The sequence below is a fragment of the Salvelinus alpinus genome, chromosome 29, assembly GCF_045679555.1.
Source record: "Salvelinus alpinus chromosome 29, SLU_Salpinus.1, whole genome shotgun sequence".
Classification (NCBI taxonomy): domain Eukaryota; kingdom Metazoa; phylum Chordata; class Actinopteri; order Salmoniformes; family Salmonidae; genus Salvelinus; species Salvelinus alpinus.
The window spans coordinates 25,764,930-25,829,929 of record NC_092114.1 but is presented as its reverse complement, the minus strand read 5'-3'; the positions used below and the strand labels follow the sequence as shown (position 1 = coordinate 25,829,929).

Here is a 65,000-nt window from a genome sequence, read left to right as displayed (position 1 = left end):
ACACCTACACACACACACACACGCACACACCTACACACACTCCTACACACACATACATACATACACATACACACCTACACACACCCCTAACACCTACACACACACACACACACACACACACACACACACACACACACACACACACACACACACACACACACACACACACACACACACACACACACACACACACACACACACACACACACACACACACACACCCCTACATACACATACATACATACACATACACACCTACACACACCCCTAAACACCTACACACACACACACCTACACACACACCTACACACCTACACACACCTACACACACGCACACACCTACACACACTCCTACACACACATACATACATACACATACACACCTACACACACCCCTAACACCTACACCTACACACACACACACACACACACACACACACACACACACACACACACACACACACACACACACACACACACACACACACACACACACACACACACACACACACACACACACACACCCCGACACACCCCTACACACACACACACACACACACACACACACACACACATCCAGCCACCATCATTACAACAATCACCACCCCTCCATGTCCCCCCATCCTCCCTCTCCTCCTGTCGCTCCACTTTGAGACATTTATGTTGTGGGCTTGCCGCTTGCCATATTGGAGCTGGCCTGGCAGGATAATTGCCTGTTAAAGTGTTTAAAAAGCAGGTGCAGGTCGGTCTCTGCTACCCCAGCGTTTGGCCCCTTCCACCATTACCCCCTCTCTCCAGATCTGAATGGAACCTCTGTTCACACACAGGCCACTGCTTTGAAAATAAACGGCCTGCAAAAATACGAGAGGTTTTCATAGGTGTGTGCCGAGAATTAGAGTCAGGAAGGAGCCAGCCAGAGGGTGAAAGATTTGGGACGTAAATGCCGCCGGCGTAATTTATTCCTGTAAGTCATTACCGTTACATATACTGAAACTCGCTCGCTGCCTGCTGCTTCAAAACATGACAATAATATCCCAGCAAATACTAACCAGTTGTGGTTTCTTTCGGCGGTCATGGAATCTACGTTTGTTTGTATTTTATGAACTTGATTGACTAATGCGAGTGAGGTCAAAACAATAGTTCCTTTCTCTCTCCTCAGCTCTATAACGTAGTCCTTACAGCGGGTGTGTCATGCAAAGAAACAATTACATGGTATATAAATACATAAGTGATATGATGTTTAGTTCCACACATGTATTCCATTTTATCGCTGTAGATTTAAGAGAGAATTATCTGAAACGCGCCTCGTGGAAAGTCATGTCATGTTGATGCCTCTTTTCTAGACATATCTTACCATGTCCAGCAAGAGGCATGTTTATAGAATGAACTAGAAGTGTAACAAGAGAAGTCATAAAACACAGTTTAATAATTATTACTACATTACTACAATTATAACCACATTAACGGACACAATTATACAGAGTTCAGAGTTAGCTTTTTTACTTCACTGTTTGTGTGTTTCAAGTTTTATTAATTTAATGTATGGGATACACATGGTTTACACCATCCAACAAAACTCTTTGTGTGTGTGTGTGTGTGTGTGTGTGTGTGTGTGTGTGTGTGTGTGTGTGTGTGTGTGTGTGTGTGTGTGTGTGTGTGTGTGTGTGTGTGTGTGTGTGTGTGTTTGTGTGTGTCATTAATCACTGTACAACCATCTGTCGGTCTAACAGAGGCTATAATGAGGATAAGGGCTGTGTAGCTTCAGATGTGTGTTTTGTTGTTGAATATTTTCCCCACCATCCTACTGAAAAGCATAATGTCCTGTTGTTTATCAGGACTACTGTAAAAAGATTAGAACACATTTACTTTGTCTCAATTTACAATTCACTACATTGTCTAATTTGAATCTGAAAGTTTAATATGTTTTGGCTAAGAAAACATTTGGTTTTGCTTTGTCTTTCAATCATCTTTGTTCAGTATTTCATTGCATCCTCATATTTATATATTTGTAGATTTAATTTGTGATTGTAAACAGTGTTGACATCGTCTTTGATGGATTGTCCAAACTGGAATTCTGCATGTTCTTTATAAAGTGATTCTGGTTTGGTGACCAGACTATGATTAAGATATCAAATATCATTTTAGAAACAGAAATAACACATCTATTCCGTTTATCCCCCCTGTCATTTACAACAACATTGAACACAAACAAACCAAATGTTTCTCTGATGCAAAGAGATCACCAATTGATTGATTAGTACCTACGTTGAAAAATAAAGTCTCCTGAAGTTATGAAACCACTTTTTTCTTGTTTGGAAAGTCAAGATGCTGGACTGTAATGCAAATGTAATAGACGGCAACAGCTGTTAATAATTTTCTAATATATTTTTGGGTTGTTCTAAAATGTTATGATTTTTAAATACATTTTCAGAAGTTAAATCTGAGTTATTTGCTGTTGGAGTGTCACGCCCTGACCATGGAGAGCCCTCGGTTCTCTATGGTGTTTAGGTCAGAGCGTGACTGGGGGGGGGGGGGGTTATCTAGTTTATAGATTTCTAGGTTAGTGGTTTGTGTGGTTCCCAATTAGAGGCAGCTGGTAATCGTTGCCTCTAATTGGGGATCATATTTAAGTAGGCTTTTTCCCCACCTGCATTTGTGGGATATTGATAGTTTTTTAGTGTGTTTGGGCACTACGTCCTCACGGTCTTTGTAAGTTTTGTTATTTTGTTTTGTTAGTTTCACTTAAATAAATATATGGAACTATACTCACGCTGCGCCTTGGTCCGCTCATTTCCAAGATCGTGACAGAATATCCCACCAACAAAGGACCAAGCAGCGTGAAAATGAGGTAAGGAAGTTTTGGACTTGGGAGGACATGAGAGGACACGAGACCCTTCCTTGGCGGGAGTCGCCAAGAAGCATGGAAGGACAGCGACGACACCGGGGAGCACGGCCACAGAAACCCCAAGATTTTTTTTTTGGGGGGGGGGGGGGGGGCATGGAGCTGGCGGTCGAGCAGCGGAGAGTGCCAGAGCCTGTTTGGGAGTCGGAGGAGGAATTTGATGAAAGATTCCGGAGAGAGGTGGTAGCGATGAGAATGCTGCCGTACAGGCGTGCTGAAGAGCGTGACACCAGTCTGGTGCCATCTGCACCGGTTTCACGCATCTGGCCTCCAGCGCGCCTTCCCAGTCCGGTACGTCCTGTGCCCGTTCCTCACTCTCTCCCTGAAGTGTGTGTCACCAGTCCGGTGCAACCTGTACCGGCCCCACGCATCAGGCCTCCAGCGCGCCTCCCCAGTCCGGTACGTCCTGTGTCAGCTTCCCGCATTCGCCCTGAAGTGCGTGTCACCAGTCCGGTGCCACCTGTGCCGGATCCACGCATCAGGCCTCCAGTGCGCCTCCCCAGTCCGGTACGTCCTGTGCCCGCTCCCCGCACTCTCCCTGAAGTGCGTGTCACCAGTCCGGTGCAACCTGTACCGGCCCCACGCATCAGGTCTCCAGTGCGTCTCCCCAGTCCGGTACGTCCTGTGCCTCCTCCTCGCACTCGCCCTGAAGTGCGTGTCACCAGTCCGGTGCGTCCTGTGCCTGCTCCCCGCACCAGGCCTCCGGTGCGCCTCCCCAGTCCGGTGCGCGCTGTGCCTGCTCCCCGCACTCGCCCTGAAGTGCGTGTCACCAGTCCGGTGCCACCTGTACCGGCTCCACGCACTAGACCTCCAGTGCGCATTCACAGTCCAGAGCTTCCAGCGACGGTCCCCGGTCCGGAGCTTCCAGGCAAGGCGTCCAGTCCAGCTCCAGGGCAGGAGTCTTCCTCTGTGCCGGTGCCCAGTCCAGGCACGGCGTCCTGTCCAGGCTCGCTCCATGTCCGGAGCCTTCCTCGGCGCAGGTGCCCAGTCCGGGTGCGGCGTCCAACCCAGCTCCATGGCCGGACCCGTGGTCTGGGCGGGGGCAAAGACCCGCACCGGAGCCGCCACCGACACTAGTCACCCCCCCTACCCTCCCCATTTGGTTGCAGGTTTTGCGGCCGGAGTCCGCACCTTTGGGGGGGTATTGTCACGCCCTGACCATAGAGAGCCCTCGGTTCTCTATGGTGTTTAGATCAGAGCGTGACTGGGGGGGTTATCTAGTTTATAGATTTCTAGGTTGGTGGTTTGTGTGGTTCCCAATTAGAGGCAGCTGGTAATCGTTGCCTCTAATTGGGGATCATATTTAGGTAGGCTTTTTCCCCACCTGCATTTGTGGGATATTGATTCTTTGTTAGTGTGTTTTGGCACTACGTCCTCACGGTCTTTGTAAGTTTTGTTATTTTGTTTTGTTAGTTTCACTTAAATAAATATGTGGAACTATACTCATGCTGCGCCTTGGTCCGCTCATTTCCAAGATCGTGACATGGAGACACCGAACTCAAACATTCCATGGCGTAGATATACAACAATGACATTTGCATAATCTACATTCTTTTTATCCTATTGTATTTATTTGGGGTTTGTTTGCAGTTGAAACAATACTATTCAGTATACAATACAATGTCCAGAAAGACAACGGAATGAGACTGTATACAGTCTAAGCCTCTTTTTATGTTATCTATGTAGCCTCTATGTATCCTCTGTGTTATCCTCTATGTAGCCTCTATGTAGCCCTTATGTAGTCTCAATGTAGCCTTTATGTAGCCTCTATGCTCTATGTAGCTCTATGTAGCCTCGATGTAGCCTCTGGGATCTATGTAGGCTCAGTGTAGACTCCATGCTATGTGTAGCCTATATGTAGCCTCTATGTAATCTCCGTGTGCCTCTATGTAGCCTTTATGTAGCCACTATGTACCCTCTATGTAGCTCAATGCTCTATGTAGCTGTTAATATTGATCTGTTATACACTGGATAATATCATCCTGCTGCAACTGCTCACAATCAATTCATAGCGTATATTTACAACGTGAAATTGGCGTTTTCCGTGCAAGCGGGTCGAAAGCATGCAGTTAATTCAGCCTAAAGAGCGTGTTCTAGACTGACTTTGATGTGCTCAAGCACGGAGTAAGCAGGCTTAGCATACTGTAGGATTAGCATGGAGAGCGTGTGTACAGTATTTCAATTGGAATGCATTATTAATTGACTTATTCACTGGTATGTAGTTCTAGTAATTCATCTACTTAATCAATGCTCTGAAATAAAGCAGTGAATAGTTCAAATATAAAAAATATAAAATGTTTTTAACCAAAAGCCAATATGTATTTTTCGTGGCTCCGAGGGTTGTTCAATTGTGTAACAGAATCATGTTGCATGGCTAACTCCTTAAATCATTCACTTGCTGTATGACATGCCATCATGACAAATAAATAATGCAACACACAAAATCATTTTTTCCTTGTCCTTTTTAATTGGGTTTAAACACTCACCATTTTAAAACGCATCATGCTTTGTTACATACAGTTGAAGTCGGAAGAATACATACACCTTAGCCAAATACATTTAAACTCAGTTTTTCACATTCCTGACATTTAATCCTAGTAAAAATTCCCTGTCTTAGGTCAGTTAGGATCACCACTTTATTGTAAGAATGTGAAATGTCAGAATAAGAGTAGAGAGAATGATTAATTTCAGCTATTATTTCTTTCATCACATTCCCAGTGGGTCAGAAGTTTACATACACACAATTAGTATCTGGTAGCATTGCCTTTAAATTGTTTAACTTGGGTCAAACATTTTGGGTAGCCTTCCACAAGCTTCCCACAATAAGTTGGGTGAATTTTGGCCCATTCCTCCTGACAGAGTGTAACGTTCTTCGTCTTCCGATGAAGAGTAGGAATCATCGGACCAAAACGCAGCGTGGTAAGTGTCCATGTTTATTAAATACAACAGAACACTAAACAAAATAATAAAGAGAATGAACGAAACGAAACAGTCCTGTCAGGTGTGAACACACAAAACAGAAAACAACTACCCACAAACCACAGGTGGGAAAAGGTTACCTAAGTATGGTTCTCAATCAGAGACAACGATAGACAGCTGCCTCTGATTGAGAACCACACCCGGCCAAACACACAGAAAAAGAAAACATAGAACACACAACATAGAATGCCCACCCCAACTCACGCCCTGACCAAACCAAAAATAGAGACATAAAAAGGATCTCTAAGGTCAGGGCGTGACACAGAGCTGGTGTAACTGAGTCAGGTTTGTAGGCCTCCTTGCTCGCACACACTTTTTCAGTTCTGCCCATTTTCTATAGGTTTGAGGTCAGGGCTTTGTGATGGCCACTCCGATACCTTGACTTTGTTGTCCTTAAGCCATTTTGCCACATCGTTGGAAGTATGCTTGGGATCATTGTCCATTTGGAAGACCCATTTGCCACCAACGTTAAACTTCCTGACTGATGTTGCTTCAATATATCCACATAAATTTCCTTCCTCATGATGCCATCTATTTTGTGAAGTGCACCAGTCCCTCCTGCAGCAAAGCACCCCCACAACATGATGCTGCCACCCCCATGCTTCACGGTTGGGATGGTATTCTTCGGCTTGCAAGCCTCCCCCTTTGTCCACCAAACATAGCGATGGTCATTATGGCCAAACAGCTCTATTTTTGTTTCATCAGACCAGAGGACATTTCTCCAAAAAGTATGATCTTTGTCCCCATGTGCAGTTGCAAACTGTTGTCTGGCTTTTTTATGGCGGTTTTGGAGAAGTGGCTTCTTCCTTGCTGAGCGGCCTTTCAGGTTATGTCGATATAGGACTCGTTTTACTGTGGATATAGATATACCTGTTTCCTCCAGCATCTTCACAATGTCCTTTGCTGTTGTTCTGGGATTGATTTGCAATTTTTGCAAAAGTAGGTTCATCTCTAGGAGACAGAGCGTCTCCTTCCTGAGCGGTAGGTCGGCTGCGTGGTCCCATGGTGTTTATACTAACGTATTATTGTTTGTACAGATGAATGTGGTACCTTCAGGCGTTTGGACATTGCTCCCAAGGATGAACTAGACTTGTGTCTACAATTATTTTTCTTAGGTCTTGGCTGATTTCTTTTGATTTTCCCATGATGTCAAGCAAAGAGGCATTGAGTTTAAAGGCAGGCCTTGAAATACATCCACAGGTACACCTCCAATTGACTCAAATGATGTCAATTAGCCTATCAGAAGCTGCTAAAGCCATGACATAATTTTCTGGAATTTTCCAAGCTGTTTAAAGGCACAGAGAACTTAGTGTATGTGAACTTCTGACCCACTGGTATTGTGATACAGTGAATTATAAGTGAAATAATCTGTCTGTAAACAATTGTTGGAAAAATGACTTGTGTCATGCACAAAGTAGATGTCCTCACGACTTGCCAAAACTATAGTTTGTTAATTAACAAGAAATTTGTGGCGTGGTTGAAAAAGGACTTTTAATGACTCCAACCTAAGTGTATGTAAACTTCCCACTTCAACTGTATGTATATCCTTTTCTTAAAAAAAATATTATGCAATGAATGAAATTATAACTTTGTATTCCATAAAGAAGTATAAAAGAACCTTGCATTTTAGGACATCAAAGCTGTTATCAAAGAAATGGGAATGCTCCATTCAGAAGGCGTTTGAGTTGAAGATCCCAAGAGGATTTATCTGCCATTGTAACCCTCTATATCTGGAGGAGAAGCGCAGGATCGTGACTCCCCCGTGGATTCTGTTGAAATGACTCATATTGATATACTCAGATTGTATTTATGAATATATGAACAGCATTGAACCAACTTTTAAATCAAATGTTAGAAAAATAACATGATCAATTATTTATAAAGTACTCTCACACACACACACACACACACACACACACACACACACACACACACACACACACACACACACACACACACACACACACACACACACACACACACACACACACACACACACACACACACACACACACACACACACACACACACACACACACACACACACAGTACATTCCCAAAGGCATTGTGTGTCATCCTCACATTCAAACTTTTATCATGATTATTTTAGCCATGGGGATGTATGGGATGACTGATGATATCATTAGCCTGCAATACACTCACCCGGGACTAACATGCAAAATATAGCCGCACCGCTATTTCACTTCCTATACCCTCTGCATGTTTGAAATATGACACTAACTGCACTGTAAGGACTGCCAGACATTAATGGCTCTCCCCTTCGGAGCACAGCACTGTCCTATCCTATGCTAACTCAGAGTTACTATACTTGCGAGAAAGCTACCACTCTCCCTCCACCTGTAAATCAGAATACACAACAACAACCCAAACAGCCTGGATGGCACAGCGCTGTGAGCCAGAGGCCAGAGCCCAGAGCCTGGCCAGAGCTTTCCCCAATGGCCATGCTGAAGCTTGCTGACCTGCTGCATATCACATTTTACTGCCAGGACCCAGCTGCTTTATGAAACCTGGAAACATGGTTGTGACTGCATCAGAGGCAGGGCCTTCCCCCTGAAGGTGTGTGTGTGAGGCTACATCTAGCTGAATAATAATGCTTTGATTACAGCCAGATACGGTCTGTTGATTGGTCCAGTTGACTAGGTGTTGAGAGGTATGGCTCTGTTCACACATGGCTGCCAATGGCTAGTGCATTTTGAAGGGGAAAAACAGAGGGAAGTGAGAGGCTAGCAGGGAGAGAGAGAGAGATGAAATCCACAGTGTCAAGACATTTGGAGAAAGAGACAGAGAGAGAACAGGAATGCTAGATCAACACCCCCTCTCACCAATACAGGCCTTCCCTAAGTTTTGTACCTCACCCTCATTCTAATTCTTTCATTTAAAAAAATGTGATTTTCATTTATCAGACTTATGTGAGCAGGCACACGGTTTTCATTACCAGGCCATCTGCTCCTGTTTCAAGGCAGGAGAGACGACGAGGGGGAGAGGGGGAGAGGAAGAGAGGAAGAGAGAGAGGAAGAGAGAGAGAGAGAGAGAGAGAGGCCAACAAAACGGCTTGCCTCCCCCTAAAATAATTTGTTTGCTTCTCGGCGGCGTGTTTTTAACTTGCAAAACCTTGCTGAAATTGTTAGTAGGCAATTGGAGAAGCAGTGACAGCCTGACCTCTAGTCGCCCAGCCATAAACATTGATTGTGTGCCTCAGATCAATCAGATTAGCGTAGAGAGAGAGAGAAAAGAGGAGAGAAAAGAGGAGAGGAGATGGAAGGAGAGGAGTTGAGAGGAGAGGAGAGGGGAGGAGAGGCACCAGGCTGCATGTAGGAACAGATTTTACATCAGACTCACTCTCAGACTCCACTACACTCCACCACAGCCCGGCCTGCTAGACTATATCCCTGGCTGATAGTAGGATCTAAAGTGCATTCGGAAAGTATTCAGATGCCTTGACTTTTTCCACATTTGTATGTTACAGCCTTATACAAAAACTTATGAAATAGTTTTTTTCTCATAAATCTACACACAATACTCCATAATGACAAAGCAAAAACAGGTTTTTAGAAATTTGTGCAAATGTATAATAAAAAATAACTGAAATATCACATTTGCAGTAATATTCAGACCCTTTACTCGGTACTTTGTTGAAGCACTTTTTTCAGCCATTACAGCCTCGAGTCTTCTTGGGTATGACACTACAAGCTTGGCACACCTGTATTTGGGGAGTATCTCCCATTCTTCTCTGCAGATCCTCTCAAGCTCTGTCAGGTTGGATGGGGAACGTCACTGCACAGCTATTTTCAGGTCTCTCCAGAGATGTTCGATAGGGTTCAAGTCCAGGCTCTGTCTGGGCCACTCAAGGACATTCAAAGACGTCCAGAAGCCACTCCTGCCAGTCTGAGGTCCTGAGCGCTTTGGAGCAGGATCTCTCTGTACTTTGCACCGTTCATCGTTCCCTCGATCCTGACAAGTCTCCCAGTACCTGCCGCTGAAAACATTGCCACAGCATGATGCTGCCACCACCATGCCTCACTGTAGGGTTGGTATTGGCGGGGTGATGAGCGGTGCCTAGTTTCCTCCAGACATGACGCTTGGCATTCAGGCCAAAGAGGTCAATCTTGGTTTCATCAGACCGGAGAATCTTGTTTCTCAGAGTCCTTTATGTGGATTTGGCAAACTCTAAGTGGGCTGTAATGTGCCTTTTACTGAGTAGTGGCTTCCGTCTAGTCACTCTACCATAAAGGCTTGATTGGTGGAGTGCTGCAGAGATGGTTGTCCTTCTGGAAGATTCTCTCATCTCCACAGAGGAACTCTGGAGTTTGGCCAGGTGGCCAGCTCTAGGAAGAATCTTGGTGGTTCCAAAAATGTTTCCATTTAAGAATGATGGCCACTGTGTTCTTGGGGACCTTTAATGCTGCAGAAATTTTTTCGTACCCTTCCCCAGATCTGTGCCTCGACACAATCCTGTCTCTGAGCTTTACGGACAAATTCTTCAACCTAATGGCTTGGTTTTTGCTCTGACATGCACTGTCAACTGTGGGACCTCATATAGACAGGTGTGTGCCTTTCCAAATCATGTACAATCAATTGAATTTACCACAGGTGGATTCCAATCAAGTTCTAGAAACATCTCAAGGATGATCTGTGGAAACAGGATGCACCTGAGCTCAATTTCGAATACTTAGGGTTTGAATACTTATGTAAATGTGATATTTCAGTTTATTATTTTTTATACATTTTCTAACATTTCTAAAAAACTATTTTCACTTTGTCATTATGGGGTATTGTATGTAGATTGATGAGGAAAAATGTTTTTTAATACATTTTAGAATAAGGCTGTAACGTAAGAAAATGTGGTAAAAAGTGAATACTTTCCTAATGCACTGTACATCATCAAGGTCAGTGGCCCAAGAATGACTGATGATGACGAGAAATATTGTTATCACTATAAGATAATTATACTGTCTCAAGACCATCAGACAGCAATCACTTACTCAGAGGCTGCTGCCTACATTGAGACCCAATCACTGGCCACTTTAATGAATGGATCACTAGTCACTTTATACAATGCACTGTAATAATGGCACTTTAATAATGTTTACATATCTTACATTACTCATGTCACATGTATATACTGTATTTTATACTATTCTACCTTGTCTATGCTTTTATATACAGTGGGGAGAACAAGTATTTGATACACTGCCGATTTTGCAGGTTTTCCTACTTACAAAGCATGTCGAGGTCTGTAATTTTTACCATAGGTACACTTCAACTGTGAGAGACGGAATCTAAAACAAAAATCCAGAAAATCACATTGTATGATTTTTAAGTAATTAATTTGCATTTTATTGCATGACATAAGTATTTGATACATCAGAAAAGCAGAACTTAATATTTGGTACAGAAACCTTTGTTTGCAATTACAGAGATCATACGTTTCCTGTAGTTCTTGACCAGGTTTGCACACACTGCAGCAGGGATTTTGGCCCACTCCTCCATACAGACTTTCTCCAGGTCCTTCAGGTTTCGGGGCTGTCGCTGGGCAATACGGACTTTCAGCTCCCTCCAAATATTTTCTATTGGGTTCAGGTCTGGAGACTGGCTAGGCCACTCCAGGACCTTGAGATGCTTCTTACGGAGCCACTCCTTAGTTGCCCTGGCTGTGTGTTTCGGGTCGTTGTCATGCTGGAAGACCCAGCCACGACCCATCTTCAATGCTCTTACTGAGGGAAGGAGGTTGTTGGCCAAGATCTCGCGATACATGGCCCCATCCATCCTCCCCTCAATACGGTGCAGTCGTCCTGTCCCCTTTGCAGAAAAGCATCCCCAAAGAATGATGTTTCCACCGCCATGCTTCACGGTTGGGATGGTGTTCTTGGGGTTGTACTCATCCTTCTTCTTCCTCCAAACACGGCGAGTGGAGTTTAGACCAAAAAGCTCTATTTTTGTCTCATCAGACCACGTGACCTTCTCCCATTCCTCCTCTGGATCATCCAGATGGTCATTGGCAAACTTCAGACAGGCCTGGACATGCGCTAGCTTGATCAGGGGGACATTGCGTGCGCTGCAGGATTTTAATCCATGACGGCGTAGTGTGTTACTAATGGTTTTCTTTGAGACTGTGGTCCCAGCTCTCTTCAGGTCATTGACCAGGTCCTGCCGTGTAGTTCTGGGCTGATCCCTCACCTTCCTCATGATCATTGATGTCCCACGAGGTGAGATCTTGCATGGAGCCCCAGACCGAGGGTGATTGACCGTCATCTTGAACTTCTTCCATTTTCTAATAATTGCGCCAACAGTTGTTGCCTTCTCACCAAGCTGATTGCCTATTGTCCTGTAGCCCATCCCAGCCTTGTGCAGGTCTACAATTTTATCCCTGATGTCCTTACACAGCTCTCTGGTCTTGGCCATTGTGGAGAGGTTGGAGTCTGTTTGATTGAGTGTGTGGACAGGTGTCTTTTTATACAGGTAACGAGTTCAAACAGGTACAGTTAATACAGGTACTGAGTGGAGAACAGGAGGGCTTCTTAAAGAAAAACGAACAGGTCTGTGAGAGCCGGAATTCTTACTGGTTGGTAGGTGATCAAATACTTATGTCATGCAATAAAATGCAAATTAATTACTTAAAAATCATACAATGTGATTTTCTGGATTTTTGTTTTAGATTCCGTCTCTCACAGTTGAAGTGTACCTATGATAAAAATTACAGACCTCTACATGCTTTATAAGTAGGAAAACCTGCAAAATCGGCAGTGTATCAAATACTTGTTCTCCCCACTGTATATATATATTTTTTTTAAATGTCACCTTTATTTTACCAGGTAGGCTAGTTGAGAACAAGTTCTCATTTACAACTGCGACCTGGCCAAGATAAAGCAATGGGGAAGGGGAGGGATAGTGCTTTACAGCTGGTGCTTAAAGTTAGGGAGGGATATATGAGTCTCCAGCGTCAGTGATTTTTGCAGTTCGTTCCAGTCATTGGCAGCAGAGAACTGGAAGGAAAGTCGGCCAAAGGAGGAATTGGCTTTGGGGGTGACCAGTGAAATATACCTGCTGGAGCGTGTGCTACGGGTGGGTGTTATGGTGACCAGTGAGCTGACATAAGGCGGGGCTTTACCTAGCAAAGACTTATAGATGACCTGGAGCCAGTGGGTTTGGCGGAAAATATGAAGCGAGGGCCAGCTAACAAGAGCATACAGGTCGCAGTGGTGGGTAGTATATGGGGCTTTGGTGACAAAACGGATGGCACTGCATCCAATTTGCTGAGGAGAGTGTTGGAGGCATTTTGTAAATGACATCTTACATGATACTTACATGTACATATTCTCATTCACCCCTTTAGGTTTGTGTGTATTAGGTAGTTGTTGGGGAATTGTTAGATTACTTGTTAGATATTACTGCACTGTTGGAATTAGAAGCACAAGCATTTCGCACCACTCACATTAACATCTGCTAACCATGTGTATGTGACAAATAAAATTTGATTTGATTTAATAGTATTAGTATTAGTAGTAGTAGTAGTTGTAGTCATAGTAGTAGTAGTAGCAGTAGTAGTAGTAGTAGTAGCAGTAGCAGTAGTAGTAGCAGTAGCAGTAGCAGCAGCAGAAGTAGTACTAGTAGTAGTAGTAGTAGCAGCAGCAGTCGCACTCGCAGCAGTAGTAGCAGTAATAGTAGCAGCAGTAGTAGCAGTAGCAGTAGTAGTAGCAGTAGCGGTAGCAGTAGTAGTAGTAGTAGTAGTAGGAGCAGCAGCATTAGTAGTAGCATTAGTAGTAGCAGCAGTAGCAGCAGCAGTAGCAGTAATAGTAGTAGTAGTAGTAGTAGCAGCAGCAGGAGTAGCAGTAGTTGTAGTAGTAGTAGCAGTAATAGCAGTAGCGGTAGCGGTAGTATTAGTAGTAGTACTAGTAGCAGTAGCAGTAATAGCAGTAGTGGTAGCGGTAGTAGTAGTAGTAGTAGCAGCAGCAGTAGTTGCAGTAGCGGTAGTAGTAGCAGGAGCAGTAGTAATAGTAGTAGCAGCAGCAGTAGTTGCAGTAGCGGTAGTAGTAGTAGTAGCAGCAGCAGTAGTTGCAGTAGCGGTAGTAGTAGTAGTCGCAGGAGCAGTAGTAATAGTAGTAGCAACAGCAGTAGTTGCAGTAGCGGTAGTAGTAGTAGTAGTAGCAGGAGCAGTAGTAATAGTAGTAGCAGCAGCAGTAGTTGCAGTAGCGGTAGTAGTAGTAGCTGCTATCAAGGCACAAGGTGAGACCCAGATGTAGACATAGGAGGCAGATGGTTGGAGTTTTACAATGTTTATTAATCCAAAGGGGTAGGCAAAAGAATGGTCGTGGACAGGCAAAACGATCAAAACCAGATCAGAGCCAAGGAGGTACAGAGTGGCAGACAGGCTCGTGGTCAAGGCAGGCAAAATGGTCAGGCAGGCTGGTACAAAGTCCAGAAACAGGCAACGGTCAAAACCGGGAGGACTAGAAAAAGGAGAATGCAAAAAGCAGGAGAACGGGAAAAACGCTGGTTGACTTGGAAACATACAAGACGAACTGGCACAGAGACAGGAAACACAGGGATAAATACACTGGGGAAAGCAAGCAACACCTGGAGGGGTTGGAGACAATAATAAGGACAGGTGAAACAGATCAGGGTGTGACAGCAGCAACAGTAGTGGTAGTAGTATAGTAGTGTAGTAATATTTCATATAAAAGCACTATATGCCATTTAGCAGACACTTTTCTCAAAAGTGACTTACAGTCATACATACATTTTATGTATGGGTGGTCCTGGGAATTGAACCCACTACCCTGGCATTACAAGCGCCATGCTTTGAGTAGTAGTAGTCGTAGCAGTAGTAGAAGTAGTAGTGCAACACAACCTACTAAAGGAATAAGTGCGAATAGAAGTAAAAGTAGTAGTCGTTGTCAACGTAGTAGTAGTACTAGTATTATTCTGTAGTACACTGAACAAAAATATCAATGCAACAATTTCAAAGTTACAGTTCATATAAGGAAATCAGTCAATTGAAATAAATTCATTAGGCCTTAATCTATGGATTTGACATGACTGGGAATAGAGATAGGCATTTGTTGTTCACAGATAGCTTTAAAAAAAGGTAGGGGTGTGGATCAGAAAAACAGTCAGTATCTGGTGTGACCACCATTTGCCTCATGCAGCGTGACACATCTCCTTTGCATAGAGTTGATCAAGCTGTTGATTGTGGCATGTGAAATCTTGTTCTACTCATCTTCAATGACTGTGTGAAGTTGCTGAATGTTGGCTGGAACTAGAACACGCTGTCGTACACATCGATCCAGAGCATCCCAAACATGCTCAATGGGTGACATGTACTGTATGGTGAGTATGCAGGCCATGGAAGAATTGGGACATTTTCAGCTTCTAGGAATTGTGTACAGATCCTTGCGAAATGGTGTCGTGCATTATCATGCTGAAACATGAGGTGATGACGGTGGATTAATGGCACGACAATGGGCCTCAGGATCTCGTCACCGTATCTCTGTGCATTCAAATTACCATCGATAAAATGCAATTGTGTTCATTGTCCATACCTTATGCCTGTCCATATCATAGCCCCACCGCCACGATGGGCACTCTGTTCCCACCATTGACATCAGCAAACCACACGACACTGCCATCTGCTCAGTACATTTGAAACCGGGATTCATCCGCGAAGAGCACACTTCTCCAGCGTGCCAGTAGGCATCGAAGGTGAGCATTTGCCCATTGAAGTCGGTTACAAAGCCGATCTGGTGTCAGGTCAAGACCCTGGTGAGGATGGCGAGTATGTAGATGAGGTTCCCTGAGACGGTTTCTGACATATTGAGCAGAATTTTTTTGGTTGTGCAAACCCATAGTGGCTGGTCTCAGACGATCCCGTAGGTGAAGAAGCCTGATTCGGAGGTCCTTGTCTGGCATGGTTACACATGGTCTGTGGTTGTAGGGCCGGTTGGACGTACTGCCTAATTCTCTAAAACAATGTTGGAGGCGGCGTATGGTAGAGAAATGAACATTCACTTCTCTGGCAACAGCTCTGGTGGACATTCCTGCAGTCAGCATGCCAATTGCACACTCCCTCAAAACTTGAGACATCTGTGGCATTGTGTTGTGTGATAAAACTTTACATTTTAGATTGGCCTTTTATTGTCTCCAGCACAAGGTGCACCTGTGTAATGATCATGCTGTTTAATCAGCTTCTTGATATGCCACACCTGTCAGGTTAATGGATTATCTTGGCAAACAAGAAACTCTCACTAACAGGGATGTAAACAAATTTGTGCACAACATTTGAGAGAAATCTACTATTTGTTGGAACATTTCTGGGATCTATTATTTTAGTTCATAAAACATGGGACCAACACTTTACATGTTGCGTTTATATTTTTGTTCAGAGTAAATGCATGGGCCTATTGTAAATGTCCCGAGCTATGAAATTCAAATGAATCCTATGAATCATGCTGCACCTCATGAATCCACTGACTCACATCTCCACCTGCGTTAATTACGGGACTATTACTGCAGGCAGCCTGGGTTATAGGGACTGGTATCACTGCAGGCCAGACCTGGGTTCAAATACTTTAAAAAATCTTTCAAATACTTTTAGCATTTGCTTCAGCCGGTCTGGAGTGCGAGATGGGCAGGTTTAGCTTTTTTGTGACTATTCTATTGGTTCCATTCCATTGCTAAGGTCAGTTACAGTAAGCACAGTATTTGAAATGATATCAAATTAGTATTTGTACCCAGGTCTGACTTTTCTGAGCTTGGTTATGGCAAAGACAGAAACAGACTGATGTGGTAGAGCCACCGACCTTTCCTCTAATCCCAAGACATCTCCATTAACAGTGCAGTATGTGTGTGAGAGACTAACTTCGCACGTTGCTCCTACGGCCTGCCTGAGACAGTGCAACTCAACAACAGATTCTTCATACAAAGTGACATGCCCTCAACCTAAAGAGGTCCCACTTGAACCATAAAAATGTCATCTAGCTGTGTTTGTTGGTATGATTCTCAGAGCAAATGGTATGGCTTCTCTCCTTACTATTGTCTGTTGAGTATCAAATACAAATCCAGACATTCTAAGTGTGGTGGGTACTGTTCTTCACATTATAAAATTGAGCTGATGTTTTTATTTGACTAGTTTTGTTGTTTGGTGCATATTTTCAGATCCATCCATGAACTTCCAGCTGTCACAGCTATGAGAGATGAGGAAGTATACGACAAATGGCGTCTTAAACAAGTTCTGACGCAGTTCAGAAAGCCCCCAAAGCCTGAATGTCTTGCAGGCCTAAGTGAGATCCAGCTTATTGTGTTATTATAATTTTTTCCCTTTGAATTCCATTGTGGTTGTATGTTTTCTGTTGCCACACCATGTAATGTTTTCCTAAAAAATGTGTTGCATAAATGATTGGCCTAGACTTCATTTATCATTTGAGATGCACGGACAAAAAATCCTTCTTCCCTGCGATGAAAAAAGTATGTTATCTTCAATAAGCAAACTCTTTTCCTGGGGGACTTTCAGACTTCATCAGTGGCGCCTTATTGTTGAACTTCCATTCTCTTGGTTTTGAAGATAAAATAAAGGCTGTCTGATGCTGTGTGATGTGGTTTCGTCCAAGAGAAAAACAATCCTTTATTTTTTAAGTAAATCCCATATTCCCAAATGAGTTGATAATTACAAACAGGATTGACGGGATCTGTGGCTTGTGCAGGGCTGAACAATATGGTCGCTTTGTTGGAGGACATGTTTTATGAGCTTGAAAGGGGAAAATAATTAGAAATCCTTATGACAGTTCTTGAGAGAAAGGAAGAGAAAAAAAGACAACTCGCAGCTTGACTTTTGACACTGAAGTGCTTTTGACACTGGGCTTGTGTGTGTGTATGCGTGCACGCACATGAGTGAGTGTGTGTGTGTGTGTGTGTATGTGTGTGCGGGGGGGGTAGTGAAGGAAAAACATTACTTCACCCACTACTTCAGTCATTCCATTGTGTACAGTACCTGTGCGTGTGTTTGCATTTGTGCGCATAGCGACTCTCCTCACAAGAAGTTCACAGACTAATCCATTGTTGGCTACACTCACCATTTTCTTTAGACACTCTGTCATTGTAAATGAATTTGGTTCAGACTGGGTGCATAAAAACAATGCTTTTTCAGTCTGTCAATACCTCAGGAATAATGCCATTTTAATAAGACTAACAAAATTATATTCTAGCATTGTACTTTCCTTTCTGCTGGGGCAGCAATAAACTAAGAATGCCTGTTTTTCATTGCATAGATTTTGTGTAGGATGAACTTAACACTGTTGGGAGGTGTGGGAAGAGTTGGAAAAGTTCAAGGCGCAGTTTGTGCACTTGGGGCCAATTCCGATTTAGGAATTTACGCCTTTCCTACACTCGCCTTTCCTACGCACTTCTCAGTATTTGGTATTCAGACTTACCTTATTCAGTTGGTCAGCAGTTGTGGCTACCTTGCAGGCTCTGAATAAGTTTCATTCAACTGCTGAAAACCCTCCCACTTGCTGGCCAGCAGATTTTCTCATGGAGTTTTCATTCAATAGGGTTTCCAGTACATTTATCTTAAGCCATCCATTTAAATACGGTGTGCCTTTAATTACAATTTGGTATAATTAAAGGTCGAGAAAACAGGTTCAGAAAATAGGGATCAATGAAAGAAGGCCATCTATGCATCTTCATCTCAGTTTCAGCACCAAAATTACTCTGATAGTGTAGATTATTTTGGCACATTTTAGGGTTAGGAAAGCACAGTATGTATGAATCATAAATATATTGATTAAAAAAATACTATGGTATGATTCATCCTGAAAGTTGTCATATTCAAGTTCAATCCATGAAATATTGGATGGTGGAAAAAAGTGTACAATAGGGGTTGAACAATAATCCTATAAATCTACCCTAATCCTCACTAATCATGGAACTGTATGACAACAGTCCAGTCATGTGAACCTCGCACCAGGCTCCAGGTTTAACCTGGTACACGTGGTCTGAGTGTGGTGTCAGGAAAATAACCTCACACTCAACATCAACAAAACAAAGGAGATGTTCGTGGACTTCAGGAAACAGCAGAGGGAGCACCCCCCTAATCCACATCGACGGGACAGTAGTGGAGAAGTATGAAAGTTTTAAGTTCCTCGGCGTACACATCACGGACAAACTGAAATGGTCCACCCACACAGACAGTGTGGTGAAGAAGGCGCAACAGCGCCTCTGCAACCTCAGGAGGCTGAAGAAATTTGTCTTGTCACCTAAAACACTCACAAACGTTTACAGATGCACAATCGAGAGCATCCTGTCGACCTGTATTACCGCCTGGTACGGCAACTGCTCCGCCCACAACCGTAAGGCTCTCCAGAGGGTAGTGAGGTCTGCACAACGCATCACCGGGGGCAAATTACCTGCCCTCCAGGACACCTACACCACCCGATGTCACAGGAAGGCCAAAAATACCATCAAGGACAACAACCACCCGAGCCACTGCCTGTTCACCCCGCTATCATCCAGAAGGCGAGGTCAGTACAGGTGCATCAAAGCTGGGACCGAGAGACTGAAAAACAGCTTCTATCTCAAGGCCATCAGACTGTTAAAATCGCCATCACTAACATTGAGAGGCTGCTGCCAACATACTGACTCAAATCTCCAGCCACTTAATAATTAAAAATTGGATGTAATAAATGTATCACTAGTCACTTTTAACAATGCCGCTTCATATAATGTTTACATACCCTAATTACTCATCTCATATGTATATACTGTACTCTATACCATCTACTGCATCTTGCCTATGCCGTTCGGCCATCACTCATCCATATATTTATATGTACATATTCTTATTCATTCCTTTACACTTGTGTGTAGAAGGTAGTTGTTGTGAAATTGTTAGATTACTTGCTAGATATTACTGCACGGTCGGAACTAGAAGCACACGCATTTCGCTACACTCACATTAACATCTGCTAACCGTGTGTCTGTGACCAATACAATTTGATTTGATTTGATAATGATTCAAATGGGCTACATGTCCCAAATTATTGCACAGCGTCAGCGTAATATGATCCACTAATGCTAGCGACCCTCAGGAACAACTTACACGGACGTGATAGAGGAAAGAAAGGTAAATGAAATGGAGGTAAGGTAAGCTACAAATTGAAGAAAGCTAACACTAAAGTGACAGTTATAAATGTATGTGGGTATTAGTGATGGTTGCTCCTGATAGTGGCTGATATTTAACATGATACAAACTGTAAAATAAAACAAAGAAAAACCTTGGCATAGGCTATAATTAAAACATTCTAAAGCACATGCATCAACTCAGCAGGCTCAGCCCTACAGAAGTCTATATCTTGGGTGTCCAAATGTCATCCACGCAAATTATGAGGGCACACAATTAAAATTTGGAATAACGGCACAGCTATTTATAGCATATTTCACTGTGAAAAAGGGGCCGCAATACGTTTGATGTTGATATGATTTTCAGTTTGCTTCCATACGGCTGGTTTCACATTCATCTCCAGAGATCACAAGGAAAAATCTTCTAAAACAATTTCTATGTGTATTTACAATCCCCTTCTCCAAACGGGTTACTCATTTACCTAGCTCTTATCAATAGCTCATAAACCATTTAGAAATGACAGTGCATGGAGAACGCTGTTATTTCTATCGGGAAAAATAAAGTAGATGCTTTTTCCACTTGGAAAAGGCAGGTTTGCTCGACCTTATTCATGGTTTCCTTGGGCGTAAAGTTGATAGAATTATGAAGGAATGAAGTCAAGGTCAGAATACGGCGTATCTGTAGACACACCTCCGCCACAGCCTTTATTTCTTAGATCTCCACCCTGAATGAATAGCGGGTGAATAGCATGCTATTCTCGTGCTTATGTTCAAGGTCAGAATACCGAAAGAGAGAAAAGTTCATAAAAAGGGAATTATGTTCCATTTACTCACGCTCAACTCGGGTCGGAATCGGGGTCTTGAGGAATAGTGTAGTATACATTGGAAGCTGAAATGGCAATGTAAATAACTTGTTCAGATTTCGAGTTATTTGTATTTGAACAAGTTTCTCCCTTAGTCTTGACTATCATCATGGTTCCTCTCTGTTCATATTTATGAATAAAATAAACGTTTTAACATGGACATGATGCCTTATTAAATGTGTGACGTGACTCCATAATGGCTAAATTTAAAATACTGTTTAACAAGATGGGAAAGCAGTGCATTAATATTAATGGCTTATTATCATTGTATGCACGGATGGTAGTAGAATAGATCAAAAGCTCACTATCAGAATATGTTTGTAATTTATTTATTTTTCTATTATTTTTGAGTTGCAGCCCACAGGTGAAGATGATATTATATGAATTTGTATATTGTACCTGTAACCACCCTCCCATGATTTCTTTCTCTCAAAATAAATACAAATTTGGTATGTTTGTACTCCTATGAGAGGTCAAAACTGTCTCAAACATTTTCCTTGGTACTACAAATGAGCAAAGCACGTCAAAAGGAGAAAATGGGGAGACTTAAAAAACTGTAGGCCTTCAAGCTAGAACTCCAACATATTTTCGTGTGACATTTAAAAGACAACAGCCAAATTTTGCGCATGGACATTACACTTTAAGGGGCCTGGGTGGCAGTGAAAAACGCAGATGATGTTATGTATAAAGACAAGGTTTTCCTCTCTCTAGCATGCAATGAGACATGGATCTGTGGTTTTCAGGGAAGAATCCAGAAACGGACTGACCATAGGGCAGGTCAGGGACAAATGCTAGATGGGCTGGTCCTAAATTGTTGATGTTGTTGCGCAGCATGGTCACTATCTGGCTAATAATGGTGGCCTCAGTTGTGAAAAATGGGCCAATGTGGGGGTCTTGAGGAAACAAATTGGCGGATGTGTGTTTATTTCTGGTCCCAGTCCATTCCTGGAAGAAGTAGGCATGAGTAAATAAAGCAGGGGATGGGAGGGTGCCCTTTAATTGTCATTATGTGTTTTAGCCAAGTTGTGGGAGGTATGAAGATGACCCTAGCTCACCGGAGAACCATTTGCTCCCAATCTGATGGAAGACGCTGCAGGTAAAATTAGGTCAGCGCTGGAAATGAAAAAAAAAAAAAATATATATATATATATACTCTGTCCAAATGTCAGAGTATAGCATCTCTAGAAGGCCAAAGGCCCAATGTGAAGGTGTAGTTTAAATAATGCATCCACTGTATAGGGGTGGACATGTAGGTGTATGTGTTGTGTTGCACCCATTGATATCCAGTGAGGGAAAGGTTGTCATGGTAACCTTTACCATTCACTGATATTCTTCACTGTAATCTATGGTTTTCATTTTCTTCGGTTTACATTTTTTCCCCTGAAAATCTCTTGCTAGACATTATGGTCAGGCAGGCATTTCAGATAGTTTGAGGTTTACTGAATTGTTGGATGGACATTTCCGAAGTCTCCAAGAAAGTTGTTGTTCTTGTTATTTTGACTCACCATTTCCCAAAGCCACTGGAACGAGATGAATAACTTCATCATTTCACAACCACACAGCCTATGCTGTATCGCAGGGCTATTCAACTATATTCTTACCCGGGCCAGATGGAAAAAGGTTAATTGCATTTTCCACATGCTATTATTCTTAGGAAGAACTGTATATAAAAAGCAACACACACACCAATAAAGTACTTTTCTTCAAGTGAAATGTTGCTAAAAGTAATAAGGAAAGAAGTGGAGGGCGAAGTTCAGCCAATTTTTTATCATCATTGAAAATGCGCAACGCTCGCTCACCATTTTTAAAAACCTTCTTAAAAGTAAGTTGGTCATTTTTAAATCATCATAAAACTTAGCATCTCAACAAATAACACAAAGATATGTCAAATCAGGTAATGCCAAATTCCAGTCTGAAGGATGTATGCTTGGAATTAATTTCCCTCAGTCATTAGGTGAATTTTTGGTCACTCTCCCTTCTAACAAGTATTTGTGAGAATCAGATAGGGGAAAAAATGCAGTAGCCTAGTGGTTAGAGTGTTGGGCCAGTAATCGAAAGGTTGCTGGATCAAATCCCCGAACTGACAAGGTAAAAATCTGTCGTTCTGCCCCTGAACAAAGCAGTACACCCACAATTCCTTGGTAGGCTGTCACTGTATATAAGAATATTTTCTTAACTTACTTGCCTAGTTAAATACAGGTTAAAACCATTCAAAAGCTAGAGCCAAATTTATATGAAGAAAAGACTATTATTAAATTTTGGAGAATTCCTAATACTGAACACTATTAACTTTTCTCTGTTTCATCATTCTATCGTGTTAATTCAGGTATGTAATGTGCAAAAGTGCAATACGACTCACAAAATATTGAGATAACATGGTTAACTACATAGTCCATGAGTTTGCTGATGTTCGAAGGCAATTGAAGGGAGTATGAGTTTTAACCGAGTGAAAAACGTTTTGGTATATTCCCCATTATATGTCATGGATTTTTGCTAGGTTGCTAATGATTCATATGTAAGAAAAGGGAATAAGATGGTGTCTGAATTTTGTGTACTTTTTCAACAATGTTTTTAGCACCAATTTGGTTTATTTTCTATGAACAAATGTTAGGTTTGATTCAGGTAATATATGTAAATAATGCAATGTGATGATAGAATGTGTTGAAAATGTTTGTATTTGTTAGAAAATAGCATTTAACAGTTCCCTAGCTTTATGCTAACCGCTAGCTCTAGGCTATTAGGTTTAAGCTATTGTTAGCTCACATGTTGATGGTTTAGAATGTACTGGTTGTAGCACTGTTTAGCACAGGCCTCCAGTCATTTGTAGCTTTATGGAAATTGACACTGCTAGTACAATGAGCTCTTTATAATGTAATTCACCTTTTTATGCACAATTTGATGGTTTTACATGCCAAATCTTTTTTTTGTTGCTAAATGCTAAATACTACTGATTGAATAGCCTCAGGTTATATGCACCATTCATTTTAATATTAGTGAAAGGTAATAGGTGAATGTGTATTAATGTAGATGTATGGAGATGTATGGAGATAGCTTTTTAAACTTGAGTCCTTTATTTTTTATATTCAATATGGAATTTGAAAATACTTAATACTACCATGCAGTTGTAATGTATAATTGATTTTGGCAACAAAATAAAACTCTTGGAGAATGCCAAACATGCTGACCACACCACTCGCATCGCATGCGCAAAATAAATACATGTTATTCAATCATTGGACCCACACTGCTCGCGTGCGCCACCTAGCGTCGGCGTGGCCAGGCGCTAAAATAGAAGATGCTTATATTTGTGACGCTCAAAGCTCTACAAGTCTGGACTCTCCCATCTCCTCATTGGTTTTTAAGAGCATACACCCATGTGGGTGATTGAAAGATTAACTGAGGTCCTCACTCCAGTTGGTTGTAGAAATACACCGTAAAGTTGGTTGCCAACCTTCATATAAAGTCCAAAGAAGAAAATGAAGCCTGAAGGAAGGAGGAGAGATGATGAGAAACAAATTCGGTTTACCGTTTTATCTGTGAATTAATTGTTGGAGTAGTGGACCTTGTGCATTTCAGGTAAAATAACAACCCAATGTTTATATCCCAGGACAAATTAGCTAGCAACAGCACGTGTGCACGTGTATGCACACGCGCGTCCGGTTTGGTCAGCATGTAATACTGAACACTACTAACGTTTCTCCATCACATCATTCACCCTGTTAATTCAGGTCTATTATCTGCTGGCCACGTCTCAGTCCGAGACGTGTAACACATCCTACTATTACAACTTTCAGGAGTAAGTTGAAAGCCGGACTGAGTTCCCATAGGGGGCGGGCCCCACAGTTTGGGAGCCACTGCTATAGACAACAACCATAGTGCTTGACATTTTTTGCACTGAACGTCGGATTTTGGCAGATCTTTTAGTAAGGTTCAGAATGTATCAAAGGGCCAGTGTAAATGAATAAATAGACCGGATCTGGCCTGCCAGTTGACTGGCCCTGCTGTATCCTATAGTGATGCTGTTGGCCTTACAAGCCTCCTGAAGCACAGTCAGGTGGAAGTCTGAAGGAATGAGCTGGCATTTTGAGTGACTATCACATATCTCACTCTACGGCAGTGTCATAAATGAGAATGGGCTTCTCTGCCAAGGCCTATTGCTTCTGATTCATGAAAAATGCAATACTTGATCTCATGATGACTATCACTGAACACATATTGAATTTGTGTTTGGATTCAATTTATAGTTTTCTACCAGATGTGAATATCCTAACTCGTTTTGAGAATGGATGACAGTAATGAAAATCAAATCAAATCAAATCAAATTTTATTAGTCACATACACATGGTTAGCAGATGTTAATGCGAGTGTAGCGAAATGCTTGTGCTTCTAGTTCCGACAATGCAGTAATAACCAACAAGTAATCTAACCTAACAATTCCACAACTACTACCTTATACACACACACAAGTGTAAAGGGATAAAGAATATGTACATAAAGATATATGAATGAGTGGTGGTACAGAACGGCATGGCAAGATGCAGTAGATGGTATAGAGTACGGTATATACATATGAGATGAGTACTGTAGGGTATGTAAACATAAAGTGGCATAGTTTAAAGTGGCTAGTGGTACATGTATTACATAAAGATGGCAAGATGCAGTAGATGATATAGAGTACAGTATATACATATGAGATGGGTAATGTAGGGTATGTAAACATTATATTAAGTGGCATTGTTTAAAGTGGCTAGTGGTACATTTTTACATAATTTCCATCAATTCCCATTTTTAAAGTGGCTGGAGTTGAGTCAGTATGTTGGCAGCGGCCGCTAAATGTTAGTGGTGGCTGTTTAACAGTCTGATGGCCTTGAGATAGAAGCTGTTTTTCAGTCTCTCGGTCCCTGCTTTGATGCACCTGTACTGACCTCGCCTTCTGGATGATAGCGGGGTGAACAGGCAGTGGCTTGGGTGGTTGTTGTCCTTGATGATCTTTATGGCCTTCCTGTGACATCGGGTGGTGTAGGTGTCCTGGAGGGCAGGTAGTTTGCCCCCGGTGATGCGTTCTGCAGACCTCACTACCCTCTGGAGAGCCTTACGGTTGTGGGCGGAGCAGTTGCCGTACCAGGCGGTGATACAGCCCGACAGGATGCTCTCGATTGTGCATCTGTAGAAGTTTGTGAGTGCTTTTGGTGACAAGCCGAATTTCTTCAGCCTCCTGAGGTTGAAGAGGCGCTGCTGCGCCTTCTTCACAACGCTGTCTGTGTGGGTGGACCAATTCAGTTTGTCCGTGATGTGTACACCGAGGAACTTAAAACTTTCCACCTTCTCCACTACTGACCCGTCGATGTGGATAGGGGGGTGCTCCCTCTGCTGTTTCCTGAAGTCCACAATCATCTCCTTTGTTTTGTTGACGTTGAGTGTGAGGTTATTTTCCTGACACCACACTCCGAGGGCCCTCACCTCCTCCCTGTAGGCCGTCTCGTCGTTGTTGGTAATCAAGCCTACCACTGTAGTGTCATCCGCAAACTTGATGATTGAGTTGGAGGCGTGCATGGCCACGCAGTCGTGGGTGAACAGGGAGTACAGGAGAGGGCTCAGAACGCACCCTTGTGGGGCCCCAGTGTTGAGGATCAGCGGGGTGGAGATGTTGTTACCTACCCTCACCACCTGGGGGCGGCCCGTCAGGAAGTCCAGGACCCAGTTGCACAGGGCGGGGTCGAGACCCAGGGTCTCGAGCTTGATGACGAGTTTGGAGGGTACTATGGTGTTAAATGCTGAGCTGTAATCGATGAACAGCATTCTCACATGGGTATTCCTCTTGTCCAGATGGGTTAGGGCAGTGTGCAGTGTGGTTGCGATTGCGTCGTCTGTGGACCTATTGGGTCGGTAAGCAAATTGGAGTGGGTCTAGGGTGTCCGGTAGGGTGGAGGTGATATGGTCCTTGACTAGTCTCTCAAAGCACTTCATGATGACGGAAGTGAGTGCTACGGGGCGGTAGTTGTTTAGCTCAGTTACCTTAGCTTTCTTGGGAACAGGAACAATGGTGGCCCTCTTGAAGCATGTGGGAACAGCAGACTGGGATAAGGATTGATTGAATATGTCCGTAAACACACCAGCCAGCTGGTCTGCGCATGCTCTGAGGACGCGGCTGGGAATGTCGTCTGGGCCTGCAGCCTTGCGAGGGTTAACACGTTTAAATGTTTTACTCACCTCGGCTGCAGTGAAGGAGAGCCCGCAGGTTTTGGTAGGGGGCCGTGTCAGTGGCACTGTATTGTCCTCAAAGCGGGCAAAAAAGTTGTTTAGCCTGTCTGGGAGCAAGACATCCTGGTCCGCGACGGGGCTGGTTTTCTTTTTGTAATCCGTGATTGACTGTAGACCCTGCCACATACCTCTTGTGTCTGAGCTGTTGAATTGCGACTCGATTTTGTCTCTGTACTGGGACTTAGCCTGTTTGATTGCCTTGCGGAGAGAATAGCTACACTTTGTATTCGGTCATGCTTCCGGTCACCTTGCCCTGGTTAAAAGCAGTGGTTCGCGCTTTCAGTTTCACGCGAATGCTGCCGTCAATCCACGGTTTCTGGTTTGGGAATGTTTTAATCGTTGCTGTGGGTACGACATCGTCAATGCACTTCCTAATGAACTCACTCACCGAATCAGCATATTCGTCAATATTGTTGTTGGACGCAATGCGGAACATATTCCAATCCGCGTGATCGAAGCAGTCTTGAAGCGTGGATTCAGATTGGTCGGACCAGCGTTGAACAGACCTGAGCGCGGGAGCTTGTTGTTTTAGTTTCTGTTTGTAGGCTGGAATCAACAAAATGGAGTCGTGGTCAGCTTTTCCGAAAGGGGGGCGGGGGAGGGCCTTATATGCGTCGCGGAAATTAGTATAACAATGATCTAGGGTTTTTCCAGCCCTGGTAGCACAATCGATATGCTGATAGAATTTAGGGAGTTTAGAATTTAGGGAGTAATGAATGCTTGGTACAAGGTCACACTATCAACACATGCCATCAATCATAAAAACTGGTGACTCAGTTGACTGCTCAATGACAGAGCTGCCAACTCTCAAGCATTGGCCGTGAGACACACGCATTTGACCCTCTTCTCACATTCTCACGGCTCATGCCTTATATCTCATGCATTGAAATCTACTGCTTTTATTTTTCTAATTAGTCCATTAGCGCGTTAAATTTTCAACTGTGCTCCAAGTCGTTTTGAAATCAGAGCATCTGCACGTGCAATTTAACATCACGAGAAGAAGCTCTATCATTGTCCTGTCTGATCAGCGGCACATTGAAACATATGATTGGTCTAGTAATGTGAGGGATCAAGGGGATTGGATGCATGTTTAAAGAAACGCCCCTCAAGATTAGAGTGCAGCCGAATGGAGAGATAGAACGTTCTTCGATGATTTGATAAAACTGTAAAAAGAGCAGCATGGTAGCACTGTTTTATGTAAAATGCTGTCAACAAAATGAGGTTGCTGTTACACCTGTCCATGCACTATTGCAGAATACAGCCTTTAAAAAATAAAATTACTTAACCTTTATTTAACTAGGCAACCTCCAGCCTTTTGACAGCATGTACTAAAGACAATTTAATCCACACTTGCATTAGTCCCCTCGTTTGGTGATTGGCTGTGACAACAAAAAATACAAGTTTTGACATTTTAGTATTGTGCACATGCTAGACAGAGATGGTAGGGGGACATACAACTCATAAATACATAATATGTTTTCTATGTAGAGTCAGATGATGGCAAGGATATTCAACTATCAAGCATAAACCACCTGAATATTGATATTTAATAGATTTTTATTGAAGGTTGGGTGATTTTGAGAAATTCATTGTTATCACAAGAACATTTTCAAACACCCAGCACTTGTAGATCAGGGGTGGCCAACCTTCCTGGAGAACAAGCAGTATTTTCTTCCAGCCCTATTATAAAGAGATATTTCACCCAAATTGCAAAAGGTTTGTGTCCTTACCTTGAAATCAGGACAAGGAGATTTTTGTTACCTTCGGCCATCAACCATCAATATTACAAAATGTCCTGTGCAGAGTCTTGGTGTAGCTGTAACACTCCCCGGCACATGTTGCATACAGGTTTCCACCTGAGAACAGGGATCAATCCCACCTTCCTACTGTTTCTAGCACTTGTCTGTCTCCCTCCCTCCTTTAATTACTTTCTGAATTAAGTGTCAAACCACCTAAAAATATATTTAAAAATATTAGCATACTTAACATTTAATCCCCTCCAAATCTCAAAGTCTAAATGTCAAATTTCGAGTGTTTATTTAATGTTCAAAGCATCGTGAATACACCTGGCCTGTGGATTTATTTATTTGTATTTTCCACAATGCTCATAGGCCTCTGCCAGGTCAAAATATGTAGAATTGCAGGAAATTAGCTTTAAAACAGTACACTTTTCCCAGTACCCCTTCTAGGGATTGTGCCAGGTTGGTAATGAAATTCACATAGCAAATCTCACTCCAAGCTTTTTTCAAAAGTTGCCAGCCCTGCAATTATATCATGGCAGAGAGATCTAAGGCATGACTCTCTCTCTCTCTCTCTCTCTCTCTCTCTCTCTCTCTCTCTCTCTCTCTCTCTCTCTCTCTCTCTCTCTCTCTCTCTCTCTCTCTCTCTCTCTCTCTCTCTCTCATTCTCTATCCCTTTCTTTCTCCCTACCACTCCTACCTCTTTGGCCTTTTTCATTCTAATTCACCACCAGGCCTGTTTCGGGGTAACGCCGCCTGTCACACAGCGTCACGATCAGGCAGGAAGCTGATTGATGCTCCCTGCGGTCCGCCATGACACAACTAATCTGTGCCTGAGACTCTGTAAGGATCCCCCTGAGAATTACTCTGGACCACCACCACCACCACTGTCTACCCCTCACCAACCTGGTCTGCTCCACTGCAGCAGGAGCCAATGTCAGGTAGTATACTGTATGTCAGGGCCTAAATGAAGGCCCCATGGCATCTGGTACTGCTCTCTTGTCTCCATGGGCTCCAGCCAGGTCTAACTTCAGAGGATGTGATAGGTCCATTTGCTATCTGGTTGTTATCCTTAGGAGTGGGGCCTGGTGGGGGGCGGGGAGTCGGGGGTCTGAGGGGGCACTTCAGGACTAGACAAACTACTAATATTTGCTCATGAAGTTAGAAATTATTGAGCTCATCATGACTGAGAACGTATTACTCCTTGCAGTGCTGTAGAGTACTGTATATGAGCTGATGAAGCCATAATTGCTGGGCAACATTTTACAGACTTGTTTCCACCCTGGGCCGTGAATACATTCCCTCTGACAGTGTTTACTCTTTGTAAGTAAACAACACGGCTGTTGGTCTTCTCGTTTGCATAATGTTAATTTATCAGGAGTCTCTATGCGCTCTATGCGGTGGCAGTACCACTCAAAACCCCTGTGTCAAACAACATGACGCAATTATTCAGCTCAAGCCTCCATGGCTCCCGCTCGCTGACATGTTAGCATTTGTCTCCAAAATGCCAGGCCACGGATGTGACAACGGTGGACAGGCCGCTGTCGGCCACCGCCTGATGCCTTCCCCGGGTCTGACAGCGGTGATGTGCGTGTGTCGCACCCAGCAGTCCCCACCTCGCCCTCGCCGAATCCCGCAGCGAGAGGCCGCATGTGAACTAGCCTTTGACAAATTGAAAGCCAACACCGACCAACCACCAACCTTCAGGTGGCAGATTTATTTTATTAAAGATATATGCTGGACTCAATTTGGTAAATGCCTTTCTGATGAGAGAGAGTGTCCGTGAGAGCAGTGGTGGCCTGTGACAAGGAAGATGAGGGTTAATGTCAGTTAGGCTGTAGTGGCCTGCTGTGCACCAACCAAGGACCTTCTGTGAGAGTGGGACAGGACAAACTGCTGGGACAGCTGTGGGACACCTCCCAAACCTGTCGTACCTTTAGTATAAAATACTATTTTGTGCAGATTCACTGACAGCTAACAAATGACAAAATACTCCGTAATTAAAAGGGCAACACACTCCATAATCTACAGACTCCTCACACTCCTTAATTAAAAGGGCAACACACTCCATAATCGCTCTTGCTAGCCGTTATCTTAATTTGCTTTGGAGGATGTGTTGAAAATACTATGTAGGAGGAAGTTATATTCCCTATCCTTATTTTGAAAATGAATGCTAAAATGTACAACATAACAATTTATCATGAAAAGCAAGAGTTATTCATGCGTCAGTCAAATTGCTAACCAACGTATCTGTAATGTTGTTTATTGTGAAAGGTAATAACAGCCTTATTACTAGGTAATAGTGCATTTATAAACAACATAAACCTACCTCAAACCCATCCAGTCAATACTTCCTCTGCCTACTGTGACTTTAACACACTTGCAACAGACAAGGATTCAGAGAATTGACGACACAAACATCCCATTTCGTCTGAAACTCATTTTAGACACGTCTCCATTTGGTATTACAGCATTCTTCCTCGAGTTCCATTTAAACAGTTTCAGAAGTTACTTATTTCTAAAAGTCTCTCTCTTTCGACAGTTTTTTTGTTGTTACTTTCCACCTGGTGATTCGTTGTAGTGCTGGCTACACTGGCTGATGCTGAAGGTAGAGTAATGGTACTATAGAGAATCTCGCCAAGCAGGACTGTATTGCAGCCATAAACCTGCAGGGAAACGCACTTTTGTTATTGTTGTTATTGACATGTCAAAAGGGTGGAGAGGGTATAATACAATACATTCAGAACAACATGAGAAAAACCTGAGAAAAATAATGTGATGCTGAAGAAAACAACTTGGGCTTTTGTGGTTTTTAAACAGACACCCAATGTTTTACTAACAAAAAGAGATTGGTGGTATGATTGCTGTTCTGCTATTGATGTCATCAATGACACACAACAACCCAAACACAATCTTTTGAAGTGATCTTTCTTTCTTTCTTTCTTTCAAATAAAAAGCATGTGACCAGAGTGAATTGGGATCAGACAAACACACAGACACAGTCCTCCCTTCTCCCCAGGGAATATAAACACATGTACTGTATGGGCTGGTCTGACTCAGAGCATAGTTGGCCAAGCAGCATCTTTTTACCTCTGACTGTGCTGGGGATTGGCTACAGCCCTTCATTGGGGAGTTGATACAGCCCTTCACCTGGAGAGACCAGGATCATGATCCTCTGACTGCACTGGAGAGTGGGTACAACCTTTCACCTGGAGAGACCAGGATCATGATCCCCTGACTGCACTGGAGAGTGGGTACAACCTTTCACCTGGAGAGACCAGGATCATGATCCCCTGACTGCACTGGAGAGTGGGTACAACCTTTCACCTGGAGAGACCAGGATCATATTTAGTAAGACACAGCAGCAAAACTCTTTGCAAGAGAAAAATGTGTGTTCTTATTGGGAAAGTTTAGGTAGTACCCCTTATTTCAGGGAAGGGCAAAACCCTTAACCCTGACCCTAACCTAAACCCAATTCTAACCCTATTTCACTCTGTTTTATCCTTACTTAACAGGATCCATGGAGACATTGGCCAGTCAACAGGCCAGTTTGCAGAATATGGTCCTTGAGGCCTGACAGAATGGTGGTCTGAATTTGTGACATAATGGTGGTCTGAAGTCCTGACATAATGGTGGTCTAACTTTGTGACATAATGGTGGTCTGAAGTCCTGACATAATGGTGGTCTGAAGTCCTGACATAATGGTGGTCTAAATTTGTAACATAATGGCGGTCTGAAGTCCTGACAAAATGGCGGTCTGAATTTGTGACATAATGGTGGTCTGAAGTCCTGACATAATGGTGGTCTAAATTTGTGACATAATGGTGGTCTGAAGTCCTGACATAATGGTGGTCTAAATTTGTGACATAATGGTGGTCTGAAGTCTTGACAAAATGGCAGTCTGAAGTCCTGACATAATGGTGGTCTGAAGTCCTGACATAATGGCGGTCTTAATTTGTGACATAATGGCGGCCTGAAGTCCTGACATAATGGTGGTCTAAATTTGTGACATAATGGCGGTCTGAATTTGTGACATAATGGTGGTCTGAAGTCCTGACATAGTGGTGGTCTAAATTTGTGACATAATGGCGGTCTGAAGTCCTGACAAAATGGCGGTCTGAATTTGTGACATAATGGTGGTCTGAAGTCCTGACATAATGGTGGTCTGAAGTCCTGACATAATGGCGGTCTGAAGTCTTGACAAAATAGCAGTCTAAAGTCCTGATCCTAATGGTGGTCTGAAGTCCTGACATAATGGTGGTCTAAATTTGTGACATAATGGTGGTCTGAAGTCCTGACATAGTGGTGGTCTAAATTTGTGACATAATGGCGGTCTGAAGTCCTGACATAATGGTGGTCTAAATTTGTGACATAATGGCGGTCTGATGTCCTGACATAATGGTGGTCTAAATTTGTGACATAATGGCGGTCTGAAGTCCTGACATAATGGCGGTCTGAAGTCCTGACATAATGGTGTTCTTCCCTTCAGGGGGAACAGGATACTGAGGCTCATACTGTATCTCTCTCTACCTGACACAACACTTCCTGTCTGCAGGAGCTCCAAGACAATTGCTTTGTTTTCCACTGCTAGAGAGGACAGAGACAGAGTATGGAGTCCACTAGAGAGGAGAGAGAAAGAGATAGAGAGTGGGGGGGCGGTGAAATCCGCCGTGTCAAGAAATTTGGGGAGTCATTTGGGGATACAAGTTGCAGCTTTTGCTCCATTTAAAACAAAGCAATGTTTAAAACGAAAAGACTTGACTCTGACTTTAATACTCTAAATGACCTTAGCATCACTAGAAGGTTCAATATAGAATTTGATCCAGCTGCTTTAAACAGCCAGATTTCCTACAGATCGATATGGGGATGATGATGGCTTTTGGCTCTTTCCTGCTTGTTTCGTTTCCAGTGATTAGTGGACTTAGAGTTTGCAGAGTGTGTTTAATAGTTTAACTTTTTCTGACTTACTTTATATAATTGTCTTAATGTCTTTCCCCCAGACAGAATGTTATTATTGGAAAAAGTCAGTGTAAAGTGCCTCACAATGTCTGTCCCCGAGGTCCCGCATGGCTGTATTGTTTTCCTTGATTTATTTGGCTTATGTGAAAAATGATGGGTTTTCCTGCATTCATTCAATTATTTGTCCAAAACGTAAAATTCATGCTCTTAACACAGATTATAAAGGAGGACAATTTATAGCATCAGACTCACAGGGAAATATGGGCTTAAATACAGACTCCACTGTGATGGAAAGAAATAATAATACTTTTTGGACACAATTGTCCCCCAAAACCCATAAAAAAGCACTATTATTTCCATCATTTAACATTGATGAATGGCACCACAATCGAGTCAATTTGAAAGTGAGCGGCCATTTCTAGCTAGCCATATTTCACAGAAATAATTGTCCCTTTTTCAATATACTTTTTTGTCATTGGTACCTCTCTGTGCCATATCCTTTTTCTTGTAATAACCTTCCAAGAGTGGGTTTTGATTAATTAAGGGTGCGCAGAATTATCAATGGCGATTGTGTTAGGTAAGCTCGTGCTCTAAATGGGAGGAGTTCTGGAATGGAACCCCAGTGTACTCTGATAAATATAATTGGCAGATTCTGATTATTTTATTTACCAGTGATTCTCAAAGAGCACATAAACCGCTACCACAGTGTCAAAATAATGAATTGTTGGCTTTGATAAGGGGGATATCAGAGCTCAGAGCTCAACAACACAGAGCAAACATGGAGAGACGAGCAGCGGGAGTTTTGAATACTTATCATTGTCTGGATGGTCCGAAGTAGATGAATTATCGCTTTTATTTGGCACCCTGTGCCCACATTGGATCTGGTTAACTGAGTGCAGAGAATATTGGCGAGACAAAATAAATATTACGTATGTAAATATGCTTTGTTTTGTTTTTGTTGTGTTTTTTTCCTCTCCTGGCTTCCCTCAAATAGTTTCATTTATAACACAAGACTTAATTGGGCATCAAAGTGTAGCCTGCTTGAAGCCTATAGACGTCTTCTTAGCTCAACGAACCACTTAATAAAACAACAAAACTTTTCTTTGATTGTAAGTGCAGAACAGATCCACTGAGGCATTAGAGCCCTCATTATCATCTTCTGAAACCAGACTATTCATGTAAATTACATCTGTATGATTGTCAAATCTTCATCAGATACTTTGCCATGTGAAAACTTTTGCATTCTTCTGGTTTCTTAAGGGCTCAATCCTGCAGGTCTGTGGACTGGAAACAAGTGAGCTGAGGTTTTTAGAAAGTATTTTTCATTCGGATTGAGACTTTCTCTGAGTGCCTGTTTGTAAAGTTTTCTTATTTACGCAGCAGAGAACATCAATGATCCATTTTCTCGGGAAGCGGGAATTGGCATCTTAGAAACTGTCCAAGTCTGCTGCTTCTGCATTGACTGAAATGTCACTCCAAAGAAGCAGTGTTTGTTTAAATGGCTCCCGAGTGGCGCAGTGGTCTAAGACACTGCATCTCCGTGCAAGTGGTATCACTGCAGTACCTGGGTCGAATCCAGGCTGTGATTGGGAGTCCCAGAGGGTGGTACACAATTGGACCAGGTTTGGCTGGGGTAGGCCGTCAATGTAAGTAAGAATTTGTTTGTAAATTATTTGCCTATTTAAATAAAGGTAAAATTTAAAAAACTGATTTCTCACTATTGTATTTAATTAGAACCATACACTCTCTAAACATAGCTGAGAGTCTTTGAAAGGAGTTGATGTCGGTCCAAATCCAGTTAAAGGGGAGGAGTATGATGATAATGCATAGTAAGAAAAAGTCAATTGCTCACAAAAGTGTCTGTCTCTAAAAGTGTTATCCCTGCCATTCAAGTCAGGTAGCAGTGTATTACTGTATAGCCATTATCAGCAATGCATTCATCCATTCTTACTCACTTGGATTATCCAAGTCAGTTCATAGACGTGAACTGATTCACTATGTCTTTACATTACACACAGACGGGTCTTTCAGTTCTTTACACCCCTGTGAATACCAACCTGCTAAAGTCATTAAAGCCTGGGAGATTAAACCGTTCCAGGTCTCAACAATCTGACGATTTAATAGTGATCTATAAAAATGGTGTTTGGAGCTCATGGGGAGAGGGGCTAAGACAGCCCGGCGTGCCCGAGGAGACTCAGTGGCTCTGGGGTTGAGAGAAGGCGTCTGGAGGACCGTTGTTGGGCTAGAGCCAGGAGACCAGTATAGTATACCACTGGCTAGGCAGACTAGCTGTGTGTGTCTGTCTTTGTGGGGCTCCCGAGTGGTGCAGCGGTCTAAGGCACTGCATCTCAGTGCTAAAGGTGTCACTACAGACCATGGTTTGATTCCAGGCTGTATCACAACCGGCCCGTGATTGGTAGTCCCATAGGGCAGTGCACAATTGTCCCAGCGTAATCTGGGTTTGGCCGGGGTAGGCCGTCATTGTAAATAAGAATTTGTTCTTAACTGACTTGCCTAGTTAAATAAAAAATAGGCTGTTTTTCTTCTTTGGCTCTCTTTCTCTTCAATGTTTTTTCTTTCTTACTTTCTTTCTTTCTCTCTCTCTCTCTCTCTGTGTCTCTCTCTCTTTCCCTAATCAAGTGAAGGATTGAAGCAGACACCTAACACTGTGTTAGAAAGAAGTAATAAATATACAGAGTGACTGACAGGTAGTAGTATAGATAGGGGTGGTTTCATTAAATGTAGTCACACACACACACAAACATGCACACACGCACACACACACACAATTAAAAGTTGCAGAGAGAAGGAGCTGTAAAAAACTATCACTCTTACTCAAGCAGATAATATCTCTTAAAGGGCGACTGCGCTTCCTGCTTTGGAGGGTTTTGATGAAATGTTAGTGGCCATGACTGAAGCCAAACAAGAGTTGTGTTGGGGGTGTGGTTTGATGTGGGTGTGTTATGTTCGCATGTCATACCCTGGCAGGTAGTGTTGTTTGTCACTTCTGAGTCACCGTAGCAACAACATAGGTATTTCTTCAAAATAGTAACTTCCTTAAAATAGTCCAAATTAATCTAAGATAAACCAAGAAATCTGTAACTAATTTAGACGCTTTTGCAGAAGAGGTCTTATTCGAGCTAAGGTGTTTCGTGCAGTATTTCTAAAGTAAAAGAATGTGCATCAAAAACTAGTGCACTATCGAGTCGGGAAAGTTTGGCTGCATACTCAGGACTGATTTCTGAGAACAATAAGATTTACAGCTTCATCATCTGCAAGCTGTCAAACGATCGTAAATAAAGCACAAGCTACACGCTGTTAATCAGTGCCCAAAATGACTTGCTAACTGGCTATGTTCCGACTCTGTGTTTTGTCAATGAAGCTAGCAAGTAGGCCTAGTAGCTAGCAGGCACATTGAGCAGCCAGATGCTGGCAAATGCCTGGGTTATGGAAAATGTACCATTTGCAGTTGCGATACAAGTGCGCTCTGATCGTCTCAATTACAAGTTTTGCCAAAAAAGTGGCAGACTCAAGTGATTTACATTATCAAACACATCAGCAAGTGACAGCAGACTCCATGCTGAAAAGGTAGAGGCCCCTGAAGCTGGCAAGCAATTTAAGACATTCAGCTAATTAATTAATGGTTAACACACTGAGACAAGGGAAATGTAACACTAATGTTTCCACACTGAAGAGTGGTGAGAGTCCCCCTCCATGTCTGCAGAGCTGCCCGTTCATAATTAGTGTCCAATTTTGGCACCTTTGTTTAATATTGTTTAATAATCCAATATGGCGTAGCTGTCAGACGTCTTTGTCCTTTGTCTTGTCGTGTCCCATGTACATATCTTTTTATATATTTTTCTTTGCATATATTTTTTATATTTTTCTAAACCTCAACTTCAAAATACTCTCCTGCAACCCGCCTCACGCAATGTGGTGTGGATCTGTTTTTTCTAAAGTATTTTTATTTACCTTACCGGAATCCCCCAACAGAAGCTAGCCAGCTCACTAGCTACTAGCTACTAGTCAGCTAACCACTGCTAGCGGTCATCAGCTAACATTTAGCTCGGAAAGCTCTCGCCAGTTTGTACAATGCGACTTATACCAGAGCATACCGGACCTATTTTCTCTCCATATCCACGGAATCCTACCGCAAGCTCTGAACCTTTTCACCGGATCATAGCAGCTAGCTAGCTGCAATCCGAGTGACTACTCCTGGCTAACATCTGTCCCGAAGAAAGCACCAATTAGCCTGGAGCTAGCCCATGCTAGGCCCATTCTCCCGGCTAGCTGAAGAGGCCCATCAGCCACTCCTGGGCTACAATACCCGGACCCCTTCTACTACAATACCCGGAATCCTTCATGACTGGACTACCGACGTAACCTGCTCGAGGGGGTACTCAACTGGCCCCTACACCGTGACGTCCCCTGAATGCCCATCTGCTAGCCTGCTAGCAGCGGCCCGATAGCTGCTAGCCACGGCCAATTTCTTGGGCCTCTATACCTATTTTGCCAATTAGACTTGGACCCCTCTGCTACTCGGAACCCTACTAATCCATCACGACTGGTCTATCGACGTCACGGCACGCGGAGGCTAAAACAGACTTTCCTCCATCGCGACGTCCTTCTAAGGCCCTTCTGCTAGCTTGCTATCCCCAGCCTGCTAGCTGTCTGAATCGCTGTGTCTCCAGCCAGCCCAACCCCTCACTGGACCCCTATGATCACTCGGCTACGCATGCCTCTCCCTAATATCATTATGCCTTGTCCATTACTGTCCTGGTGATTATTGTCTTATTTCACTGTAGAGCCTCTAGCCTTGCTCAATATGCCTTAACCAACCATTTAGTTCCACCTCCCACAAATGCGGTGACATCACCTGGTTTAAACGTCTCTAGAGACAATACCTCTCTCATCACTACTCAATGCCTAGGTTTACCTCCAATGTACTCACATCCTACCATACCTTTGTCTGTACATTATGCCTTGAACTTATTCTATCGCGCCCAAAAACCTGCTCCTTTTACTCTCTGTTCCGAACGTACTAGACGACCAGTTCTGTTAGCCTTTAGCCGTACCCTTATCCTACTCCTCCTCTGTTCCTCTGGTGATGTAGAGGTTAATCCAGGCCCTGCAGTGCCTGGTTCCACTCCTACTCCCCAGGTGCTCTCATTTGTTGACTTCTGTAACCGTAAAAACCTTGGTTTCATGTATGTTAACATTAGATGCCTCCTCCCTAAGTTTGTTTTATTCACTGCTTTAGCACACTCTGCCAACTCGGATGTCCTAGCCGTGTCTCAATCCTGGTTTAGGAAGACCACCAAAACCCCTGGAAATTCCATCCCTAACTACAACATCTTCCGACAAGATAGAACTGCCAAAGGGGCGGTATTGCAATCTACTGCAGAGATAGCCTGCAGAGTTCTGTCTTACTATCCAGGTCTGTACCCAAACAATTCGAGCTTCTACTTTTAAAAATCCACCTTTCCAGAAACAAGTCTCTCACCGTTGCCGCTTGCTATAGACAAATCTCTGCCCCCAGCTGTGCCCTGGACACCATATGTGAATTGATTTCCCCCCATCAATCTTCAGAGCTCGTGCTGTTAGGTGACCTAAACAGGGACATGCTTAACACCCCGGCCATCCTACAATCTAAGATTGATGCCCTCAATCTCACACAATTTATCAATGAACCCACCAGGTACAACCCCAAATCCGTAAACACGGGTACCCTCATAGATATCATCCTAACCAACCTGCCCTCCAAATACACCTCTGCTGTTTTCAACCAAGATCTCAATGATCACTGCCTCATTGCCTGCATCCGTAATGGGTCTGCGGTCAAATGACCACCCCTCATCACGCTCCCTAAAACACTTCAGCGAGCAGGCCTTTCTAATCGACCTGGCCCGGGTATCCTGGAAGGATATTGACCTCATCCCGTCAGTAGAGGATGCCTGGTTATTCTTTAAAAGTGCCTTCCTCACCATCTTATTAAATAAGCATGCCCCATTCAAAAAATGTAGAACCAGGAAAAGATATAGCCCTTGGTTCTCTCCAGACCTGACTGCCCTTGACCAGCACAAAAACATATTGTGGCGTTCTGCATTAGCATCGAATAGCCCCCATGATATGCAACTTTTCAGGGAAGTTAGAAACCAATATACACAGCCAGTTAGGAAAGCTAAGGCTAGCTTTTTCAAGCAGAAATTTTCATCCTGTAGCACAAACTCAAAAATGTTCTGGGACACTGTAAAGTCCATAGAAAATAAGAGCACCTCCTCCCAGCTGCCCACTGCACTGAGGCTAGGAAACACTGTCACCACCGATAAATCCACTATAATTGAGGATTTGAATAAACATTTTTCTACGGCTGGCCATGCTTTCCACCTGGCTACCCCTTCCCCGAACAACAGCCCTGCACCCCCCACAGCAACTCGCCCAAGCCTCCCCCATTTCTCCTTCACCCAAATCCAATCTGGACCCCTGCAAATCAGCCGGGAGAGACAATCTGGACCCTCTCTTTCTAAAATTATCAGCCAAAATTGTTGCAAACCCTATTACTAGACTGTTCAACCTCTCTTTCGTACCGTCTGAGATTCCCAAAGATTGGAAAGCTGCCGCGGTCATCTCCCTCTTCAAAGGGGGAGACACTCTAGACCCAAACTGCTATAGAGCTATATCTATCCTACCCTGCCTTTCTAAGGTCTTCGAAAGCCAAGTTAATAACAAACAGATCACCGACCATTTCGAATCCCACCGTACCTTCTACGCTATGCAATCTAGTTTCAGATCTGGTCATGGGTGCACCTCAGCCACGCTCAATGTCCTAAACGATATCACAACCGCCATCGATAAGAGACATTACTGTGCAGGCGTATTCATCGACCTGGCCAAGGCTTTCGACTCTGTCAATCAGTCTATCACAGTGCCATCCGTTTTGTCACCAAAGCCCCATATACTACCCAGCACTGCGACCTGTATGCTCTCGTTGGCTGGCCCTCGCTTCATATTCGGCGCCAAACCCACTGGCTCCAGGTCATCTATAAGTATTTTCTAGGTAAAGTCCCGCCTTATCTCAGCTCACTGGTCACCATAGCAGCACCCACCCGTAGCACGCACTCTAGCAGGTATATCTCACTGGACACCCCCAAAGCCAGTTCTTCCTTTGGCCTCCTTTCCTACAGTTCTCTGCTGCCAATGACTGGAACGATCTGCAAAAATCACTGAAGCTGGAGACTCATATCTCCCTCACTAGCTTTAAGCACCAGCTGTCAGAGCAGCTCACAGATCACTGCACCTGTACATAGCCCATCTGTAAACAGCCCATCCAACTACCCCATCCCCATACTGTAATTATGTATTTATCTTGCTCCTTTGCACACCAGTATCTCTACTTGCACATTCATCTTCTGCACATCTACCATTCCAGTGTTTAATTGCTATATTGTAATTACTTCGCCACCATGGCCTATTTATTGCCTTACCTCCCTTATCTTACCTCATTTGCACACACTGTATATAGACTTTTTCTACTGTATTATTGACTGTATCTTTGTTTATTCCATGTGTAACTCTGTGTTGTTGTATGTGTCAAACTTCTTTGCTTTATCTTGGCCAGGTCACAGTTGTAAATGAGAACTTGTTCTCAACTAGCCTACCTGGTTAAATAAAGGTGAAAATATATATTTTAATAATAAATATTACTGTCTCTTTCCCATACTTGACAGACAGACTGGGAGGAGGCCTCCTTCTTTGTCACTCAAAACACTGCACAGTACTCAATGTACTGTGCTTGATAATAGCCTAAAACAAAAGGTTTTATGTGTAGCTAAATTACCCATCATGGGTGGCAAAAGTGATCCACTCTTTATAAAATACCACAATTCAACAATCCATTAAGTCTAGGACCCTTTTTCTTTAGGGTCTTACAGTCCATTAATGTGCGATTCAATCTTTATGAACATTTGAAATAGAAAAACCCAGTACTGAAAGTGAATAGATCATTATTATCACGGTCAATAATAACATCAATTATACTTTTGTCTTGCTGCTCATTCAATCTCATGCTGACACTATAATATATGTGAACTCCTGGAAATATGGCATTCATTTCCTTTTTATACAATATCCTTTATTTCAGAGGGAAGCCCCAACTGCTCTGTTGATTTGTCTGTTTTCTGAGGAAAAGTTGAGACCCTGTCAGACATTTACCATGGGATCAATTTCGCCTGGCGCTGTAGGTACATAACTCACTGGATAATGGCTACAGAGGAGACGTGAGGCATTATAGACCTCCTCCCCTTTCCTCTCTCTCTCTCTCTCTCTCTCTCTCTCTCTCTCTCTCTCTCTCTCTCTCTCTCTCTCTCTCTCTCTCTCTCTCTCTCTCTCTCTCTCTCTCTCTCTCTCTCTCTCTCTCTCTCTCTCTCTCTCTCTCTCTCTCTCTCTCTCTCTCTCTCTCTCTCTCTCTCTCTCTCTCTCTCTCTCTCATTCCATTCTTTCTCCCCTCGCGCACCGGACCTCATTAGGCTATCACTAGGATGAATTAGCTGGATTGCTGCACAAGTGAATAATCGCGGTCTAAAATACGTCATCCTGGTGTTTATCATTAATTGAGGAGGGATTGATCGCTGCGAGGCGTGGTGGAAGAAGGAAGCAAAGCCTGGTTTGTCTGGAAGTTGGCAGGCTCACCGCTCGATTGATGCGAGAGTCTGCCTGAGTGTTGAGTAGGAACACCTCACTGACCCACCTCACACACCCTCCCGAAGAAGTCCGCAGGAAGGAGTGCCTGCTGAGAATTTATTAACACCCTCTTCTAGTGCGATCGACACTGTTGCTTCACTCCCCACCTGCACACAAAGTAGGACGTGAACTCTAAAGATAATCACACATTTATACCTCACAGAACTCCTTCTGACAAGTTGTTGTTGACACCCACCAGTATTGACCAGCATCTTGGTTCTCCTCATCAATCATTAGTATAAGTGCTTGACCAAGGCTCCGTCAGTGTGTTGGTTACACTTACTGTAAGACAACACAACACAGAACAACACGAGTAAACATCCTTACTTGGGTTCGTAAGCTATACTGTATGCTATGATTACAACACAGTGCTAACCCAGACTCAGCTCTGGTCTACAGACTCCTTACCAGCCTGAATAAGTCAATATCAACCAGCCGCTGGTTAAATGAAACCCAACTCTTACCCCCGAAGTCTGCCTGGAAAATATTAGCGACCTCTCTATGGCCCACCTGTCAGCCAGTTGCTCTCTTTAATTTTTTTTCGTTCTACACCAGCATAACATGCCAAGACACATTTATCACCGTCTTAATCTGCATGGAATAGGGCACTTTTTATGACATAGTTAGGGTTACCATGGTGAGAGAGGGAGCGCAGCGCAGGGCTGGATGGTTGGACTGTCAGCTTCAATTAAGCCAGTAGCTCTTCAGTTGCCTGCCATGAACACACAAGCCCAGACCAGTGGCGGTTAGTGCCGTTCAAGATTAGGGAGGATGAATACTTTGTTATGAGCATGGTCTTATTTCTATTACAGCATATTGGATGACTGTCATTTATATTCCATTCACCCAGTTCAATGTAACATCGTTCGGTTTAAGCTACTACATGACTCTCGAATTTGCCCCATACCCATCATGAGGTTGTTTGTATTTGTATTTATTATGGATCCCCATTAGCTGTTGCCAATGCAGCAGCTACTCTTCGTGGAGTCCAGCAAAACTAAGGCAGTTAAACAATTTTACAAGCATTACAATAAATTCAAGAGATTGAATGAGCTACAACAGATTTCACAACACATTAAGTGTGTGAACTCAGGCCACTACTCTACTACCACATATCTATACAAAATCCATGTGTACGTGTTTGTATGTTATCATGTGTGTGTATGCATGTGCCTGTGCCTGTATGTGTGTCTTTTCACAGTCCCCGCTGTTCCATAAGGTGTATTTTTATATATTTTTTAATCTGATTTTACAGCTTGCATCCGTTACTTGATGTGAAATAGAGTTCCATGTAGTCATGGCTCTATGTAGTACTGTGCTCCTCCCATTGTCTGTTCTGGATTTGGGGACTGTGAAGAGACTAGTGGCATGTCTTGTGGGGTATGCATGGGTGTCTGAGCTGTGTGCCAGTGGTTCAAACAGACAGCTCGGTGCTTTCAAACATGTCAATATCTCTCACAAGTACAAGTAGTGATGAAGTCAATCTCTCCTCCACTTTGAGCCAGCAAAGATTGACATGCATACTTAATGTTAGCTCTCAGTGTACTTCCAAGGGCCAGCCATGCTGCCCTGTTGTGAACCAATTGCAAATTACTGAAGTCCCTCTTTGTGGCACCTGACCACACGATTGAACAGTAGTCCAGGTGCCACAAAACTATGGCCTGTTGGACCTGCCTTGTTGATAGTGCTGTTAAGAAGACAGAGCAGTACTTCATTATGGATAGACTTCTCCTCATCTTAGCTACTGATGTATCAATATGTGATTATTTTCCAGATACTGGGCGTATGTCACGCGTCACCACTTCACAGGAGCGGCATTTGAACGTAAACTTTTGGCCAGATATGCCTTCTGGAACATGTGAACTTTCATGTGACTTACTAACAAACTTGTATGTCATCTGTTAATACAAATGAAATTGTTAAATTACGAGCCAAGTTGGTTTAGCCACGGAAAAAGTTAGCAACCTTCCCGCTAGCCATGATTGGCTGAGAAAATGAATGGGCTGGACATGCCGAGAGATTCAGATTGGTCTGCCATGTATTTTTTTTAAACAGTGGTTAGAGCGTTGGGCCAGTAACTGAAAGGTTGCTGGATCAAATCCCCGAGCTGACAAGGTAAAAATCTGCGTTCTGCCCCATAAACCACTGTTCCCCGGTAGGCCGTCATTGTAAATAAGAATTTGTTCTTAACTGACCTGCCTAGTTAAAAGAAGGTCAAAAAAAGTGTTGCTCTCCACTTCCTGGAGGACTGAGTTGTGGAATTAAAGTATGATAGCTAAGGAGACAGAGAAAATTATGGCGTTTGATTGCAAATATACAGATGGAGTCAAAAAGAGAACACCTGTCTCCGGATTACATCTTCAAACTAAGGGCAATCATGGCAACCGTGACAGGGAGGTAGAAGTGTCCATCCATGTACACGGGTAAGAGAGTATAGATAGCTACATTTTCAGATATGACACGTTTCTAGTTTAGTCAGAAAGTCCTTTTCATTTGAAGTAAAAGTGTACTGTTAGCTAGCAAGCTAATGTTAGCTGGCTGGCTAGCTAACTAATGTTATGTGTATGATCTGTGTAGTAATATTATTCGTATATCAGAGCCATTTGCATTTTTAGTTATCCTCTTAAGGATCGTACCCTTTTTTTCAATTTTCACCTAAAATGACATACCCAAATCTAACTGCCTGTAGCTAGCTCAGGACCTGAAGCAAGGATATGCATATTCGTGATAACATTTGAAAGGAAAGGAAATATAACACATTCGATCTGGTAAAAGATAATACGAACAAAAAAACATGGATTTATTTTAGTTTTTTTGTTCCATCATCTTTGAAATGCAAGAGAAAGTCGATACTTTCAGGTAGGCCACCAGATGGCAGCAATGTGTGTGCAAAGTTTCAGACTGATCCAGTGAAGAATTACATTACTACACAATATTTTGTATCAAATCTGCAAGGAATTTGCCCAATTGTGCAGAATTGGTCAATTCAAATCAAATCAAATCACAATGTATTAGTCACATGTGCCTATTACAACAGGTGTAGACCTTACAGTGAAATGCTTACTAACAAGCCCTTAACCAACCGAAAAATAAATAAAAGTAACAAGAGCAGCAGTAAAAATACAATAGCGAGACTATATATAGTGCGGGGGCACCGGTTAGTCGAGGTAATTGAGGTAATATGTACATGTACAGTTGAAGTCGGAAGTTTACACACACCTTATCCAAATACATTTAAACTCAGTTTTTCACAATTCCTGACATTTAAATCCTAGTAAAAATCCCCTGTTTTAGGTCAGTTAGGATCACCACTTTATTTTAAGAATGTGAAATGTCAGAATAATAGTAGAGAGAACAATTTATTTCAGCTTTTATTTATTTCATTACATTCCCAGTGGGTCAGAAGTTTACATAGTAATTGAGTGTATTGGGTAGCATTGACTTTAAATTGTTTAACTTGGGTCAAACGTTTCAGGTAGCCTTCCACAAGGGTGAATTTTGGCCCAATCCTCCTGACAGAGCTGGTGTAACTGAGTCAGATTTGTAGGCCTCCTTGTTCGCACACGCTTTTTCAGTTCTGCCCACAAATTTTCTATAGGATTGAGATCAGGGCATCGTGATGGCAACTCCGATACCTTGACTTTGTTGTCCTTAAGCCATTTTGCCACAACTTTGGAAGTATGCTTGGGGTCATTGTCCATTTGGAAGACCCATTTGCCACCAAGCTTTAACTACCTGACTGATGTCTTGAGATGTTGCTTGAATATAGCCACATAATTTTCCTAACTCATGATGCCATCTATTTTGTGAAGTACATCAGTCCCTCCTGCAGCAAAGCACCCCCACAACATGATGCTGCCACCCCCGTGCTTCATGGTTGGGATGGTGTTCTTCGGCTTGCAAGCCTCCCCCTTTTTCCTCCAAACATAACGATGGTCATTATGGCCAAACAGTTCTATTTTTGTTTCCTCAGACCAGAGGACATTTCTCGAAAAAAGTATGATCTTTGTCCCCATGTGCAGTTGCAAACCGTAGTCCGGCTTTTTTATGGTGGTTTTGGAGCAGTGGCTTCTTCCTTGCTGAGCTGACTTTCAGGTTATGTCGATATTGGACTCGTTTTGCTGTGGAAATAGATACTTTTGTACCTGTTTCCTCCAGCATCTTCACAAGGTCCTTTGCTGTTGTTCTGGGATTGATTTGCACTTTTCGCACCAAAGTACGTTCATCTCTAGGAGACAGAACATGTCTCCTTCCTGAGCAGTATGACGGCTGTGTGGTCCCATGGTGTTTATACTTGCATACTATTGTTTGCACAGATGAACGTGGTACCATCAGGAGTTTGGAAATTGCTCCCAAGGATGAACCAGACTTGTGTAGGTCTACAGCTTTTTTCTAAGGTCTTGGCTGATTTCTTTTGATTTTCCCATGATGTCAAGCAAAGAGGCACTGAGTTTGAAGGTAGGCCTTGAAATACATCCACAGGTACACCTCCAATTGACTCAAATGATGTCAATTAGCCTATCAGAAGCTTCTAAAGCCATGACATACTTTTCTGGAATTTTCCAAGCTGTTTAAAGGCACAGTCAACTTGGTGTATGTAAACTTCTGACCCACTGGAATTGTGATACAGTGAATTATAAGTGAAATAATCTGTCTGTAAACAATTGTTGGAAAAATTACTTGTGTCAAGCACAAAGTAGATGTCCTAACCGACTTTGCCAAAACTATAGTTTGTTAACAAGAAATTTGTGGATCGGTTGAAAAAGGCGTTTTAATGACTCCAAACTAAGTGTCTGTAATCTTCCGATTTCAACTGTAGGTAGAGTTATTAAAGTGATGATATCAACAGAGAGTAGCAGCGGTGTAAAAAGGGGGGGGGTAATGCAAATTGTCTGGGTAGCCATTTGATTAGATGTTCAGGAGTCTTATGGCTTGGGTGTAGAAGCTGTTTAGAAGCCTCTTGGACCTAGAATTGGTGCTACAGTACCGCTTGCCGTGTGGAAGCGGAGAGAACAGTCTATGACTAGGGTGGCTGGAGTCTTTGACAATTTTTAGGGCCTTTCTCTTACACCGCCTGGTATAGAGGTCCTGGATGGCAGGAAGCTTTGCCCCAGTGATGTACTTGCCCGCACACACTACCCTCTGTAGTGCCTTGCGGTCGGAGGCAGAGCAGTTGCCATATCAGTCAGGATGCTCTCGATGATGCAACTATACAACTGTATTCTCCTGAAGGGGAATAGGTTTTGTCGTGCCTCTTCACGACCGTCTTGGTGTGTTTGGACTATGTTAGTTTGTTGGTGATGTGGACACCAGGAACTTGAAGCTCTCAACCTCCTCCACTACAGCCCCGTCGATGAGAATGGGGGCGTGCTCGGTCCTCTTTTTCCTGTAGTCCACAATCATCTCCTTTGTCTTGATCACTTGAGGGAGAGGTTGTTGTCCTGGCACCACACAGCCAGGTCTCTGACCTCCTCCCTATATTCTGTCTTGTTGTTGTCGGTGATCAGGCCTGCCACTGTTGTGTCATCGGCAAACTTAATGATGGTGTTGGAGGCGTGCCTGGCCATGCAGTCATGAGTGAACAGGGAGTACAGGAGGGGACTGAGCAGGCACACCTGAGGGGGCCCTGTGTTGAGGATCAGCGTGGCGGATCTGTTGTTACCTACCCTTACCACCTGGGGGAGCGGCCCGCCAGGAAGTCCAGGATCCAGTTGCAGAGGGAGGTGTTTAGTCCCAGGGTCCTTAGCTTATTGATGAGCTTTGAGGGCACTATGGTGTTGAACACTGAGCTGTGAATAGTGAATATGAATAGCATTCTCACATAGGTGTTCCTTTTGTCCAGGTGGGAAAGGGCAATGTGGAGCGCAATAGAGATTGCGTCATCTGTGGATCTGTTAGGATGAAATTCAAATTGGAGTGGGTTTAGGGTTTCTGGGATAATGGTGTTGATGTGAGCCATGACCAGCTTTTCAAAGCACTTCATGGCTACAAATGTGAGTGCTACGGGTCGGTAATCATTTAGGCAGGTTACCTTAGTGTTCTTGGGCACAGGGACTATGGTGGTCTGCTTGAAACATGTTGGTATTACAGACTCGGACAGGGAGAGGTTGAAAATGTCAGTGAAGACACAATTGATACATTATCAAGTACATAACTGTAGAGAAGATACAAAATGCTACGGTAATAAAAAAATGTAAGTTTACACATTCCCAGGAATGTCATACTTGATGGATAATTAGCTTATACACTAACTTTCACACATCTAGATGGCCGGGCGGGGTGGGTGTGGAGCCAGAGACAGCAGTGGGTTCAAACTGTGGACCTCAGTTCCCACACTTGAATATAAAATGTATTTTATCAAACAAAACTATGTTACATTTTATCTCTGGGACCCTCAGGATGACAAATCAGAGCAAGATTACTGAATGTACACATGTACACTACCGTTCAAAAGTTTGGGGTCACTTAGAAATGTCCTTTAAAATAACATAAAATTGATTGTAAATACAGTGTAGACATTGTTAATGTTCTAAATGACTACTGTAGCTGGAAATGGCAGATTTTGTATGGAATATCTACGTAGGCATATAGAAGCCCATTATCAGCAACCATCACTCCTGTGTTCCCATGGCACGTTGTGTTAGCTAATTGAAGTTTATAATTTTAAAAGGCTAATTGATCATTAGAAAACCCTTTTGCACTTATGTTAGCACAGCTGAAAACTGTTGTCCTGATTAAGGAAGCAATAAAACTGGCCTTCTTTAGACTAGTTGAGTATCTGGAGCATCAGCATTTGTGGGTTTGATTACAGGCTCAAAATGGCCAGAAACAAATAACTTTCTTCTGAAACTCGTCGTAAAATAGGATTGTATCTGGTCAAACACAATTTTTATTAAGTTTAAAAAAGTTTACTAAGGGTTGGTAACAGGCTGATTAGTCGGCTAATTAAGCCAGTAAAGGGGGCGTAATAACTTTTGCTTTCCTCCAGGCCTGAGGGCACACACTTTCGAGTAGGCTTAAATATAATTTATGGCAAATAGGAGTGGTAATATCGTCCGTTATTATCCTCAGTAATTTTGGGTCCAAGTTGTCAGACCCCGGTCGCTTGTCATTGTTGATGGACAACAATAATTTTACAACCTTGTCTAAAAGGTGTACGTTTATAACGTGGGTTGCCAGGCCAAGAGACAAATTGAAGTAATCAAGGTGACAGACAGTGACACATTAAGTACCTCTTTGCACACTCTTGCCTGCATATAGCTGATCTAGGGTGTAATAATTAGTGGAACGTTTCTATTGGACAAATTCGTGTATGTCCATTCCCATTTCATTCCGTTTGCTTCCATTTAAGAAATGCTTTGCAACAGAATCGGTGGAATGAATAATCCACTGATCACCCACACACATAGTTCACTTTCATAGCAGCCAGATACAGCATCATCACTTTGCATACAGCATCACACACATACACACACACACACACACACACCACAGCTTTATTGTTAGCCCTGCGAATCATGGAACCCCCCCTACTTCTTGCGTTAGAGTGGAACTCGCCAAAATTCTATCAGTGAATCTGTCACTCCAATGGTAAGCGCAGGAATCGACCGTAGATGACCACAGGGAGTCATGGTCTCGTTAACCACAAAATCAACAGGGCCACTGGAAAATGGTACAGTACTGTAGATGCCATTTAAACCTAAAGGAGACATTACTATAAGAGAACATTGGGTGTGCGAAGGTGTTTATGTTACACAGTAACATACAAATTAACCAAATAATACAAAAAATGCACAGATACATTTTCATTTGTGAATGACTTGAAAAATTCCCCACAGAGCTTTTTCCCATGGCCTTTTTTAGAACATATAAATCAACTATAGGGCTACACACCTTCTGTTCCATCGTTCTAATCATGTTTCTCCTCATTACATGACTGCACACCGCCAGCCATATACTGTAAGTAGCACTCATTGATTTGGGATGCCTGCTTTGATATGTATGTACTGTACATGCTGCTCCTCATGCCTGTCACTGCAATCTCCATGTCTGTAAATGTAATCTCCATGTCTATATCTATAATCCCCATGTCTGTCACTGCAATCACCATGTGTTTCAATACAACCCCCATGTCTGTCACTGCAATCCCCATGTCTGTCACTGCAATCTCCATGTCTGTCAATGCAATCACCATGTCTGTCATCCTTGAGAAGTTTCTACAACTTGATTGGAATCCACCTGTGGTAAATTCAATTGATTGGACAAGATTTGGAAAGGCACACACCTGTCTATATAAGGTCCCACAGTTGACAGTGCATGTTAGAGCAAAAACCAAGCCATTAAGTCGAAGGAATTGTCCGTAGACCTCTGAGACAGGATTGTGTTGCGGCAGAGATCTGGGGAAGAGCATCATGCTGTGGGGATGTTTTTCAGCTGCAGGGACTGGGAGACAAGTCAGGATCGAAGGAAAGATGAACAGAACAAAGTACAGAGAGATCCTTGATGAAAACCTGCTCTAGAGCGCTCAGGACTTCAGACTGGGGCGAAGGTTCACCTTCCAACAGGACAATGACCCTAAGCACACAACTAAGACAATGCAGGAGTGGCTTCGGGGAAAGTCTCTGAATTTGAACCCGATCAATCATTTCTGCAGAGACCTGAAAATATAGGTTTGCCAAGCTTGTAGCATCATACCCAAGAAGACTCAAGGCTTTAATCACTGCTAAAGTTGCTTCAACAAAGTACTGAGTAAAGAGTCTGAATACTTCTGTTAATGTGATATTTATGAATTCGCAAAGATTTCTAAAAAACTGTTTTTGCTTTGTCATTTTGGGGTATTTATTGTGTGTAGATTGATGAGCGGAAAAAACGATTTATTCCATTTTATAATAAGGCTGTAATGTAAAAACAATTAAACATTCAAGGGGTCTGAATACATTCCGAATGCACTGTGTTTGCGGTATGACACCATCATGTTCGACAGATCTGGCCATCCCTTTACATATGAAAGGGCTCTTTTTCTCTCTCTATCTCTCTCACCCGCTCTCTCTCTGATGTGTGGAATGAAGCATCCCACAAGGGCATCCAACCCCCCCATTCTCTCTCTCTCTCTCTCTCTCTCTCTCTCTCTCTCTCTCTCTCTCTCTCTCTCTCTCTCTCTCTCTCTCTCTCTCTCTCTCTCTCTCTCTCTCTCTCTCTCAATTCAATTCAATTCAATTCAATTCAAGGGGCTTTATTGGCATGGGAAACATGTGTTAACATTGCCAAAGCAAGTGAGGTAGATAATATACAAAAGTCAAATAAACAATAAAAATGAACAGTAAACATTACACATACAGAAGTTTCAAAACAATAAAGACATTACAAATGTCATATTATAAATATGCAGTGTTGTAACAATGTACAAATGGTTAAAGCACACAAGTTAAAATAAATAAACATAAATATGGGTTGTATTTACAATGGTGTTTGTTCTTCACTGGTTGCCCTTTTCTTGTGGCAACAGGTCACAAATCTTGCTGCTGTGATGGCACACTGTGGAATTTCACCCAGTAGATATGGGAGTTTATCAAAATTGGATTTGTTTTCGAATTCTTTGTGGATCTGTGTAATCTGAGGGAAATATGTCTCTCTAATATGGTCATACATTGGGCAGGAGGTTAGGAAGTGCAGCTCAGTTTCCACCTCATTTTGTGGGCAGTGAGCACATAGCCTGTCTTCTCTTGAGAGCCATGTCTGCCTACGGCGGCCTTTCTCAATAGCAAGGCTATGCTCACTGAGTCTGTACATAGTCAAAGCTTTCCTTAGGTTTGGGTCAGTCACAGTGGTTAGGTATTCTGCCACTGTATACTCTCTGTTTAGGGCCAAATAGCATTCTAGTTTGCTCTGTTTTTTTGTTAATTCTTTCCAATGTGTCAAGTAATTATCTTTTTGTTTTCTCATGATTTGGTTGGGTCTAATTGTGCTGTTGTCCTGGGGCTCTGTGGGGTGTGTTTGTGTTTGTGAACAGAGCCCTAGGACCAGCTTGCTTAGGGGACTCTTCTCCAGGTTCATCTCTCTGTAGGTGATGGCTTTGTTATGGAAGGTTTGGGAATCGCTTCCTTTTAGGTGGTTGTAGAATTTAACGGCTCTTTTCTGGATTTTGATAATTAGTGGGTATCGGCCTAATTCTGCTCTGCATGCATTATTTGGTGTTCTACGTTGTACACGGAGGATATTTTTGCAGAATTCTGCATGCAGAGTCTCAATTTGGTGTTTGTCCCATTTTGTGAAATCTTGGTTGGTGAGCGGACCCCAGACCTCACAACCATAAAGGGCAATGGGCTCTATGACTGATTCAAGTATTTTTAGCCAGATCCTAATTGGTATGTTGAAATTTATGTTCCTTTTGATGGCATAGAATGCCCTTCTTGCCTTGTCTCTCAGATCGTTCACAGCTCTGTGGAAGCTACCTGTGGTGCTGATGTTTAGGCCGAGGTATGTATAGTTTTTTGTGTGCTCTAGGGCAACGGTGTCTAGATGGAATTTGTGGTCCTGGCGACTGGACCTTTTTTGGAACACCATTATTTTGGTCTTACTGAGATTTACTGTCAGGGCCCAGGTCTGACAGAATCTGTGCAGAAGATCTAGGTGCTGCTGTAGGCCCTCCTTGGTTGGTGACAGAAGCACCAGATCATCAGCAAACAGTAGACATTTGACTTCGGATTCTATTAGGGTGAGACCGGGTGCTGCAGACTGTTCTAGTGCCCGCGCCAATTCGTTGATATATATGTTGAAGAGGGTGGGGCTTAAGCTGCATCCCTGTCTCACCCCACGACCCTGTGTGAAGAAATGTGTGTGTTTTTTGCCAATTTTAACCGCACACTTGTTGTTTGTGTACATGGATTTTACGATGTCGTATGTTTTACCCCCAACACCACTTTCCATCAATTTGTATAGCAGACCCTCATGCCAAATTGAGTCGAAGGCTTTTTTGAAATCAACAAAGCATGAGAAGACTTTGCCTTTGTTTTGGTTTGTTTGGTTGTCAATTAGGGTGTGTAGGGTGAATACATGGTCTGTTGTACGGTAATTTGGTAAAAAGCCAATTTGACATTTGCTCAGTACATTGTTTTCATTGAGGAAATGTACGAGTCTGCTGTTAATGATAATGCAGAGTATTTTCCCAAGGTTACTGTTGACGCATATTCCACGGTAGTTATTGGGGTCAAATTTGTCTCCACTTTTGTGGATTGGGGTGATCAGTCCTTGGTTCCAAATATTGGGGAAGATGCCAGAGCTAAGGACGATGTTAAAGAGTTTTAATATAGCCAATTGGAATTTGTTGTCTGTATATTTGATCATTTCATTAAGGATACCATCAACACCACAGGCCTTTTTGGGTTGGAGGGTTTTTATTTTGTCCTGTAACTCATTCAAGGTAATTGGAGAATCCAGTGGGTTCTGGTAGTCTTTAATAGTTGATTCTAGGATTTGTATTTGATCATGTATATGTTTTGCTCTTTATTCTTTGTTATAGAGCCAAAAAGATTGGAGAAGTGGTTTACCCATACATCTCCATTTTGGATAGATAATTCTTCGTGTTGTTGTTTGTTTAGTGTTTTCCAATTTTCCCAGAATTGGTTAGAGTCTATGGATTCTTCAATTACATTGAGCTGATTTCTGACGTGCTGTTCCTTCTTTTTCCGTAGTGTATTTCTGTATTGTTTTAGTGATTCACCATAGTGAAGGCGTAGACTCAGGTTTTCCGGGTCTCTATGTTTTTGGTTGGACAGGTTTCTCAATTTATTTCTTAGATTTTTGCATTCTTTATCAAACCATTTGTCATTGTTGTTCATTTTCTTCGGTTTTCTATTTGAGATTTTTAGATTTGATAGGGAAGCTGAGAGGTCAAATATACTGTTAAGATTTTCTACTGCCAAGTTTACACCTTCACTATTGCAGTGGAACGTTTTACCCAGGAAGTTGTCTAAAAGGGATTGAATTTGCTGTTGCCTAATTGTTTTTTGGTAGGTTTCCAAACTGCATTCCTTCCATCTATAGCATTTCTTAATGTTACTCAGTTCCTTTGGCTTTGATGCCTCATGATTGAGTATTGCTCTGTTCAAGTAGACTGTGATTTTGCTGTGGTCTGATAGGGGTGTCAGTGGGCTGACTGTGAACGTTCTGAGAGACTCTGGGTTGAGGTCAGTGATAAAGTAGTCTACAGTGCTACTGCCAAGAGATGAGCTATAGGTGTACCTACCATAGGAGTCCCCTCGAAGCCTACCATTGACTATGTACATACCCAGCGTGCGACAGAGCTGCAGGAGTTGTGACCCGTTTTTGTTGGTTATGTTGTCATAGTTGTGCCTAGGTGGGCATATGGGGGAGGGAATGCTGTCACCTCCAGGTAGGTGTTTGTCCCCCTGTGTGCTGAGGGTGTCAGGTTCCTGTCCAGTTCTGGCATTTAGGTCGCCACAGACTAATACATGTCCCTGGGCCTGGAAATGATTGATTTCCCCCTCCAGGATGGAGAAGCTGTCTTCATTAAAGTATGGGGATTCTAGTGGGGGGATATAGGTAGCACACAGGAGGACATTTTTCTCTGTTAAGATAATTTCCTTTTGAATTTCTAGCCAAATGTAAAATGTTCCTGTTTTGATTAATTTAATGGAGTGAGTTAGGTCTGCTCTATACCAAATTAGCATTCCCCCTGAGTCCCTTCCCTGTTTCACACCTGGTAGTTTGGTGGATGGGACTACCAGCTCTCTGTAACCTAGAGGGCAACCAGTGTCCTGGTATAGTCTCCTCTATACCATGTTTCTTGCAGGATGACAATGTCTGCATTACCGATTTCTTTGGTGAAGTCCGGGTTCCTGCTCTTTAGGCCAAAGGCAGATGACCTCAGGCCTTGGATATTCCAGGATGATATAGTGAAGGCTTTTTGTTCCATAAAGTGTCCAATGTTGTTGGTCGGGGTTTGGCCTCAGGCCAGTAAGTGTGAGCAGAGCCTGCTGAGCATCTGGTACATGCCGTTGGCTTGGGCGAGTGTAAGAGTGGGGGTTGGGCCTGTTTGCCCGCTCACTACCTGGGCGTATGTGTGACTTCCATGTTGATGCCCTCTTTGCGGGGGTGGGGTGCATGGGGTGGGCAGGAGTGGCATGGGTCTGATCTGAGGGGGCCTAAATTGGGTGTGGGCATGGTTGATGTGGGGGGGGTGTGTAGGTCCAGGGGGGGGTCCTGGAGGTCTTGGAGGGTGTCTCGCTGGTCTGGGTGGGGTGTCTATTGATCTCTTGCTCCTGTGTGAAGTGTTGGGGCTTCGTTTGAGAGCGATGTCCTTTAGAGTCCGGGCAAAGGTGGGCACTGCTGCCTTGTAGAGGTGGACCTGGTCATAGAGGCTGTTCAAGTCCAGGGTGGAGTGGTGGGCCAGAAAAACATTTGGTTTTGAGGCACAGTCACGGGAAATGCTTGCGTTTACCCGCTGTATTGTAGCAGGGTGGAAGTCTTTTCGTGGTAGCAGGGTGGAGATAACCACTTGTGCGTTGGGGAAAGTAGAAGAAGCTTTTTCAATCACTCCCTTCAGTGCTGTGGCCACCCTTTCCTGCTGTGCTCTCAGGTCGTTTGTGCCTGTGTGTATTATTATGTGGCTAGGTGAGCCTAGTTTGTCCTCAGACAGAAGGTCTAGGGCGCGCTGGGTGTTTGGACACCAGAGTTTAGACACACTGTGTTTGGGAAAAAGTTTTTTTTCTTCTATATATTTCCCATTTGAGTCCATAAGAAGGACAATCTGTGTCTTGTGTTTGTCCTCAGTGGGTGTGGGGGGGTTGTCAGGAGGGCTATCAGGGTGGCTGACAGGGGGGATGCTCAGAGGGGGTGAGAGCTGCTGGGCTTGGGGTTTTTCTTTTGTCTGTTCTGTTGTGATGTCGTTTCTATGGTCAGGGTCTGGTGTGGACTGTTCTGCTGTGGTGTCGAGACTTTTGTCGGGTGCTGAGGTGGGCTGTTCTGCTGGCGTCTCTGTGGGGATGGCCACCTCCCTAGTGGGTTGTTCTCTGTCATATGCCATCCCCCTCAACCTCTCCTCCAGCAGTCTGATCCTCTCCTCTAGTGCTCTGTTCTTCTCCTGCTCCTGCTCTTTCTCCTGTTGATGTTGTCTCACCACTGTCCATAGTGCAGATATGTCTTTCTCCACCTCCAGCTCTCCAGGTCTGGTTAAGGGGGTGTTGTTGTGCTGGACTGTTGTCTGGGTCTGTGCTGACTGGAGTGTGATCACCTGCTGTTCCAGCTCCACCTGCCTTACCTCCAGCTGGGTGAATGTATCCTTCATTTCAATGAGGGAGAAGTACTCTGTACTGGGAGGTTGACTGTCTGCTGAGGGTTGCTCGTCTGTGGGGTTATATGGTGAAGAGGTTTGGTCTGACCCACTTGGGGTGGGGGTATCTTTATCAAGGGAGAGCTTCTCCTGCTGGGCTAATTCTTTGATTAGGTGAAAGTCCAGCTGAAACTGTTTGTGGTTGCCCTGTACCAATACTGTTCCAGACTTATATAGGTTTATATTAGCTGACTCCTCGTCCTCGTTGTCAAGAATCCTGAGTTTCCACCCCTCGTTAACCCCCCCTCTCTTAACAGAGGGGTAGTGTGCTAATATAGCACTGTGCCATGCCTGGGGATGGTTTGTGTGGAAGATAAGGTTGCTGATGTTCCCATTTTTGTAATAGTCAGCAAAAAGTGTCTCTTGATTTTCCATAAGGAGCTTCATTTTGTGATCTTTTCTTGTCTTGTCATTTTTTACATGCACAGGGTACTGTATTTTAATTACTTCTGAGCAGCGGGAGGCAGCTTCTAAGGCCTCTCCATTTGGTTGGGGTAGACTATTCGACTCTCCTGCCATTGTTGGGCTAATGGGCTTTGACACCTCTCACTTGACACTTAAGTGCTAGTTGAAGCTGTATCAAGCTTGGCAGAAATATGTTACTATTCACTCCTTATAAAGTAGTGTCATGTATTTTTCTTCTTGGCTTTTGGAAATCAAATATAGTTTCAGACTAAACATTACTCACTCAGTTCCAGGTTGGGTGGTGTTCTCAGGTTTCTGTTGTTTTCCAGAGGATTTGCTGTATAGAATAATTAATCCTTGGTAGATGTGAACCTTCCAGGTGATTCCGTAAATCCGTCCAAAATCAGGTTGTAGGTTTTGAGTTTTGATTTGAAGTGAGGGTTATGTTGTAGAGGGTAGCATCCTGTATGGGTTCCTGACAAAAAATCCAAGTTTATCTAACTCTAAATGTATCTTTTTTAAAGAAAATGCTGAAAAATGCAGGAGCTCATCTGATCGTGACCTCTCTCTCTCTCTCTCTCTGTCTCACCCTCACTCTCTGAACCATGCAGTGCTTTCAATTAGGATAGGTTGAATGTTTCATTATGGTCGACGCATTATGTGTGACATTGTTGGGTGGAAATACGAATTGGAGCATTAAACCAAACACAATCTATTGACAATATGTAAAGAGGAGAGATGAAAACCCATTTGTTATGGACCAAAGATGTTATAAAATGCTAGAATAAATCCCTACGATCGACATTGTGCACAAACCTGTGCAAGATCACAACAATAAATAAATAAATAAATAAATAAATATTCTGGCTTGAGTTAGTTATGAATGGTAAATAACTATTGGCTGAGGCAAAAGCACTATCTGAATTTTCTATCTCAACTCTCAGCAGTGCACTGACCAGGATGGTGTGTGTTTTATGTTTCCTCACATGCTTTTACATGACTCTAGCTAATGGATGGTCTAGATGGTACTGGAGATAACATGTTTCTGCTCGGTTGTGTTTGATTGGGAGATTAGAGAGAATCTTGATAATGAATTGTAAACAAGTCCCTCAGAAAGGACAGTATCTCTACTGTGTATATGACTACTTGACACACACATACAAATAGTTGTGTCAGTCACTGTCTTTCCTATCTACCTTTAAATGATGTGAATAAAGTTGCAGTTAGCTAGCTAAGGGAGATTTAAAAGGTCATTAGATGTGGCCTAGCACACACCCCGAAAAAACCTAAATCAGTAATTGCTTTATTAGTTTGCAGGAGGATTCAATTCCACCTACAGTATATAAATACTTTGGACTTTGTGATTTGGAGGCTCCGGGCAGAGGCCAGTCTGCCCCAGGCAGTGGCCAGTCCCCCCAGGCAGCGGCCATTCCCCCCACGCAGAGGCCAGTCCCCTCCAGGCAGAGGCCAGTCCCCCCCAGGCAGAGTCCAGTCTGCCCTAGGCAGAGGCCAGTCCCCCGCAGGCAGAGGCCAGTCCCCCGCAGGCAGAGGCCAGTCCCCCGCAGGCAGAGGCCAGTCCCCCGCAGGCAGAGGCCAGTCCGCCCTAGGCAGAGTTCAGTCTGCCCTAGTCAGAGGCCAGTCCCCCGCAGGCAGAGGCCAGTCCCCCGCAGGCAGAGGCCAGTCCCCCGCAGGCAGAGGCCAGTCCCCCGCAGGCAGAGGCCAGTCCCCCGCAGGCAGAGGCCAGTCCCCCCCAGGCAGAGACCAGTCCCCCGCAGGCAGAGACCAGTCCCCCGCAGGCAGAGACCAGTCCCCCGCAGGCAGAGGCCAGTCCACCCCAGGCAGAGACCAGTCCACCCCAGGCGAGACCAGTCCCCCCCAGGCAGAGGCCAGTCCCCCGCAGGCAGAGGCCAGTCCCCCGCAGGCAGAGACCAGTCCCCCGCAGGCAGAGTCCAGTCTTCCCTAGGCAGAGTCCAGTCCCCCCCAGGCAGAGTCCAGTCCCCCGCAGACCAGTCCCCCGCAGGCAGAGTCCAGTCCCCCCCAGGCAGAAGCCAGTCCCCCCCAGGCAGAGGCCAGTCCCCCCCAGGCAGAGGCCAGTCCCCCCCAGGCAGAGGCCAGTCCCCCCCAGGCAGAGGCCAGTCCGCCCCAGGCAGAGGCCAGTCCGCCCCAGGCAGAGACCAGTCCGCCCCAGGCAGAGTCCAGTCCGCCCTAGGCAGAGTCCAGTCTGCCCTAGGCAGAGGCCAGTCCCCCCCAGGTAGAGGCCAGTCCCCCCCAGGCAGAGACCAGTCCGCCCCAGGCAGAGTCCAGTCTGCCCTAGGCAGAGTCCAGTCCCCCGCAGGCAGAGACCAGTCCGCCCCAGGCAGAGGCCAGTCCGCCCCAGGCAGAAGCCAGCTCCCCACATCCTATTTTAGATGAATGTGCGAAGGTAACCGACTTTTTGAAGTTATTTGTTTGACAATCAGATTAGAACATCATAAATGGTTGTGTTCATGGGACATTTAAAGGTAATATATTTTTACAGCTAAATTAAAGCAGAGCAGAGGGGGGCCTCAAGCGGAGAAATAATAATACAAAAATATTACTAGTATTATTATTTTTTATTATTCCTAGCTCACAAGGCCCCGTCTGCCTAATGGTAAGTCCGCCACTGGGCATACACTGCAGACTACAACACCTTTATATGGTAGCAGGGACAACTGAGACAAATCGATTGAGACACTTAGGTGTAATCTTGGCTTTACCATGACATATGGTTATGAGACATTCAGTCAGACTCTCCCACCCCTCCACCCCTTCCCTTTCATCACATATAGCTCTCGGACCAGACTTAGGAAGATGGAAAAAAAAATATCCTGGACGGAGGAAGAAAAATAACAACACAAAGAGCTGATTGTATGGGTCATTCAGTTAACTAGTCTAGTTTTCTCCAGAAACGTACTACGGCTCTCTGCTCCTAGTTAAGGTGAGGTAATGTTTATGTATCATTATGCCACGCCACTTACAAAAATGAAATGAATACAATAGACATATTCACACACAATTTCTCTCAGAAAATGAAAGAGGGAGGGAAGGGGGAAAAAGTCTTCAAATAAACGAAACAAATCCTATATTTCTCAGTCTAATAGGCATAATTATATTGGTGATATGGTAATGCTGCACTGTTCTCCCCCCAGTCTGGTGCAGTAGAGGAACAAAGAGGTGGTTGTCAGACGTTTTCCAAATCAGATGTTAATGATATTTCAGGACTTTGTTGAGTCTGGACAGAGAGGCTGGAGCACCTAGAGGGGAAATGACTTCCATGCCTAACCTATTTCAGCCTGTCTGTCTGCGCTGCTGCGATACAGTGGAGAGACGGGGTGGGCCCGGGCCTGCATGGGAACGGGGAAGGCTGGGGGGTGTTGGCAGCACAGCTCGCCTTTTTTACAATCTGAGTAAAGTGTGAAATAAGGCTTTCAAGGCGACTATTGACACATTTTTTCCAGGCATCGCAAAATTCTGAAGATTTTGGTTCACTAATGTTTAATTTGTTATTTTTTTATTTTACCCAATTAGGAAAAAAGCTTCAAACAAGTAAAGTACATACACTATGTAGTTTAGTCAAATAGCTATTACTGTGTTATTTTTTTTCCAGCGTTCATTTTCATTTGGCACAACGTCATTAAGGCCTCGGAAAGTGCCAGATGGATTTTCCACAGTACTTCCCTTGATGGGGCATAGCAATACAGATCAAGCCAAAGGGCCAAATCCAGGGTGAATTTCCGTACCACAAAGAGAACTATTGTTTCAGAAAGAGACACATTTCCCCCTTAAAGAAGAAGAAAATGCAAGCTGAAATACATCAGGAATGTGATGGTTTCATATGTTACCTATGGTATCTAGGCAACAGTTTTCTTTTTAACACTTTCCACAGTTATTTTTTGTCCTACTGTAGTACAGGCCTAAGTGACCCAAAATGCGTAATTTCTCTCGCAGCACACTCTCAAGATTGAATCCAAGAAAAAAAAATGTAATGTCTTACATGTGTACCATAATTAGGGGGAATTAACAGGAATGAAACAGACATAGAAGGGTGGATACAAACTGTCTGTTTAAACTGGTCCACCTGCTACACATGGTTTTATTCTCAAGCACAAATGATTTTTCTGTGGCCCTCTTTATCAGTTTGATTGATCTGGGTGATGCTTTTAGTTGAAATAAAAGTGTCGTGATACAAATAGCAAAGCACAACAATATCATCTCAGGCAAACAATCAAACCAATCAATTGTTTTTAAGCCATTGATGCCAAGTAATCTGTGAGTGTGTATAGTTCCAAACAGGCGTTGCATATTAACAGTTGTTCCCTAGCCTTGGGTGCCAGTCTGTTTCTGCTACCATGGCAACCTCTTATGGAATTGTCATGTGAAACATGGCTTGACAATGACAATGGAGTGGGCAAAAGCACAAACAGATCTGGGACCATGCTAGTTCTTCTCATGTCTTGAACATCGTTTTTCTGCCAACCAGCTGAAAGACCAGTGAGGTTGTTAGCTCAGTCATAATGACCTTGTGGAAACTTTAGGAAACTTTATAATTTTAAGGATTTTTCCTTTTGAAAATGGCATCTACCAGATATTTGCAAAAGGGACTAGAGTTAAAGAATATCCCTCTTCCAAGGCACGTTCTCTTACTTTACAACTCCACAAAAGTCCATTGAAGGATTTTGCGGGAAGAGTCTGTGGGAAGTGACTGAGTAGAGAGTGGGTATTTCATCAAAAACAGTGACTCACTTCTAAACACATTGAGGAAGGTAAAAAAGACACATCTCCAAAAAGCTGTGTGGGTTTTAGTAGCATGACCATCCACAGATTATAATCATTTTCATTACATTTAAAAGTGATTCATATTGACTTAGATTCATATTTACACAAGTGTTTGCAGTACGTTTACCAACACTGCTGTATCGCAACATACTGTATGTAGAAACGACAACAGTATGACATATATGGTCCTTGAATTTACATACTTACCTCAGGGGAGTCCCAGGAGCATAGAGTACATTAAGTTAGCTTAGCTTTTTTATGGAGTGTGTTTACATCTATGATTAGGACTTAGTCAGGCCCTAGTCAAAAGTAGTGCACTATAGATGGAATAGGGTGACAGTTGGTACACAGTTTAAATAGTAGAGGCTGTTATTAATCCCTTACTAAGGCATGGGAGAGCAGCATCAAAGACTCAGACAGGCAGTCAGGGAGAGAGAGAGAGAGAGAAAGAGAGAGAAAGAGAGAGAGAGAGAGAGAGAGCGAGAGAGAGAGAGAGAGAGAAAGAGAGAGAGAGAGAGAGAGAGAGAGAGAAAGAGAGAGAGAGAGAGAGAGAGAGAGAGAAAGAGAGAGAGAGAGAGAGAACGCGTGCGAGAGAGAGAGAGAGAGAGAGAGAGAGAGAGAGAGAGAGAGAGAGAGAGAGAGAGAGAGAGAGAGAGAGAGAGAGAGAGAGAGAGAGAGAGAGAGAGAGAGAGAGAGAGAGAGAGAGAGAGAGAGAGAGAAACCGGGTGACTGACGTTTAGTGTGGAGGAGTGCTGGTTAAAGGTCTTATTTGTATCAGTGATCCCGATTCACAGAACGGCATTGTGGCACATACTCTCGTTTCCCCCTGCTCCAGCCACCTGGAGGCTCTTACAGTAGCAGTGTGGGAGCCTGTTCATCTGGTCTGTGATGTCACTAGGAAGTCATATCAGATCGCCATCTTGTTAAATCCACAGGACAGAAGCAGGATAGAAGGACAATGCTGAAACAAGCTGAGCCTGTACCACTTCAGAGAGAAAACACTAATTATTATCTGTCCTTAGTCTTAACGGCCAACAGCAGGGATAAGATATTCCCTATGTTTGTGTTTAAATGCTCTTAGTGGGTGACTGTAGCTTACTAGAGACCTTCTCAATGAGTGATTGTGGCCACTCAGTGATGCCTCATAATATAATGTATCATACCTTCATCAAATAACCTCTGACCCTGGCTATAGGGGTGGGAGGCTTTCTAATCTCTTGTGGACAGACTACGTAAAATAAAGATTTTAGTTCTTGGTTTACAGAGATAAGAGGCTTTCTACATCTCTCATTCAGCCTTTCCTGATTAAAATAAAATTTCTTTCAAGTATTTCCATGGTCCACTGAAGGATATAACATTTATTATTTTATTCAAACGTGGTGATTTTTTGTTGTTGATCACATTAACAAATTCCCTCCATTGTCAGCAAGTAGAGTTTAGTTTGAAGTAGGGAGATCTTTTACAAATATGTTAAGAGGTATTTTATTGAAGTTTGTTGATATGGTTCTGTGTGCCACTTCTCCTGTGGCTTTTAACATTATGCAGAACTAACAACTGTAACATTCAATTATTTACAATGCTGGGCACACTATGCGTTCATGATCTGTTTGAGGTGATGTAATAACATTTGATAATTGAAAAACTCTCTGATTTGTTGATAGCCATTGAAGTGTGTCACTTTTACTGTAAGTACTTTGAAGGAATGTGTTTTTTCCCCCTCTTTTGAAATAAAGACGCAAGGACTTTCCATAACAATACAGTATCATTTTATTTCCATTGTGAGAAGTGAACTTAGTGAACTTATGTAGAGAAGTGAACTTATGTAGACACAGCTCACTGGCTACATTCTATGTTCTGTTCATTACTCAAACATTGCAGCTTACTACCGGTATACCGTATTTTTATTACATGATGCTCTGTTGCTCTCAATTGCTGTCCCAATTCTAATCTCTGCCTCATATTTGAATGACTGATTGATTTATTTTATTTACCAGTTAAAATGGTTTAATATACACACAGTAGTAAATGTATTTTAAAAACTTGACAGGGATAACACTAAAAAGATAATTACTTATTTTCATTGTGATTCCTTAAAGTGAATGGTGAAGAACATTACACAGGTCTACTTCACCTGAGGAGTTTCAGAATTCATATACCACTTCTGATATGACTCACTATCAGCCTTCTGTACTCTGCAAGGAGGCTTACTCCCCTTCTCCTTCCCTTTCTGCTTTTACTTTGTAAATGGATCTTTCATGTGGTGTATTGTCAAACACTCGGTGGAAACTGAAATGCGTTACACCATATGTTACTGCTGCAATACATTACTTCACTGTCTGCCTTCAAAAGAAGTGCAACAGATTGATCCTCCTCTCTATGCTTGGGCTGAATTGCAACGGAAGCAGGATTTATGGAAGAAATTAATAGGATCTGAAAGCATATTAATCTACTACATGATGATTATTTTCTGTTACCATCAAAAATGCTGCTATGGTAATACAAGAGCCTTTGATTCATCTATGGTTTTGAACACAAAAATCCTAGTTCTTTTGAGTGTTTGTGTCTCTGATGTAGTCCTAGCACCTTGAACAGTATCCCTGTTGTCTTTATTCCCACTACCTACTCTGAATACGATAGATATAGTAGATTGTTGTGGTTTAAAAGGACATTTCACATGATGGAAAATACCTGAAGCTGAAACAGTTTTGGGATCTGTTAATAATTGATGTGCTCTTAGGAAAGGCAGCACTTCCAGGATTCTATGCATGACCATGCATTCTCAGATACAGAGGATGCCAGTGTGTGTGTGTGTGTGTGTGTGTGTGTGTGTGTGTGTGTGTGTGTGTGTGTGTGTGTGTGTGTGTGTGTGTGTGTGT

At 43.2% G+C, this 65,000-nt stretch overlaps 1 protein-coding gene across 1 annotated transcript; it reads left to right on the top strand.

The window, feature by feature from the left end:
* Window positions 1-30,378: 30,378 nt before the first annotated feature.
* Window positions 30,379-59,739, top strand: LOC139558890 (basic salivary proline-rich protein 1-like). Its single transcript, XM_071374403.1, has 2 exons — window positions 30,379-30,581; window positions 58,710-59,739. The coding sequence occupies exons 1-2, from the start codon at window positions 30,379-30,381 to the stop codon at window positions 59,737-59,739; spliced, it is 1,233 nt and encodes a 410-aa protein (XP_071230504.1).
* The last annotated feature ends 5,261 nt before the right edge of the window (window positions 59,740-65,000 follow it).

Excerpts from the sequence above, each read along its gene's own strand:
- LOC139558890 (XM_071374403.1), top strand. The coding sequence starts at position 30,379 with ATGCCAGGCCACGGATGTGACAACGGTGGACAGGCCGCTGTCGGCCAC. Across the intron at positions 30,582-58,709 it reads GACCAACCACCAACCTTCAG|AGGCCAGTCTGCCCCAGGCA; the intron begins GTGGCAGATTTA and ends GGCTCCGGGCAG.